The 72,089-nt window shown below is 36.2% G+C and overlaps 1 protein-coding gene across 5 annotated transcripts; it reads right to left on the bottom strand.

Annotated features, from left to right (window-relative positions):
• Positions 1–53,828: 53,828 nt before the first annotated feature.
• On the bottom strand, positions 53,829–57,863 carry LOC131060667 (cell division cycle 20.2, cofactor of APC complex). 5 transcript variants are annotated; one of them, XM_057993985.2, is made up of 7 exons: positions 57,505–57,863; positions 57,130–57,402; positions 55,678–55,947; positions 55,007–55,585; positions 54,723–54,910; positions 54,408–54,530; positions 53,829–54,079 (listed from the first exon to the last, which is right to left on the bottom strand). In XM_057993985.2, exons 1-5 carry the CDS (start codon positions 57,688–57,690, stop codon positions 54,764–54,766), a joined length of 1,455 nt encoding a protein of 484 aa, XP_057849968.1. In that variant the 5' UTR covers positions 57,691–57,863; the 3' UTR covers positions 53,829–54,079; positions 54,408–54,530; positions 54,723–54,763. The 5 variants fall into 5 exon arrangements, with proteins under 5 accessions (XP_057849968.1, XP_059067944.1, XP_057849967.1 ...); XM_059211961.1 differs by having other exon boundaries at positions 54,694–54,910; positions 57,505–57,857; XM_057993984.2 differs by having other exon boundaries at positions 53,829–54,131; positions 57,505–57,857.
• Between the last annotated feature and the right edge of the window lie 14,226 nt (positions 57,864–72,089).

The raw sequence follows: 72,089 nt of genomic DNA, 5'->3' as shown, positions 1-72,089 counted from the left end.
CAACCCAACACTTGTATGACCTATTCTAATGAACTAAGAAGAAAAGGGAAGAAGGAATGTTGAAAGGAAAATGAGGTGATGTTCCTAGATTGAAATGATCATTTCCCCTACCTATGATTGCACAAAACATCAATGAAACAACCCAAAGTATACATAGATTCCCAACCTTAATCAGCTCCTAAGATATATATGAGATCAGGACTTAACGTAGAACTAAGAGGAACTGAAACGTTCACAGACAACTCTTATAAGCAAAGTTGATACAACATATAAATCAAATAACCAATAAGAAATAAATTCATAACAAAGGCAAGGCAATTTTGCACAAGGTAAATGAACTTGGAAAGAGGTAAAAAGACTAACTCAATTGATGCAAAGGCAAGGTAAATTTACAATTGCAAAAATATTAGAATTCTACAAGAGAAAAGGGGAAAAGATTTGTACAATATGTTAAAAAATATCCTTTATAGATAAGGCATAACTTAGATAATACACTAGGTTCAAAAACCCTAACCAACTAGGGTTAGGTTACAAAAGGAGGAAGATCAGATCTCAACAAATTGATCTGACGGTTGCGTGTTTGAAAATCTCCCAGAATTGGGAAAGGGCAACAATATTTGCAAAAAAGGAGAATCCCTGCAAGAAAAGCGTTTCATTGTCCCCTGCTAGCCCAAAAGTCTTCATTTTGAAATAAATAGGCAAGGTCGGCGTATGAAAATCCTCTCCAGAGTCATGGTGGACTAATGGTGATTGCCCCCTGGCTGCTTGAAAATGGTTGGAAGGGATCAAATTTGATTTGGGCCACTGACAGGGTCAAAAATTGATTTTTGACCTATTAAGTCAGCAACCACCCTCGAGAACCTGTTTGAGATTCAATGATCACCTCTAGTTTGAAATCGAGTCACTTAATCCTCCTTATCACACACGGGTGGATGATCGGGATTGCGCTTTGAAAATGAGAAGGTCCCACCAGCTTCATCACTATTTCACAGCCTTGAGAAAACCCTTGTTCTTGATCGTTGCAAAACAATGATAGCATTTTACTTAACCCTGCCTTGGCTGCATCATAGTTTTGCAAGGTGGCCCCCCCCAATGGTCTTCCTCATAATATTTTCATTACCTTTCATTGCCAATGACCCATTGCCATTTCGCAAAGGGGGCCCCACCATGAGCCTTCATATCGATGGCCACATTGCTCATCGCGCAGTCACGCGGAAGTGGAAGTATCATAGCAAGGAACAAAAGTGAAAAGTTCTCGATTGCACAATAAGCGATAAAAGAACCCCACCAATTGGTAGTGGGTGAAAGGGGTCGGTCGCGCCATGATGAAGGGACCCTCCAGCCAATCAACTTAAGTGAAATGACTGCCCTGTCAGATCAACAAATGAAAAGAACAAGGCTGAAAAAGGTTTTAAGGCAAAAGGCTTAGGGTTTATGGTTTTAGGCCTTGGGTTTTAACAGGGTTTTTTAGCCAGTAGATGATTTTATCAGATCGATTATCTACATGGCTAAATTTGACACGAAAATGGTCAATTGTACCCATTCATGGTGATGTTCTTAGATAAGAGTATGGTGGATCCATACCATTTTTGTGTTTTCTTGTTTGTCACCCTATTGATTTACTAACCCAAGGGTTGCAGATAAGTCAACATGTGAAGGGGTATAAGAAGAAACAAAGTTCTTTGGAAGGCTTTGGATTGGTGTTCAAACATTGGAACACTGCAACCTTGATCACCAACCCTCCTAAACAAATTACTCACTACTTCCCCTTATGAATGGACCATTGATTAGTTCATAAGTGATAGCTTATTCCCCACAATACTTGAGGATGATATCGACAACCAGTACTATTTACTAGTGACATATTTTCTCTTACCTTTATTATATATATATGTGATCCAACATGTGGAGATTGAGCTATCCCAAGATGTGATGGATGTTGTATTTGCACTTGTTTTGACATGATGCCACACTACACTGATATTCCAACATAATATAGGTGACGATGTTGTTTTGTTAATGGTAGTGAGTTGATCTTGAGGACATGATGCCAAATACATAGATACATGAAGGTGCATTGTATGTTATGTTTCCTACTTGGTGTTGAGTGGTGTGGGGATGCTTTCACACTTGTAGAGAGGGCCTGATGTTTGCTTTTGATTGGTTGTGTTTTGGTGAGCATATGAGTGTGTCTTTCCATGTATACCTCTGGCTTTTGCAAGTATCTTGCACTCACCATGGAAGCAATTCCCTCAAATGTCAATAAATGTCTAATGTTTCCTCATGAGGGCACTATGTACACTATCTAGGATATTGAATTTTAGCCACTATTTTCTCGTCGGGGTCATTTGTTAGACCATTTTTGGTCTAATTTGGTTGGGTCCATGAGTCCTCATGGAGATATTCTATATAAAGCATATTACAAATATCAGATGGGAGAGTTAGCTTCTTCATCGACTCAACCTATAGTCTCCTTGCCTCCTCCTGCACCCATCACCGCTCAGTATATTCTTGTACTATAGTGGGTAGTACCTCATGCCCCTTCCTCATCGGGTACTAAGGCTAAACCACTTCCTTAAAGTAGACATCCTTGCCCACCTAGGACCACACAACCTCTAGAGGTGCCTTATGTTCCTACATCTGTACTTGATACAAACAAACGAAAGGTATCTGTGTTGTCATGGTCCACATCTTTCCCTTCCTTTGAGCTTCCCATCCTTGCTAACATCCCTCATCCTACTCGATATGATAAGGGTTGTCAGTCACCTCATTTTCATCCATCTCCACTAGCTCCCACATCACAACCTCTGAGGGTACCCCCTATTCCTCCGATTGGTCCTCAAGAAAAATGAGGAAGGGCACTTGTAGCTATGGATGTGAGACTTATATCAGCTGCACCTCCATATTCAATGGTTGGGCCTTCTCCTCCATCGATTTGAACTCTGGAGGCCTCTCCCATGGAGCATGATGTTGTTGAGCCTCCCCAGACTTTCGTTCTTGGACCCCATTTATATCGTAACCAACAAGTGCATGAGCACAAGCGTTATCGACGCATGATGGCCTCTGAATGTGAGGTCGCTTCGAGGACTGTGAGTAAATCGATGGTGTCTATCCCTATCGCTTTTGTGTCTTCTTTCGAGCCTACTAATCTTGCTCCTTCTTCATCCTCTATCCTATTGCCACCCACTCCAATGTTTGTTGATGAGCCCTCACCCTAAATGGGTGCAAGTTTTCATCGCCCCTTCCTTGGAGCCTTCCTTGATCATCTCGTTGCCACATGTTCCCTCATTTTCCCAGCTTGTGGATATGCTTCATACATATGTAGTGCCTCGTACAACCTTGACTGCTCTACTTTCTTCGTAGCCACTTCTTCATTAGATTTTTCCTGGGGTACTCATGCTGCTACGATTGATCAGAGGTCTTCACCTCCACGGAAACCAAAGCAGAAGTTTGAGTAGGGCTCTGTGCTTGACTTTTGTCATCAGAAGTCAACCCTGATGCCTTCGATTTATGTGTACTTGTCTATTTCTATTTCAATTTCATTATCTGCTTCTATGTTCTTTGTTCAGGAAATTTTGCCTTCTCCAGATTTTGTTTTTTCCCCTCTTTCGGAGGTTGGGAGTACAAATCCTATTGTGCCACCTCAAGCCGAGTCACTTTTGTCTTCTTATGAGAGGTGTTTCTTTGACTCCTTAGAGGATATTTTGACATTGTCAACTATCTTTATGCAGTCGTTGACCCTCTCCTCTTAGGCGCTCTTGGACGAAAAAAATGTACAAGTTGCCTCATCCCTAGCTCTTGTTGTCGGTGTTGCGCTCGGTGTTGCCCTTGCAATTGTCCCCCTTCAATCTCAACCTCCCTCCCCATATTATCAATATTAGGAGGACAATGATCTATTGGTGGATGACCTGTAGGATAGTGCCTCTCTTTCTTTATCTTTTAGATTAGAGCATGCCTATATGTGTTCCCTCATGCTTGCTTTATATGTTTGTTCCCTCCCGAAGGACCCAAGTCACCCCATTGGTACTTGGAAATAAGAAGTTTTCTATCTTTATATGTTACATGCTCTCTTGAAGGACCCAAGTCACTTTGTAGGTGCCTAGAATAGGGGATTTTTTGTTGTACTATTCTTTAATTTGTTAATCGCCCTTCTTCCATCTATCGTATATTGATTTTTGATATCAGGGATGATGCAAAGCATTGGGGGCATTTAGGCTCTCTTCCATGTTGAGCTGATTTTTCTTTTCTCTTTGTTTTCATGTGCCTTCTTCCTATGATCCATAAAGTTTGGTACCATGATGAAACAATCATACGCTATATCATCTCATTCCACTGTTATGGCTTCTTATGCCAAATTAGCGGATCCCCCTATGCTCTTGTGCTTTTGTTGATGTTGTGGGTGCTATGTGTCATTTTTTGCAAGGTGGAATTCCACAAAAACATCTCGTTATGTTGATGTGACACAAGAACCCTTCTCCTTAGAATGACATGTGTTCCACACATATCATTCTAGGGGGGGGCCTCCCATGCTTTCATATCCCTACAATTCTACATTTATGCATTATCATATCTTCATTTTGCATTATCTTTTTTGCCTTTAGTGGTGGCCAAACCACTTAATCTATTTTATTGTTTTCCTATTAGTGGGGGCCAAACAACTTGATCTAAGGTCGCCCTATCATATGGCTATCTAGCATTGCTTGCTACCCATACTAGAAAAATCTATTTATCTTTTTTGCCTATTAGTTGGGGTCAAATCACTTGACCGATGTCCTATCGTATGGCTATCTAGCATAACTTTCTACCCGTACCGGTGAAATCTATAAACAATTATTGTTTGCCTTGCTGAGGGCCAAACCATTGGATCTTATCACCTTTTGTGAGGGCCAATCCAATATATCTAAGGTCGCCCTATCGTATGACTATCTAGCAAACTTTCTACACATATCGACGAAATCTATTTATCTTTTTGTCATTATCTGTTATCTCAGTTCTTGTCATATCATGTTATTCGCTTTTTCATCTAGCATGTTTTTCTCCAACTAACATGTTTTTAACGGAACAACCCAACAACATCTTTTTGAAGCTTCAGGAGCCTTCCCTAGGGGCATCTTTGCATAGGTAGAGGGTTTTTTTCACCCTTCGTATCTCGGTAATATCTACTTTATTTTGCGTCTTGATAATAATATGCTTACTAAAGTGGGGGCAAAATGTAGTGTCATAAATTACACCCCGTGTAATTCTATGCTACACAAGGACCTTAGCTTTATGATGATTGGAGATCTATTTCATCGCCTTGTCCTTTTGTCCATCTCACTTGCCCCATTAGCCTCCACCTTGTCTTTTTCTTGACCTTGCTAACTATTTGACTTGTGGACACTAGCACGCAGTAGAGACATGCGTGTACCATGCTAGCATCCTATGAATTTGACCTTTTGAAGGTGGTCATTTGAGTGTTATGCTTGGGCCTGGGAGATGCTTGTAACACCTTTGTGCACACCCACCAACATCTTTTTTCATCCCAACATTCTTATCTTCCCTCTTGGAGCTCATTTTGTTTCTCTGGTTTCTCATTTGATCTCTCTAGTGGCTTCTCTAACTCTCTATGAATCTATGCTTGTTCATTGTCTCATTTTGAAGCTCTATCTCTCTCACTGTTCTCTTGGCTCTCACACGTTGCTACCATTATCATACTTTTAGGAGGATTGACTTCTTCTTCTTCATCATCCAACAAGCTTCTCATTTTGGGTGTGGAAGGGAAGTCTTCTTCTTTCTCTTTCTTTTTTAATATTCATAGCATATTCATTGATATCTTTGGTACTGTATCTTTTATCTATTATTTCCATTATTTTTTTATCTATCTATCTTGGCTATCCATGGAGGTGAAAACACCAAAGTGAGAGTTTGACTGTGGCAACACACTAAAACACAACCACGACCTTTCATCCTTGTTCGCTTTGTGTGTAGGTTGTCGAGTAGATTTGGGGACCTAGTTGGAGACTCCAAGCATGGACCGATTGTGAGATTACGTCTCTTCCCTTTTCCCTTTCATTATTTCATAGATAATCACATTTACTTTTTCGCATCATTATTCACTTCATTTCTATTATTCAGGCATGTTTCCTTCATAGTTCATTCTCTGTGCAGATAATGATTATTTCTATACAGGACACCAGTACATCGCGTTGTCGTCTTAGACCCACTCGTGCATCCTTAGACAAAGTGTCATCGAGTCATGTCAAAGGACCTTCGTGACACGTTCAATGTCATTTAAGCAGTACCTAACAGTTTTTACACTTCGTACCACATCTCGAGTGGAGAGGTTGATTAGTGAGTCCTCGATAAGTGTCCACCCGCCTGTTGGAGTGGTACACTTTTCCTCTCTATAGTATCAAAAATTACGAAGAAGGCTGACATCGAAAATCATTTCTCACTCAATAGTTTTTGACCATTGTAGGATTCAAAAATGAGCCCTTTTAGCCTAGACTATGGTTCCTAGTGACCTAGTCTAGGAGGAAAAGGGTGCTAGACACCCTAGTTTAGCCCATCTAGGCTGAAACATGGTCCAGAAGTCAAAGTAGAGAACAAAGATCACAAATTTGGCACTAGTGTGAGCAAAATCAGGCATAATCAAGGCATAGAAGACATAAAGACTGAAGGGAGGCCCAAGTGAGCATGAAATTGTATTGAGGATGCAGTTTACAATGCTACACAGTGTTCATTTTTCTTCTTTCAATTTTCAATTGACTTTGGTGTATGCAGGGATAACTTTAATAAACCCCCCCCCCCTCGGGGTAACTGTGTAAAATCCTGGCGAATCAGACATTATTTTCGGGGGGGAATTTTCATATGGATGGCGAATTTTTTTAAAAAAATGGGTAAAACAATTATTTGTATTGGCGATTTTTTTCTAGGGTACGAAAATTCCATAAATTTCTGGCAAATAGTACCTTGTTCTATGGGGAAAATATTTATTGTGGGAGGCGTATAATTTTTGTTTAAAGGAACAAATATATAATTGTATGAGTGAAAATGTTTACTCCGAAGGAAAAATTATTTAAATGTATTGGCGATTTTTATCCACCGCTTGAAAATTATTTAAATATATTGGCGAATATTTTGTTATTTATGGTACAATATATAATTTATTGGCGATTTCATGAATTCATTGCCATTAATAGACAAGGCACATCACATCACATCGGTGCATCACATCACATAATACATTGAGTCTGGACTCTTCACGATGTAGCAATAAGCGCGACCTCTTTGACACGTGAAGGGTGACACATACCTAAAATCTATCAATGATTTTAAACCATTCGATGATCGTAGATCAATGGCTGAAGTTTTATTTCAGCCCAATTTTCTAAAGAGAAAATAGCTCACTAGAAAGTGCCCGGATTGGAATTGGATTCAATAGACACATATCAAATGTCACGAATCACGATCGATAATTTCGTTCATTTAATATATACCTTTTCACTAATTTCAATCCACTCTGTCCCCACGACTTCCAATGTGATACTTGCCAATTTGATACTAGTTCATAGCTGTTTCCATTTTCGCACAATAGTGCTTTTATGGGAAAGATTTGCAGAGATACGAAAGATTCCAAATTATTTAAATGTATTGGCGAATATTTTGTTATTTATGGTACAATATATAATTTATTGGCGATTTCATGAATTCATTGCCATTAATAGACAAGGCACATCACATCACATCAGTACATCACATCACATAATACATTGAGTCTGGACTCTGCATGATGTAGCAATAAGCATGGCCTCTTTGACACGTGAAGGGTGACACATACCTAAAATATATCAATGATTTTAAACCGTTCGATGATCGTAGATCAATGGCTGAAGTTTTATTTCAGCCCAATTTTTTGAAGAGAACATAGCTCACTAGAAAGTGCCCGAACTGGAATTGGATTCAATAGACACGTATCAAATGTCACGAATCACGATCGATAATTTCGTTTATTTAATATATATCTTTTCACAAATTTCAATCCACTCTGTCCCCATGACTTCCAATGTGATACTTGTCAATTTGGTACTAGTTCATAGATGTTTCCATTTTCGCACAATAGTGCATTTATGGGAAAGATTTGCAGAGATACGAAAGATTTAAATTTTTTTATAACAATTAATAATGTTAAAGAAGTAATTATTACAATCAAGAGCTTCAACAATTTATATACGATCTCTGCTTCTTTCATCTTCAATTAGCCTTTGCCATTTGATAGAAAAATAGTCGGAGCTCACAATATTTTAGGTTTATAGGCTCACTGCTCAGGTTGTTTAATTTGTTAATTTGTTTTCTCAAGATGGACACTCCCATCCGCTTGAGAAACATTTCTGCAGATGACCAGAGGGCCTTTCTAGGGTTCGTTAGAGACCCAACCCTCCAATCAGTCTGCAAGGAGGTTGGGTCGTTCACCAATGAGGCTGTGCGGATGGTGTTGGGCAAAGAATTTCTGCGAAACGAAAATAGGTACCGTGTTAACACGGACCTTACATCTCGCTTCTTAGCATCTCTTCTGGACCTGGGAGGAGACAAGGTGGATATGTTGATGTTGTTGAGGAAGGTTTTTAAGGAAGAATTCCTCGGAGACGACATTACTCTTTTCGTTCTTGCAAAAGTAGGGGTGGGGATCCCTTAGGCGAGTGATTTATCCAAGCTTCTCCTCCCTGACCAAACAGTGCCAGTGGCCAGGCAACCGTTTCTCCTAAACCTGAATGCGGAGAAGCTGACGCGTCACAGAAAATGGGCGCGGATTGGTAGGGACTTCCTCCGGAAATGGTTCCTCCTAGACGACTTTCCAAACTACACGTGGCTTGAAGAATTTTCTCAGTTTATGTTGTCTGAAGAATTTTACATGGAAGGAGGGTCAGATTCTTAGGGCAAAATTGTAAACAATTCCACTACCTGTTCCCTAGCCCCGCCCCCCTTGAGTTTTTTTTTCCTAAGTCCTCGAACCCTAACAGGATCAGTGCCAGTGGCTCACTCATTTTGGCTTTTAAGTTTTGGGGGGACTCAAGTCTCAGACGAAAAAATTGTAAATTTCAAAAGCATAAATATTAATGATAATGTTTTAAATTCCAGTTTGTTTCAGTTTGCCTCTTACAGTCTTATGGATATAAAAATGCTTTCTATAATTCTATTTCATTTTTATTAATTAATCTTTCAAATGCTTTTTGTATATGAGCTACGTTATTTCAATTATTTGTTAAACAATGGAAAAAATTTAATACTATGATCTTTTTTATGTAATGCTATAAAAAAAAAATTCAGTTCGTTCCATTAATTATTTGTACATTGATTATGGTTGATTATAATTTTATAAATATATAGTATATAGTCATTCAAAATACACAATTTCAAAAGTTTCAAGATACAAAAGTTTATTGGTAAAGGTTTTTTCATTCTATTAATTCAAAAGTTTCAAGATACAAAATTTGCAGTCATTCATGCATAAACGCAGACAAAGAGAAAACCATATTGCCCACAACTTATAGCAAGTAGACAAAACAACCAATTCATTGCTGATAGGCCGGTCACTCAGTCTCACTATCCCCCTGGGTCACCTCCTCCTAGTCCCTTCCCTCCTCAGAGGTTGATGCTTTGGCTTTCCCTTTTGCTGCTTTAGCTTTCATTTTTGGAATGTAGTTTAGGTACTCGAAGTCGGGGTCGCCCTCCAAGCTTGCCAGTAGCTGTATGGCCCTTCCTTCTTTAGCCCTATCTCTCAATTCCCTACCAACCTCCATCCTTGCCACCACATGCAAAGCTTTCAGGACTTCATCCACCCTGGTTAATTTCACAAAGAGTTTCATCGCTTCCCACCCCACTCGGGCACGTTCACGACACTGGTATTTGATTTCATCCTCTGGGCCATGAATAAAAGGAAGCAATTCCTCCTGGTTGTCCCCTTCCTTAATTCGAATGCCAACTCCCGACACCACCCACTCCAAGATTGAATCCAGGTTAATCAAAAAGTCCCCATCAATCAATTTGACCAATGTGAGTTTTACCTTTTCCACCTCCGGTTCGAATTCATGGGTCCACGCCAGAATCAAAGAGTAAACCTCCATGTTAGTTCGATACTGGTTACTGATATGTGTCACCTCCTCCGCAAGCATTAGTCGAGCTGCCACCCACAACTTCTCCTCAAACCTAAACAATCCTTGCATTCGTTTATCAGATACTTTTCCCAAAGAGGGCACCAACTTCTTGTCTGTTCAAAGTTTGAAATTGGCCTCCATGGTCACCTGCAATTTCAAAATCACTTCCTGCAAAAAATCTCTTACAGAAGGTCGATTCTACGAACTACAGATTTGTTCTGCTTCAAAGAAAAAACTGGTACATAGATCAAAAGGTAATAAATTCTGCCTCCATCTTCTAGGCCGGGTAATGAATGTGCACGATAAGGCATTAATGCCATGAGATCAAGAAAAAGATTTCCTGCCATCCTCCCCTTCCTCCGTTCGTCCAACATGCCGCAGACAACTCCTTCTACAACAATTAATTGCCACCTTGGCATTTGTACTTTCCAAATTTGCTCGCCTTAACAGGTTGAGGACTGCACATTTTTATAAATTAATACACTAAATATATGTTGAACTTTTATATATATTTTAAAACTATTTTTTAAAATTATATATCATAAACATATTTTCAAAGAATTTTGTTAAACTTTAAATTAATATTTTAGATTTAATATTGAATGTTTTCTTTTTTATATTAAACTTTTACCTTTCAAATTGTATATCAAAATTTATATTTTTATTTAGTTATTTGTTTTATTCTAGAAACTAAGTTTCATGTTTTATACTATTTTTTAATTTCAAATTTTTACAAATAATATTAACATTATATTTAATAGTTATCTCAAACTATAGCACATCTTTAATTACAAATAATATTAACATTATATTTAATAGTTATCTCAAACTATTACACATCTTTAAAATTAAATGTCTCTTATTATGGGACCGACGACATCTGACAACACTCAAGTTCTCAACATGTATCATCGTTCGTCGGATGAGCAAAAATCGACGACTTAGGGTGGATTTTGGCCCAAATGTGGGTAGTGAACACATTTGTGAGAACTTCGCCCGGAATTGAACATTTTAAATTTAATTAAATAGAATTAAGTCTATAGTCTATAGACTATAAATCTCTTTTTCGGGCGGAATTTAAAAATGATTAAATAGACTTTAAATATAGACCCGAAAAGTGACACGAGTATGTTGACGTGCCAGAAAAATGGCAGAAGTCGTGGGACCCACTTCATCTGAAAACAGGTACCATCGACCGCTGGATGAACAAAGATCAATGGCTAGGGTGTATTTCAACCCGAATGTGGGAAGTGAACACCTTTCTGAGAACTTTGCCCGGAATTGGACATTTTAAATTTAATTAAATATAATTAAGTATAAAACTTTTTTTTGAGCAGAGGTTTAAAATGATTAAATAGACTTAAAAATCAAACCCGAAAAGTGACACGAGTATGGTGACGTGCCAGAAAAATGGCAGAAGTCGTGGGACCCACTACATCTAAAAATAGGTACCATTGACCGTTGGATGAACAAAGATCAACGACTTAGGGTGGATTTCGAGGCGAATGAGGGAAGGAAACAGATTTTTGAGAACTTTGCATAGAAAAGTGACACGAGTATGGTGATGTGCCCGAAAACTGGTTGAAGTCATGGGACCCATGACAACTGACAACAGGTACCATCGTCCGTTGGATGAGCAAAGATCATCAGCTTAGGGTGGAATTCGGCCCAAATGTGGGAAGTGAACACATTTGGGAGAACTTCTTCTGGAATTGAAACGTTTTAAATTTAGTTAAATATAATTAAGTCTATAAAGAACTTTTTTGGGCGGAAGTTTAAAATTATTAAACAGACTTAAAAAACAGACCCATAAAGTCACAATAGGTACCTTGGTCCCTCGTCTGTTGGATGAGCAAAGATCAACGACTTAGGGTGGATTTCGGCCTGAATGTGGGAATTGAACACATTTGGGAGAACTTCACCCAGAATTGAAACGTTTTAAATTTAATTAAATATAATTAAGTCTATTAAGCACTTTTTCGAGCAGAAGTTTAAAATTATTAAACGGACTTAAAAAGCAGACCCGTAAAGTCACAACAGGTACCTTGGTCCCTTGTCTGTTGGATGAGAAAAGATCAACGACTTAGGGTGGATTTCGACCCGAATGTGGGAAGTGAACACATTTGGGATAACTTCGCTCGGAATTGAACATATTATATTTAATGTCCTCAGAATTTATACTGAAGTAGTGAATGTTTTGTCCTTCGGCATCGAATAGTTATTAATAATAATTTATAAAATTACAACATGATTCTTAATATCCTCGAAATTTATACTGAAGTAATGAATATTTTGTTCTTCAGCATCGAATAGTTATTAATAGTAATTAATAAAATTACAACATGATTCTAGATATTTTGCCCTTTAGGTTTTACTTTTCTACTTTTCAGAGTTTTCAAAATAAGAGACTCATAAATCATAATCGTCTTTCATTTCTTGGAAAAACCTATAAATCGAGGGAGATTCAGAAACAACTACTAGATTGAGGAATGCAAGTTGCAACAGAGACTGTCTGCGCCAATCTAGTGAAATAGAAATTCCAATTTCCGGGTAAAATCTAGAACACCTACATCCTGCCTTTTTTTCTTTTGGTAATCTCATGGTCCAATTTGAGGGTTAGCATTTTCAAGTTTTTATCTAGCATTATTTTGAATTATTAACAATAATAGTGATGGGGAAAACGGGAAGCAGTAGTTCAACAAGAAGCCAAGTGAAAAACAAAATGTACCTAACCGAATTGGTTAAAACACTAGGTTTTACTGATGAATACCATGATATTTATGACCCTACTTGTTGATATGTGGCGACTAATCAACAAAGTACTGTACACTCAACACATAAAGCTCGCTGCGGGGGTTCAGGGGTGGCAGCCCTCGAGAATTTTTTTTTTTGCCATTTTTGTTGATGAAAACCGACATTGTAATAAAACCCTAAAAAGATCGACTTTGTTTATTGTCCCTAAAATGCATGTTATAAGCGGTTGAGATGCTTAAGGCATTGGAAGGTTGATGTACTATTTTTTTTGGATAATAAGAAAGATTGGACGACCATGTATGGTGGACGTAACCCATTATGGGTGAACCACGTTAAATCTCTGTGTTATCTGTGTCCTGTTTTATTCCTTTATCTTTTGTATTTAAATCTGCATATAATTGTTAGTTCATATTTGGTTCGGATCTACTTGAAACCCTAACAATTGGTATTAGAGCGAGGTTTTCTGTAAATTGGCAGGACTTTTAGATTTGAGTGGGAGCAATGGAGGATTCCAAATTCAAGGTCGAAAACTTTAACGGCCAGAATTATCAGTTATAGAAAATGCAGATGGAGGATTACCTGTATCAAAAGGATTTGTGGCGGCCGTTGGAAGGAAAGACAAAGAAAGCGACCACAATGTTAGATGAAGAGTGGGACATTTTAGATAGAAAGGCATTGGGATCCATTCGATTGTGCCTTGCAGTGTCGGTAGCTTTCAATATAACAGAAGCAAAAACAACTATAGATTTGATAGCGACATTGGCTAAGTTGTATAAGAAACCCTCGACTTCGAATAAGGTATTTCCTATGAAGCATTTATTTAATTTGAAAATGAGTGAGGGAGGATCTATAGTGGAGCACTTAAATGAATTTAATACAATTACTAGTCAATTGTCTTCGGTAAAAATTACCTTTGCAGAAGAGGTTAGGGCTCTCTTGATTTTATGTTCTTTGCCAAAAAGCTGGAATAGCTTGGTTATGGGTGTAAGTAACTTTGTCTCTGGTAAAAATACTTTGGTATTTGATGATATTGTTGGTGTTATCCTAAGCGAGGAAATGCGAAGGAAAAGAACAGGTGAGACTCCAACATCATCAAGTAGTGTTTTGAATGTGGAAAATAGAGAAAGATCAAAGGAAAGAGGAAAAGACACTTGGAATGAGAAGTCACGAGGGAAGTCAAATAAAGGACACTCTCAATCTAGAGGAAAGAAAGATTGCTGGTACTGCGGAAAGCCTGGTCATCTAAAGAAAGACTGTTGGTCTCGGAAAAACAAAGAAGGAGACAAAAATGAAAATGACAGTAAAGAAGCTAATATTGCAAGTAATAATTTACAAGATGTTTTAATCTTATGTTTGGATAATGATAATGATTCCTAGGTAATAGATTCTGGGGCTTCATTTCATGCTACACCCCATAGAAAATATTTTCTAGGTTATGTTCAAGGTGATTTTGGACAGGTATGTTTGGGTGATGATGAGCCCTATCAAATTGTTGGAAAAGGAAAGATAAAGATCAAGTTGCAGAATGGAAATGACTAGTTTCTGCAAGAGGTAAGACATGTTCCTAACTTAAGAAGAAATTTAATTTTTGCAGGGCAACTAGGTAGTGAAGGTTGCATAGTTACCTTCTCAGACAGTATCTAGAAGGTCACTAAAGGATCATTAGTAGTAGCTATAGGTGCGAAGGTAGGCACATTATATCTGTGTACTGGTAGCACTTACTCTACCTTAGCTGCTATAGATAAAGTTACTGCAGGGACAACAACAATAGATGTTGCAAGAACATATTCGATAATGTGGCACCATAGGCTTGGGCACATGAGTGAGAAAGGGATGAAAATCCTTCACTCCAAAAATCTATTGCCAGGACTAAAGAAGATTGATCTAGAGTTATGTGAAAACTGTGTTTATGGCAAATAGAAAAGAGTCAGATTTCTCAAGGTTGGGAAAGAGAAGAAGAGTGAGAAGTTAGAGTTTGTGCATTCAGATGCATGGGGATCGGCTCAGGTATCATTTCTTGGTGGCTCTTGTTATTATGTTATTTTTATTGATGACTCAACCAAAAAAACATGGGTATATTTCCTAAAACAAAAATCAGATGTTTTTGAAACTTTTAAGAAATGGAAAGCTTTGGTTGAGAATGAGAAAGGAAAAAAGTTGAAGTGTCTCAGATCAGATAATAGAGGTGAGTATTGCAGAAAAACATTTGAAGATTACTGCTCCTTAAATGGGATTCGAAAGCAGAAGATAGTTCCAAGAACTCCATAGGAAAATGGTGTGTCAGAGAGAATAAATAGGACTATCATGGAACGCGCGAGGAGCATGAGATTGCATGCTGGATTGCCCTTACATTTATGGGCAGATGTTGTACATACTGCTGTCTATTTGATAAATAGAGGACCTTCAACCCCTTTGGATGGTGGTATTCTAGAGGAGGCATGGGCTGGTAAAAAGGTAAATTATTCTTTTTTGAAAACCTTTGGTTGTGAAGCTTTTGTCCATGTTGATAAAGAAAACAGAACCAAGCTTGATGCTAAATCTCATAAATGTACCTTCATTGGATATGGGATAGATGAATATGGCTATCAGTTATGGGATTTTGAAAATAAGAAAATAGCTAGAAGTAGAGATGTTATATTCAATGAGAAGGTTATGTATAAAGAACAGATGCAAGAAAAGAAGCATGAACATGACAAGCAAGAATATGTGGTGTTGGATGAGATTCCTAAAAATGAAATGCCACAGGTACCTAATTCTCAGCAACAACAGAATGTCCCACAAACTCCTGCAAGTGTTAGACGTTCTACGAGGTCAAGTAGACCCCCTGAAAGATTTTCTCTTTCTTTGTATTCTATTTTATTAACTGATTCTTTTGAACTAGAAGAATATGAAGAAGCAATGCAGGTGGATGCCAAACAACAGTGGGAGCTAGGCATGAAAGAGGAGATGGACTCCTTGATAAAAAATAAGACTTGGGACTTAGTCCATTTACTTGCAGAAAAAAGAGTCTTGCCTAACAAATGGGTTTATCGACTGAAGAAGGAGGAAGGAGGTCAGAAAAGATATAAGGCCAAACTTGTGGTAAAAGGTTTTGCACATAAAAAGGGTATAGATTATGATGAAATATTTTCTCCAGTTGTAAAAATGACTTCAATTAGAACTATACTTAGTCTTGTAGTTGCAGATGATTTACATCTTGAACAATTAGATGTCAAAACAAATTTTCTCCATGGAGATTTGGAGGAGGAAATTTACATGTTGCAACCACAGGGATATGAGGTCAAAGGTAAGGAGAACTTGGTGTGCAGGTTAAAGAAAAGTTTGTATGGCCTAAAGCAAGCACCCTGACAATGGTATTTAAAATTTGATAGTTTCATGGTTGAACACAGTTATCATAGATGTCATTTTGATCATTGTGTATATTTTAAGAGATTGGATAATGACAGTTATATTATCCTGTTGCTTTATGTTGATGGCATGCTTGTTGCTGGGTCTAACATGCAACACATAAATGATCTTAAATAGAAATTAGCCAGGTCATTTTCTATGAAGGATTTGGGTGCAGCTAAGCAAATTCTCGGTATGAGGATTACACGGGATAGGAAAAATAGAACCTTGAATTTGTCCCAAAGCGAGTATATAAAGAAGGTGTTGAAAAGATTTAACATGCAGGATGCAAAAGCAGTTAGTACACATTTGGCGAGTCATTTCAAATTGACTAAGGAGATGTGCCCAAAGGCATAGGAAGAGGTAAATAAAATGTCTAACATCCCATATTCATTAGCTGTTAGCAGTCTGATGTATGCAATGGTATGCACAAGGCCATATATTGCACATGCAGTGGGAGTTGTGAGCAGGTTTATGAGCAATCCGGGTATGGAACATTGGAATGTTGTGAAATAGATTCTTCGATATTTGAAAGGAACTACTATGAAGGCATTATGTTTCAAAGGATCTAATGCTACTCTGAGCGGATTTGTTGACTTTGATCTGGCAAGAGATATTGATTCACGGAGGAGTACTAAAGGGTATGTTTTTACTATAGGAGGAACTGCAGTCAGTTGGATTTCTAGGCTGCAAAAGGTTGTTGCACTTTCAACCACTGAAGTTGAGTATGTTGCTGCTACATAAGCCAACAAGGAGATGATTTGGTTACTGTATTTTTTAGAGGAATTGGGTCAGACACAGGAGGATAGCCCATTGTATACTGATAGCCAAAGTGTCATTTATCTTGCAAAGAACTCTGCTTTTCATTCAAGGACAAAGCACATTCAGCTCAGGTACCACTTCATCCGGACTGTTTTGGAGGAGGGTCAGTTACAGCTTGAGAAGATTCACATAAGTGAGAATCCTGCCAATATGTTCACGAAGGTAGTTCCACAAGAGAAGCTGATTTCTTCATTAGTTTCTGTTGGTCTTCTTGATTGATAATGGTGGAATTTATACCAGTTGAGTCCTAGTGTTTTATCTAGTGGATGTCGCAAGTACAGTGGTGTCATCTAGTATCAATCTCCAAGTGGGAGATTGTTGATATGTGGCAACTGATCAACAAAGTACTATACACTCAACACGTATTCTCGTCGAGGTCAGGCTTCAGGAAAGCGGACGAAGGCTGTTGTGGGGGTTCGGGAGCGACAGCCCCCGAGAAATTTTTTTTGCTGTTTTTGTTGATGAAAACCAACATTGTAATAAAACCCTAAAAAGGTCGACTTTGTTTATTGCCCTAAAAATTGCATGTTATAAGCGGCTGGGATGCTTAAGGCATTGGAAGGTTGATGTACTATTTTTGCTGGATAATAAGAAAGATTGGACGACTGTGTATGGTGGACGTAACCCATTCTGGGTGAACCACGTTAAATCTTTGTGTTATCTATGTCTTGTTTTATTCCTTTATCTTTTGTATTTAAATATGCATATAATTGTTAGTTCATATTTGCTTCGGATTTGCTTGAAACCCTAACATTGCTATCCATGGTGAAAAGCATATCATAGATATTATATATACATTGTGTAGTAAGGTGGGAGATGCATCGAGGGCAAAATTTACTGTTTTCAACCCAATGTTACAACAAAAAACAAATAAAATCGCATCGTAGGATGTTGGATTAGGAAGCATGGTGTTACTTGAAGTATTCCCTTGCCCTGATTTTGTCATGGTCTGCACCAAAAATTATGATGAAGATAAAAAAGCAATTGCCAATAAAAATACAAAAGAGGAAATTCTATCCATAAACGAGGGAGAATTTGCTCGTTTGTTGAACCTAGGATTTGAAGCCCAAAACTCAAACGTCCAAATTGACCTTGAAAAGCTAGCATGGAATTATGAGAGTCTCAATCCAAGTCGCAGAGATTCATTTGCCAAAGCTCTAATAAAGAGTGGTACTAGTATTGTGTTTGATCAGAATCATAAGACTCCTTATGATTCTAACATTTTTGTTCCATGGGTTGGGGATACTATTTCCTTGTTGTCATTTTGCCCAGGATTGGAAAATGATAGGGAAGTGGGTGCAAGCCTTCTTGAAATGATTTATAATATCCATTGTGCAGGTCAGCCAGTAAGATATAATTTTATTGAGCACATTGTAAAATCCATGCAAAAATAATTACTAATGATCAAAAAAGGTTCCTGTAAGACATTTAGGTTCTCATCCTACTTGTGCTATCTCCTTCTATTCAAGTATTGTGCAATATTCGAGACCAACAAGCTTAAAATTGTGAGCTATAAGATTGATGAGAAGATTGGGAAGAGAACAAAGTGTCCAATATATGATTGGATGCCAAAGATAAGGATGCATGATAACAGAAAGAACTACAACCATTTTGTAGACTTCTTTTTGGCACCAATGTATAATGAAATTACAAGCATTCCAATGCCTAGGTTATCTGTGTCTTGTAGAGATTGCATTCCACTCGAAAGCCAAATAGAATTGACTGACTGGTTCTTCATGGAAGAATTCACTGTGTTAAGGTTTTACAGATCGCAGTAAAACCATATAGACTTCCAATACATGTGACAAAGAGGGTATTTGCATTAGAGTATGTACGGCAATTGGAGAGCACAGATAGGCAATTCCATGGTCAGCAAAAGAAGAGCATATTTCCTTCCTTACCTTTCTCATGTGGAGGGTTCACATTTGAGAGAAAAGCATTCAATGTGGCACATGATTTTTTGACAGTTTTTAACTTTGGTGATGAGAGTCTCTGCCAGTATGATCCAATCGATGTAGTTCAAGCAAGGCTTAAGAAAAATGGGAACTCTTCATCGTTATGTGAACATGAAAGTAAACCATTGCTAGAAAAGCTTAGAAACATGGACTCCTAGGATGAGGTTAAAAAAGAGATGGAGAAAATTGTAGCTGACAATAACATTTCAACAGAAGAAATTTCATCACAAATTATGGCATTGCAAATGCACAGAGAGAGGACAACAGAGGAGGGCCAGGGCATCCAAAGTAGGAGGTCCTACAATTTCTACCTAAACTCTGCTAATCCATCTAACAAATCTATTCCCAAATCAATTCTACATGAATGTAAAGAGAATTATTTCACTCAAACCAAAATAAATGATTTTTGGAATATGAGAAGGAATCTCGGTGAACCAAAGACAAGTGCAGAATTTGAGAGCATCGATGAGGATGCAAAGTTTAGCAAATTGTGGGATATGGAGCATGGCAGGACTGAAGATGATGATGAGCATGAGGTTGACATTGAGCCCCCTCCAACAACTACTGTAGTCCCTAAAATATTAGGTGGAGTCAGTAAGTACATGAAAGAAAAATATAGCAAAGGGGCAAACCTTGTGGAAAAAATGGGTTTTGAAGGTGGTGGTCTAGGTCCCAGAGGAGAGGGCATTTGGTATCCACTTCAGGTACAACTTCCATCATAGTCAAAATCAAAAGGTCCTTATAAACCAGTCATTGGACTTGATTCTTCAGATTCATCAGGGATAGGTACTACTCATTACCCTCAGGGTCCACCTATATTTGTTTCAGGTTCAAATCCACAACCACCACCACATCATGGTATTCCCATTGGTGGTGAATCAAGTGCCACTGCCACTGGTGGGGAATCTGGGGATAGTATTCTTATTATTGTTCAGTCAAGTGTCGTTGTGATTGGTGGGGTTGGCATGGGTACTACTACTAATACTAGTTGTCTTGGTGTTGGACAAGGGCAACAACAAAATATCTCTCGCAAGAGGCCACTAGAGGTAGATACTCAATCTCATACTATTGAGAATCCTATATCAAGTGTCATTGACACTACAAATCAATCATTTGCAGCTTCAGATCACACACCTCAAAAGACTATGAAAACTACACATGAAAGTGTTAGTGGGAGTGGGAAAGCATCAGGAACTGTTGTTGGTAATTCTCATCAAGAATTAGTTAAAACCACAGGAATAAGTGGAACTAGAGCCTATGGTATTCCTATGTCACCTTTCAAACATTCAGTTGTTTCAGCAAGCCCAGATTTTCAATTTTGTGATTACTATGAAAAATATGAACACACAACAAAAGCAAATAAAGAAAAAAAAAACATTTCATAGGGTTTCCATGTCTGAAGTTTTAAACGAACAGCCTGCAAGGAATAGGGTATTTCCAACATATGACCCAAAGAAAGATATGATGGAGTTCATGGTTGTTATGCCCTCGGGCCCATCTAAAGATAAAAATCCACCACACAGTCAAATAGATCCCTCTCAATTTCAAGTTAGCACCCTCCAAGTTGATTTTTCCAAAGTACATAATGTGGACAAAATTAGTGTGTCAAAAAGGACTAACAAAGTGGTCTACACTTCACTACTAAAGGTGGAGAGAAAAAAAAATAAACTGGAGAAATAAATAGGAAATTTACAGGCAGACCTGGAAAATGAAAAATCAAGGAGGAAAGCAGCAGTTAGCAAGAGCAATGATTTACATAAAAGGATAAAAAATTTGGGCTCTGTAGTAGAAATTGCGGAGCAGGAGAAGAAGGATGCAGAATTGAAGGACCTGACAGAAAAACTGGCTAAAAGCAATAAAAAAATTGTTGAGGAAAAAGCTAGTTTTCAAAAATTATACAAAAGTTATGAGTTTGTTGTCGCCGAAATGAAAAAATTACAGGACCTATTGGATCATGGGAAGGAAAAAGAAAACCATTTGCAAGAGCAAGTAGAGGAAGAAAGAAAAAAATGTGCACAAATGAAAGAAGACCTGCACAATGCAAATGATAAAATAAAAACTTTGGAGGATAGATTGAAAGATAGTATGAAAAATACAACGAAGTATATACAAGAAAACATTTGGTGGCAAATAATGCAGAGGAATGAGAAGTTGTGTGAATGATTTCAATTGACTGAAAGTATGAGACTAATTTTTATAAAAATCAAAGGGCACTATGAGAAGAGCACACATTTTTATTCAAAAGAGGAAAAGGCAAAAAAGATTCTGAAAGTAGTCTACAGTTACTTGGCATCCAAGGGAATTAAGAGCCGCATTGATGCCACAGTTAAGACATCATCTTGTAAATGTATTCTAAATTTCCAATTTAATGGACAGGTTATATGCAAGCTGTTGTATTTTAATTTAATATTATGTCAATGATACTAATATTGTAATCTTTCACTTTTACTGCAGGTAAGGAGAATGAACATTTATTGATTTCGATGTCATTTCCTTTGATCGGAATGATGTATAAGTATTAGGGTGGCCACAATCAAGTGGCACCTTGATCGGACATGTCTTTTAGACATGTCCGACCAAGATGTCACTTGGTCATGACCCCTGCTAATAACAACCGATTCATAACTAATCGGTGCTTCATACATACCCGATAATGAATCGGTATCTTTAATAATAACTGCATTTATACTATGCCCGATAATGAATCAGCATCATTAATCATAACATCATTTATATCATGCCCAATAATGAATCGGTATCATTGTTGATGATAATAGTGCTTAATCATATCCGATCGGTATGTTATGTTAATTGTTAATTGTTACAGATAAAACATACCCGATTATGAATCGGTATCAAGGCATATGAATTATAAACAATAACAATGTATGCTATCGGGTTAATACCCCGATAGCATATTAATGCCGATATGGATTGGCATTAATATGCTATCGGGTTAATAGCCCGATAGCATTATAGATTGACGCTTAACATAGTTAAGTAGGTCGTCAATCTAATCCAATATTAATATCATGATTGTGATCAAAACATAAAGCATGAAATGAGTAAATAGAATATAGGAGATTACTGAGTTAGAAGATTCTTATCTTGCAGAGGCTACTAATTCATTAACACATCTATCATTCAAAAATACCAGAAGCTAAGGGAAACAACAGAAGTTATGGAAAGTTGTGGAAAAAAGATATTGAAGCTGCAAGAAAAGAAAAATAATTTGATTAAACTTGGTTTGCCTAAGCCTTTTGACACATCAAATAAATTCATTGGAGAAGAAGCTTACAAAAAAAACATGGAGATAAAAATGAAGTCTAATTTAGACTTGCTTCCAAAGGACACAACTCCCAAAAGCTTTCTAGAATTCATCCAACCATTTACAACTCTAAATTCAGTATTGGATGAAACAGTGATGTCAAGTAAATCTTCTAAATATGGAATGTTGATGAATTTGGAGTTGACTTTCCATAGTTTACAGAATACTGACCTTCCATCAGACGAAGAGTGGAGCACCCTACAAAAACCGGCACAGAATTCTTAAGAATCATAGTATGTATTGCACAATTTTCTTCTTTTATTCTTAATTTCAAGGTTTTATGTTTTTTCTATTTGCTATTTTGCTAATCCAGCCTATGAATCTATGATGCACTCTCTATTGCTATTTTGCTAATCCAGCCTATGAATCTATTTTATGAATAGGAAAAAAACAACACTCACTATTGCTATTTTGCTAATCCAACCTATGAATCTATGATGCACAGTGCAAAACTTCAGCCAATAAATTTGTATTCTCAAATTCTCCCTTGCTTTAACATTTACACATTTCTCTATTTCTGATTAGTAGGTTTTAGGCACTGCTATTATCTATGTTTAATTTGTCATGGCGTGAATTGATATTTAATTTTGAACTCTGTTTTTTGAGCAGGAGACATCAAACATGTAGTAGATGTTAAATTGGTAATACGACCTATGATGGATATATAACTCTGTGTTGAGTTTGTGATTTTGATGTTCAATCTACACATGTTGCAAACTTGAAATTCGACCTAAAGTTATTGTTGCTCCCTTGTTTCTATAAAAGGGAATTCAGGGTCATTTGCAAAGGGTTCTGAAACTTTGTATTCACTTTTACAATTAGCATGGAAAATCACACAGATTGGTGTATTACTATTGAATGAATTGTATCATATGGCTATATTTTGAAAGAATTAATGAAAATCTAAGTTCTCGACATGTGTATTACTATTGAATGAATTGTATCATATGGTTCTGAAACATATCACACAGATTTGAGACTCAAACATGTATAAATAAACAATAAACATCTTTGTATCAATAAACACATTATGGTTTTTTTTTATTATGCTATTTTAAATCTGGAAATAGAAAGTTGAAAAATACAATTACAAATCAATATTAAATTCTACTTGCAAAAAGTAATATGCTTTTGTAATATGAATGATGAGATATAGTAATAAGATTAATAAATACCAATCTCTTACAGTTGCCATTCATCCTCATCAAATGCAGTGCTTTCTTGATTCTTGTTTGTGGTTTCTTCACTCTAAGTCTGCATACCTTCGCTAAACTGCATCTCAAAGTTACCAGTAGGTCCAGTACATGAGTCAATAGTCCCACTTTGGTTTGATGTTTTGCCCAAACCTCTTCTTTCACATTTGGACCTCCAAATTTGTAGTGCCCTATCGTAAGGAAAAGTGTGGAAATCATACCTAGATGTATAGAGCCTCAATCAATTTTCTAAATTTTTGTCTAGTTTGTTTCTTAGCTTTGATTTTAGGAACCCCAAAGCACTCAAAACTCTCTCATCTTCCATAGAACCCAATATCATGGCAAGACATAAATCAACAAGATTCACATATTCTGGCATTGAATCATGCAATGTTGAGTTCTTAGCTATAGATTTCCAAAGCCTTGTTACTGATCCCTCTTCACGGGGGTTCTCCATTTTGGCATATTGTTCTTTCATAGTGTATGCAAAACGAGATGATTGCTCTCGAAGATGATTTTCATCTAATATTCCATTTATAGTTACTCCATTCAATTCTCTGGATATGCAAAATTGTTTTATCAAAGTCAGTAGCTTACTTCGAAAATCAGTTGCATTATTGAAGCTCCAATAATGAGGAAACACAATAGACATGGCTTTGAGTAGGTTGTCAGGAGGGAATCTGCTTCTAATTTGTGAGGCAAGATCATATGCAATTTTCTTCATAGAAGTAGTTACAGTCTCAACAATCTTGTCGAAATCTTCCCTTGTAACTCTTGCTTTTTGCTTCCTGGGGCGCTTTCCTAGTTCCTCGGGGTCGACCGTGGCATAGAAGTGTATTGGTATCTCAACTCCCTGTACATTGGCACATACCTCCCCATCTGCATCGATTTGTAAAAAGTTATCAGGATTGTTCAAATCTGTGAGTGTCCGCCACTTAACAAATTTTTCATCAGATAGTGTTGGTTGATTTCGATAGAGATTGTCGAGGGTCATGCATGTCATCTTACGCAACGTAGCATATTCTGCAATATATAGAGCTCTTTTTTGGGCAGCCTTCATAATATTCCTCATTTCCTCTAGCATGGGCAGAAGAGTTGCTAAAGTTAAGAGTGTCTCTAAATTACTTAACCTGCCAAGAAGTTTAGGAAATTTCGGTTGATCTGATTTGTCGTGATTTGTGTGAAATAGTCCAATCAAGGATGGATATTCTGAAAACACTAGATGTGTTGGACCATCCAAAGAGATCCATTTGGTATCATTATCCTTGAGAAGCTTGTTCCCGTCAGTTAATCCATCAACAAAGTGTTGAAATTTCATAAATCGCTTGGGACTTTGACAAAAGTGTGAGTAGAGCTCTCTGATTAAAATTTCAATTTTTTTAACCGAAGCAAACTTGCTCACAATTCCAAAAGCTAGATTCATTCTGTAAGCCATGTAGTGAATTGCAGTAATGTATAGTGCAAATGAAGTTTCAATCTTTGTACAAAGACCATTCATGTGACCTTGCATTACTGAAGCTCCATCTACTCCAACACAAACCAATTTTTTGGCTACCGTCATGTCATCCATACCTCCATATTCAATTAAACTTCTCTTTACTAGTTGAAATAAATTTTCTGATGTCGCACTCTCCTTCATTTTAGCAACAGATAGTAGATGAGGTTGGCAGGTATGATTCTCTACAGTATAAATATGCATGCATACCCATGAAGTATTGTCTACTGCCGTAACTTCATGTAAAAAAAATGCAATGAAGTTTGACTCTCTTATTTTTTCCTGTACATCTTCTTTTTCAACCTCAACAAGACAACTTGTCCATTCCCATCCACTATTTACTGACCAGTGTCTATTAGGATAGTTAGGAACTTTCAAAAACTGTAATAAACCACTAATTGATGGGAAATCTGTCATACCATGCCCTCTGCTCAAAATATGAAAAACAACGCTTAACTGAACAACTTTTCCCAGTTGTTCTATTTGCATTGCTTTTCCAAAAACAACTTCAATAGAACCTTTAACTTCAACAAGCTTCGTCTGTAATTTCTCATGAAAACAATACTCTTTGGCATTCCTCACATGCTTACATTCCTCCTTTGTTTTCCATCTTATCACTAATTTTTCAACCCCATCTATCATTTGTTTTTCATAAACTTTACCCATAAGCTTTTCTATGGTGTCAAATTTTAGCTGCAACCTAATTTCCTTGTTATGTTTCCAAGTGCAAATCTTACACCTGCATTCTATTGGAGGCTCGTCTTCAATTGGATTATCCACTGGTTCAATGAATGGATACTTTGATGCCCAATTAATTTGAAAATTCCTCACTGACACATCCCACTCCCGATCCTTTTTTGATTGTGGTTCACCCTTTTTTGATATGGATTTTCTTTTCCCCTTCCATGCATTATCATCAATGACATTATCACCCAAGTTGATTATATCATTCTGGCTAACTTGGGTATCTACCAAATAATCTTCTTCAAGATCATCTTGATCTGAGATATCAGGTTCGCTGTCGTCTTCAACATGTGGTGCAGGTGGCGAATTTTGTACTTGTACTTGTGATGATGTACCTTCCTGATTTTCACCACAATCTTTTCCAATGCCAAAGTACGAAGACAACGTTCTGCTTTTTGTTGGCCTCTCCTGGCCTTCCCCACATTCAGGTTTCCTACCCCTCTTCTTGTTCGACATCTCCAACGAAATAAAGGCTGCCAAAAAAATATCAATTTGTTGAAGAAGCAATAATAGGCTATAATGTATAATATACCACTTCAAAAATATGACCGCTCACCTTTAGGCTTTAGGTCACTAGCAGTCACCAATGCAGTCAACAACAATGATTTTCCTTGGTCTAAAACTTCACTATTGATCAAAATCCAAAGCCTAGAACCCACCAGATTGTGTTGAGATAGATCTGATCTTTGCATGTATTTATACCAATCCTTATATGGCGAATTCCACGGGAATTTTATATGGTATACAAATATTTGGCGAATACTGCGTAACTATAACACGACTTATGTAATTTTTGAGGTGATTATAGGTCATCCAAATATGACATGTAATTTTCAAGGCGATTATAGGTCGTCCAAATAATAGACGAATACAATATAGTTGGCGAAAGTTGGGGTGAATGGAGACACGCGTCGGCAAGATGTCGGGCGAAGGGGGTCCCCCTGGCTAACAAATCTTCACATGCCTATAGGCGAATTAAGGTCATATATTAAAGCAACCTCAGAGAGTGTAGGCGAAACAATTAAATTTACCGTGTGTCCACCATATATTGTATTGGCGAAATCATCGCATAGAAACATTTAATTGCATAAAACATATGGCGATCGGGTCGTGACTTTGATGGAAATTGATAATGTTTGGGCGACATGGCCACCCCCAGTCGGTACAAAATATTCGCCATTTCCGACATGGCCGACGTGAAAAACTCGCCATTGACAAATATTCGCCACTAAAGTAATCTTTGGATGTATGCAAAACCAATTATGTATACATGTAAAGGTAAATAAAGAAACTATACTATGGTAAAAGGATATCATATTTTTTAGATTTAGAAATATTTTAGAAACCAAATCTAGTGTGTCTTGTAAGATCAACACAAACTAAATAATTAATATCCAGTATTCATCCTTACATTGTGCGTGCTACAAAGGGTGCATATTAATTAAGGAGCGGAGAGAAAAATGTAAATAAAAATAACTACGAGTGCATATGTAATTAAATTATAATTTAAAATGCTAAGAAGCGTTGAGGACCCAATTATCACATAGGGTCCAATAATCAATATATTCTTGCACAACACAAGACATCTTTTTTAAATTTTATTCATTAAAGTCACGTCACTCTATATTAGAAGTTTGGATTTCATTGCTTCCTACATCTTTGATCCCTAGAAACCCACCCTTTTCTTGATTATGCTTCATTGTTAAATCTTTTAAAATGGATCTTTATTTTGGGACTTACTTCATGCCTACATAATGAATTCTTAGTTATTTGCATGCTTTATTAACTTTAATAATTTTGTGCTTAACATTATATTATCTCTTATCACATATAGATGATCATGCATTTCACTTATCTAATCTTTCATCCTAATGGAAATTTTGCATGCTTTCACATATATCTTAAAAGGATTTTTTCTCCTTCAACCCTCTATGTTTCATTATGATTTTACACTAGTTATGTGATGACTATAATTTACCCCTAATCTTTTATGATACATCTAGGGATATTCTTTCATGCGATGAGGATATACATAATGAGCATATGTTTTTTACACATCAAGCTAGATTTCCATAATACTTATGGAGTTGTGATTATTATTTTTGGAAAAATATTATTATATCATAATTATATAATATTTACTTGGTAAAAGTTATTTATAGAAATATTTCAAAGGAATCCCTACAAGATTTTTTTCATAGGACTCATTTCTGGTATTCCTATTTAGTGGAATTTTAAAGTTTAGGTGTAGATTCCTCCTTATGAGTTTTGAGATCTTATACACACAGAAGATGAAAGGTGGCATGCATAGATGAAGTTACTTATGCATCTCCTTTTTCACCTCTATTTATTTGAGGTGCTTCTCTCATTCTTTAGATGAAGCATTCAATGCTTGAGTGCTCTCTCTCTTTCTCTTACCATTCTTAGGATTTATGCCATCTTAATAAGATTAGGGTTTTTTTCTTTGTTTTTCCCCTTACAAAATCTTGTGTCTCCTCTTGAATATTTGGTGTGCATGATCTTGGGTCTCTTTTTTTTCATCTTAAAGGTATATTTTCCTTTCAAACAATCGTCCTTGGAATAGTACTTTTCTTTATTTCATTTATTATTTATTTCATGGTATTAGAGTATGTATTACTAATCCTCTGTTGAGGTTTACCATTTTGTTTTTTAGCACCCACCTTGGCGATGCTCTTTTGAGACAAGAGAAAAATTGTTTAAATTTTTGTTCTAATCGTATGTAAGAATATATTTTTGTTGTATCCAATTTTATATTTTGGAATAGTTTATATAAATCTACAATAGATCTACAATATATTGTTGTTTATGATTGTCTTGATTAGATTCAGATAGAGATATTTGGGATAAACTTAGTGCACTGTAATTAGTTGAGTAAAAATATGCATGACATGGTGCATGACTACCAAAATATATTTAGAAGTTAATGCATTTGAAGTTATCATGTAGACTCCAACTAATTCAACAATGAAACTTGAAGATAAAACAAAACATTAAGTGTAGTGGTCTATTGAAGGACTATCATTTATCTTGTAACATTGGTGAGCTTTACGGCTTAATATTGTCTCCTCATGGATTTTGTTATGACTACAGGCTATGTTCCATGCAAGGACAAATCATACCTTTAACAGATTCAATGTCCCCAACTATAAAACGAGTATCTATAATTCCATGTATTGCAATGTCTCTGTTGTTCCAGTGAAGATTGTGCTAAAGAGGTAGTAAGGACTCTATAATACTTTGAGTTTTTTAGTGTTTGGAATGATCTAAAGGAAGCTAGATCAGAGAGGGTTTGAGTATTTAAAGATCTAAAGACAAAAGTGACACCTTTATTTGTAAATCCTCCTCCTCTATAAAGGATTGCCAAACCAATAACTCATAACTATGAACAAGGAAAATGTCTAAGATCTTATTGAATTAAGGTCCAAATTTATTCCAACATTCTCAATAGAGTACCTGCAAGAACAAACACACAAACATGCAAAGCTAAAACAAACTAAGCCAATATGCAATCAACAGGAAATTTAACTTTATTGTACTCCTATCAGCAATACTTTATGCTTAAGCATTTGAATGCTCTTAGAAAGCACTTGCACAAGGATCCATGATGAATGAAGATTTGAAGATGGATGCAAATGATGCGAAAACAAGAGAAAGCAAAAGTGAGAGACAATAAGAATGCAAGAATGCAAAAGTGAACTAAATTGCTACATGATTGAAAATGAGAGAGGGCTAGGCTTAAATAGATATCCTTGGGGTGGATCTAGGTATTAGGATAAATGTGGGATAAAAGAGATGTAGAAATGAAGAGTGTTTGTCCCACATGTATTAAGTGAATGCAATTGATACAAGTGGGATAGAATAAATGGAAGATGAAATAGGATATGGGAGAGGTTTAAGAAATGGATAGAATGGATTTAATATGAATAATAATATTAAATGGATTTAATTTATTATATGATATAATATGAATATTATGATATAATGATGGATAATGGAATAATGAGGAATGGATATTATAAGATATATAATAAGCATCCACCTGGTGTTTAAAAATTTAAGATTTGAAAGTGAGGACAATTTAATGAATTTTTTTATGAAAATAGATGCTCTCAGAAGCACTACACAAGAGGCTATGAAGAAGGGAGATTATGAGATGAATGCAAGAATGAAACAAGAAAGACTGAAAGATGAAATATGTGATATGTTAGATGTGCAAGAGATCGAAAGATGCAAACGATGGATTAAATTGCCAAGCTTAGAAATGAGGAGGAGCAAGGTATTTATAAATGTTCTTAGGGTGGAATCAAAGTTTCAAGACAAATGTGGGATAAAATATTAGTGGGAGATGTTAGTGTTTATCCCACATTCACTAAATGGATGAAATGGATAGGAGTGCAAGATGATAAATAGAGGGTGAAGTAGATGTGTAGGAGATTTGGGAGAATGGATTAATAGTAGGATATATTAATGGATTAAATAAATTAATGGAGAATAATTGAATATATGGATTTAATGAATAATAATGAAATATAATAATATTATGAATATTAGAAAATAATGGATAATATGGATATTATATGGGAAAATAGGATTATTAAAGCATTCTGATGATTAAAAACTTTGGGATTGAATGCAAGGACAATTCTAATGAAAAATTTTGTGTCTAAAATAACCATTCAAATGATTCATCCAAAGTATGCATATAATAGAGGTAAAACTTCTAATAACATACCTGAAGATCACAACTTCCTCTTCCAATTACATCTCCTAACTTATATTATTCTCTAACAGTCAATACACGTTTTTATCTTTTTACTCCATAGCTATTTGGATTGGAAAAATTCATGTTATGTCTCTCCTTTCTCTTTGTGCACACATTCTCTATTTCCCATCTCGAACCCCCTTTTCTCTGTTTGTAGTAAAGATGGTTGGATGTTCATGGAAAGAAAGTCGAATAATAGAATTTCTTAATGTAGATGTTTTTGGATTAGATTGTGTAAAGAATTTTTTCATCAATGTTTCAGATCATACTCTATGATTCATCACTAAGATGAAAAAGAGAGCTCAAGGAGATAAAAATTTCAGATGCAAATCCAAAATTCCTTCCCCCAAACAATAATGCCTATCCTTTATTTAACACATCCCTCTCACACTCATTGCACATGATTTATCCACATGCCATGACTTTCATGTAAGTCAACTAATTTAGAGCAAAATTCTCTTGTCTTTATTTTGTTTTTAAGATATAAAAAGATTCCCTTCTAAACGCAACATGGGCTATTATTAGCACTTGCAACATAAGGGGTGAAAGGATCACATCGATAGAAAAATATTTGTAGGTTAATATGTTAAAAAGTACAATTCAATTTGTGCATATAAAACATTATTTTAAACAGAAAAAATTGTACACAAATATATACATAAAAAAAAAGATTAAATATACAAAACATGACTATACAATGTGATAGAGTTTCCCTAGAGAGATCTACATGCATGACTTATCCCACAATTAAAAATAATCATTGACAAAATATGTTATAGTTTATGTAATGGTGAAAATATTAGGGTTTCTACCATAGAAGGAAAAAACCACTAATTTATGACTTAGGGACCATTATTGAAAAGGGAGGTAAATTTAATGGATCCAGTGACAAAACAACAAGGATAAGGGTTGAGAGTTCTATTAGATTTACTAGGATTGGATTGAACTGTCCTCTTTTAAGTTGAATTATGAAAATGCTAAAATTAGGGTAAATATGCTAAAATTTATATTAAAATGCATGAGCAGTAACTTATAGTCATTGGATCGAGCCACGAATCTGGATCTAAGGATTGTAAGAGGATTCGATCCATTCCCAGAAGGAGCTCTTGATTTCTCAGGACCGGTATGATGGTTGCTCTGGTCCTCCACACTTTTTGCACTGCAATGGGGGATCAATTCGTCTTTGTAAATAAAGCTTATCCTATATATCGTAGCTTCATACTTATTCCTACGCACACTAGAGAAAGGAAATAGGTTGGGAATAGAGGCTTGACTTAGGTCAAACCCTGATTTTGGAATAAACCATGAAATGGAGATGAAATATGATTGAATTGTAATAATGGAAATGTTCTCCTTTTGAGGGAGATGTTGAATAATGACTGAAACACAAATGTTGTACCTATTTGTGAAGTTTTGTTTGTCTCCACATGAAATTAGGGTTTCGTGAAGTCTTCAACAATATAGAACATGAATGTCAACTCCAATGCTTGAATCTTGAATTTATCTCTACTCCAATGCTTGAAAGAAGATTGATTGCTTGCTTGCTTGAACTTGAATGCTTGATTTCTTGAATTGGTTGACCAATATGATTGCTAGATGATCAAATGAGAGGGGTGGACCTCCTTTTATACTTGCTTGTCGAAAAATAATTTATTTTTCCAACATGAGCTGACACAAAGCTATAATTCTGGCCCACTTAAGGGGCCCAAATTTGGATCCTAGTTGGGAGGACTGAGGCACCATGCCTTAGTGTGTGTGTTGAAAATGGTGATAAATTCGCATAGCATGAACAAAAATAGGCCCCTTTCAAGCCTTGGATCGCAAACGCCAAGGTGAGGGCCAAAATGAAGACAAAATTGTTAGGGAGTACAATTTAGGACGCTATATTTAGCCACTTTAGTGGGAGTATGAGACTAAGCATACTCTCGGTAAAGTACAAAGGTTCACATTTAAAGGATTTTATCAAGATGTTAAGGAGGCAAGACACACCAAATCCCTAGTGGACTTTAGGTATCTTACTACTTCAAAATCAAGATAAAAGGGACATCATAAGAAAGAGAAAGAAAAGAGAACCATGACTACTTAGCCTAGTAAGGTTCACTTACTATGAGTCATGAAAAGAAAAATACCAAAATTACAAAGCAAAAGAATAAGTTTGCTAAGTAGCTTGAGTATTGAGATGTGCAAAAAAGAGAAACATTGAGTGGAGTGTATGCCCCCACGTCAAAGCGATTGTGCATGCCTTATCGAGAGAAATTGCTTTAAGGTAATATACATTCATCCAAAAGATAAGCACATTATCACAATGATATGGCCCCAAGAGAGAACAAATCAAAGGATAATGATCACAAAATACATAAGAGTTAGACTACTTATATGTGGAGTCAGTAGGCTCTTATGATAAATAATGTATATCATGTATATATTTGCATTGAATTGTCGTAATCCCCCAAATAAAGTATAACCACAATGGAAGAAGTTGTATTTTGAGTCAACATGGGAGAGACCAAAAGAGATCTCAACACTTTGCATCGTCCTCAAGTAGACAACACTAGGGACAACAAATAGAAGAATTGAGAAACAAATAGAGGAAGGTTATGAACAAGCAAGAGAGGAGAGAGAAAGAGAATCTATGACACGAATGAAGATAATAAAGAAAGTCATATACCTCCCAATATTGCTCAACATTGTTTTGGGAAGGTGGACAATATGCAATCAGAGCAACTTCGAGCATGGTAGATGGAGCTACCATGAGTTCCAAACAAGGACCACACTCTAATGATGGATCACTTTGTCTGTTACTAGGAGCTAGGATTAATTCTTGTGAAAATTGTTTAGATAAATCATTAACATCAACATACTCATATTCATCATCATTATCATCAACATTGTTAGCATGCACATCATTTTCATCCATCTCTACATCAAAATTAATAAAAATAGGATCTTTAATTGGAATAGAACATGAACCATCATTTTTCTTAAGAATTTTATGTCTTGGAGATTTGCGTTTAACTTCCTCCCTAGGGTTGGGCGAAGGCTGGACAAATGGGATCATGTCAACATTTGGAGTCTTTGAGGAGGAAATGGGTTGAGAGGCAAGTTCATTAGCCTTAGCACAACATCTCTGTCAGTGTTCTCTTGCACAATGATTTCTTTTATTTTTAGCTAAAGGTTGTGAAGGTTTAGGATCAATAGGCATAGGCTTCTTCTCTTCCTTTAAAGAAGGATGCATAGGAGAAGGCTTTTTAGGTTGAAAGATAGGAAATGTTGGATGCTTCCCTTTGTAAGATGTAGGAGGCAGAATTGCATCATACAAAGGAGGATAAACGGTGTAGGAAGAAGACCAGGTCCATCATGAGGAGGAATAGGTATATCATGAAGAAGAGGAATGGGATTAGGATCTCTAGGCTTACTCAAGGATAAGATCATCTCATTTTTTCCACCTTTTATAAGATTGAAAAAGAGCATCACTTTAAGGCTTAAGAGGTACAATTTGTTTAGACCAAAAGTAATCAAGATTAACATCTCCATGCCTCACTGTGGGTTGGTACATGCTATGATTAATTTGTATGATTTTTTCATTAAGAGGAAATTTCAAACACTTATAAACAATAGAAGGAATTTCTTTCATGGAGGAGAGCCAAGGATGTCCCAACTTCACAAGAAATTGATCCGATGTAGGAATGATAGCAACATTGACATCTAAGCACTTAGTACCAACCTCAATGGGAAGATTAATAAAACCAATAGAAAGACAAGAAAAACCATCCAAGATCTTAATTATCACATCGGATTTATCATATGTTACTTGATGCAACTGTAAGGTTTAAAGATATTCTTCAGTTATCACATTCACCATACATGTAGGATCAATGGGCACACCCTGCGAGATCATGTATTTGATCCTTGCAGTGATATATAGTGGGCCATTAGGTGCTTCAATAGTCTCACTCGGATAAAAGGTAATACATAGGTCCTTAGGAGTTGTAGGTTTATCAATAAAATTCACCACATTATTAGACTCAAGGCCAAGATCATTAGGAGAAAAGGCAAGATGCTTAGACCCAATCACATTAGTAGAATGAGAAGGTAAAGGATTGGTAAAGATTTGGAGGTTTTGATTAGGAGGAGCTACAGATTTATTTCCTTTCTCATTGATACCAACTACAAATATGGTATTGTTATCAATAAGATCATAAATCTTACTTCTTAGGGAATAACACATTTAAATGTCATGACTAGGTTGACGATGATATTGGCAAAAACTTTGGAATCATGATAAGGTGGCAAAGGTTTGAATGTGTCAATTGGTTTGATGGGAGGAAATTTCAACACATTTTTATTCAAAAATTGTACCATAATGCTATGCAAAGATTCAGAAACAGGAGTAAATTCTTCTCTAAAATACTTGGATAAAGGAGGCACACCTGTATTCATGGCTTCTACCTGGGTATTGTTCTTGTCACTGAACTTGATGAATCCCTTGTTTGGTTTAAACTTCACAAAGGTTGTTGAGCACTTTCATTCTTATCAACTGAAGCCATTGAGGGAGATTGTTCAATTTGACTCACTTGAAGCTGATAGTTATGAAGTACTATGCACAATTGCGTAAAGGAAGTAAACTTAGAAAAGAGAACCTTATCCCTAATGTGTTTTTGTAAATTAGAAATGAAAATTCTTTGAACATTCAGGCATAGGATAAGAAGTTTGAGAATACAAATGCTTATATCTACCAATAAAATTAGTCATTTTTCTTTAACACCTTGCTTACAATGCATCAAATCAATCAAAGTAATCTTAGGGCCGATATTATTGTGAAATTGTTGAATGAAAGCATTAGCCAATTATTGAAATGATGTAATAGAATAAGGAGGTGAAGAACAATACCATTGTAAAACTTTATCTCTAAATATTCTAGTAAACGATTTAGCCAAAAGTTTTTGATCGTAATCAAAATCACTACACAAAGTTTAAGATATTTTCACATGAGTCATAGGATCAACTTTTCCATTATAAAGCTCCAATTGAGGGACTTCCACATGTTTAGGGGGACAACACAGACAATATCATTAGATAATGGGATCACTACATCAAATGTGGGCACATTAAACTTTGATTGGTTCATGGAATCTATTTGTTGTTGCAAGGATGACACGGTTTGAGCTAGGCTATTAATGGTTGCTTCAATGGATGGGTTGAAATTATACATGTTGGATTTGGATGGAGTAACATTGTTAAATGAAGGAGGATGTTGAGAATAAGGAGGTGGAATGTTATGATAGGTAGGTAAAAGAGATGATTGGGTCACAAATGGAAAACTCATAGAAGGAGGGATGAACAAATTTTGATTAGTAATGTTGCCTCCTTGACTAACATGTGTGGAATTTGCCATGATGTTGGATGTGAAAGTAGGCACACTAGTGATAGAAGTAGTCATAGGAATTTAACTTCACTAGGAGGTTGAGTATAGCCAAGGACTTCAACACAACTTTTCAAAGGCATGATACTAGTGTCAATAATATGAGCAAGGCCACGCAACGAATCAATGCCAACTTTATCACTTTGAACCATTCTTTTTAATCTTTCAAAGAATGGGGATAAATAACATCAATTGTTGGAATAGAAGAACCACCCACATTCACATGAAACAAGTTATCCAAATTAGGCTCCATATCCTTAGTAATTAAATCTTAGGAAGCCTTAATTCTACAACTTCTTCTCACAAGAATATTATAGGTAGGAGTAATAGTAGTAAAACTCATGTACAAAGGAGGGAACTTTAAATTTGAATTTGAAAATTATGATTAAGCAATACAAAATTTTGTGAAAAAAATTGATTAACCAATTAATTAAGCAATTTGATTTGTGAATTTGAAAGATAAATGCATCTAGATCATAGCATAACATTCATAAAGATCAAGCCACGAACCTGGATCTCAGGATTGTATGATAAATTCATGAACAATAAGCTACAATCATTGGATCAAGCCATGAACCTGGATCTAAGGATTGTAAGAGGATTTCGATCTGTTCTCAAAAGGAGCTCCTGATTTGTCGAGACCGATATGGTGGTTTCTCTAGTCCTCCACACTTCTCACACTCCAATGGGGGATCGATTCCTCTCTGTAAATAAAGCTTATCTAGAAGATCACAACTCTGTACTTGTTCTTACACGCACTAGAGAAGGAAAATAGGTTGGGAATAGGGGTTTTCCTTAGGTCAAACCCCGGTTTAGAATTAACTATGAAATAAAAAATGAAATATGATTGAATTGCAATAATGAAAATGTTTTCCTTTTGAGGGAAATGTTAAATAGTGACTGAAACACAAATGTTGTACCTCCTTGTGAAGCTTTGTTTGTCTCCACATGGAATTAGGGTTTCATGAAGTCTTTGAAACAACATAGAACATGAATGTCAACTCCAATGCTTGAACCTTGAATTTATGTTTGCTCCAATGCTTGAATGAAGACTGATTGCTTGCTTGCTTGATTGATCAATATGATTTTCAGATGATCAAATGAGATGGGTAGACCTTTTCTGACATGAATCAACACAAAGCTAGAATTCGTGCTCACATTACATGACCGTTAAGGGGCCCAAATTTGGGTCCTAGTTGGGAGGACTAGGGCGCTAGGCTCTCTGGTCCTAAGGGAACCAGATCGCCACACCTTGGTCCTACCCAATCAAGACCACAATTTAAGGGCAGGATGGGGTGTGAATTGAAAATGGTGATAAATTTGCATAGCATGAGCCAAAAGAAGTCCCTTTCATGCCTCAGAGCACGAATGCCAAGGTGAGGGCCCAAATGTGGACAAAATTGTAAGGGAGTAAAATTTAGGACACTACACTTTATACACAACATTTGATATTAAATCCAAATCACAATCATAAAACATAATATATATTTGATTGATATGGTCAAACACAATAAACTCATTTTAAAATTTTATTTATATTTATCATCATCAACTCTATTTAGATTTATTAATTACACTTCCATCAAAAATTTGGTATGTTTTATTTCTATACATCAAGTAACCATTATGGATGTATGAAGATGGTTGGAATTCCAAAGAGGCGTTCACCAAAGGGATTGAAATAAGTAGGCATTGTAATGGATAGATTCATTATAGAATGCTTGGAGTGCACATACAAGTCCAATACACTAGTCATTTGAGCCTACCTCTCCAAGAAATTATTTAAAGAAAATCAAGAAAAACAAAATTTACAGAAATAGAAACAAATCACACAAACATCAAGCAACATCAGAGTTTCTACATAGCTCCTTACATAGATTCTCCTCCACAGTCTCAAAGCTCTCCCACCATTGATCTTTCACATACAAATTCCCATAAAACTCATTGGAACCATGGCCAGTGACTAAACTTAAAATCTTGCATAAATTGTGTCATCTAAAAAATTGGACAAAAGTTAAAAAAATATACTATAAATATCAGGCTTCTAGAGATAGGACAATTTTGCATCCTTTTAAACAAAAATATTGGGTGCAAGTTAGAGTTTGTTTTTAGGCATGGGACAAGGGTTATTTCAACTACATAATGGTTATTTTTCTCAAGAATTGGACAAATTTCTGTAGAATTTTGCATTCATTTAATAGATAACAAAGGAATTATTTTAAGAAATAAAACTATAATGGCTCCCTACAAATTTTAAAAATAAAACTTAGACCGTGGCAAGTGACCTACCTCCAATGATATTGCATTTATTGCAAAGATAACAATCCAATTGAGCACAACTAGAAATATTTTTCTAAGCCTTGAAAGTTGCTTAGCAGAATTTCTTAGCATCCTAAGCTTGTTTTTTGGCATAGTTTACCAAGCAGAAAATGGGTTTTACAATGTGAAACAAGTTTCGATTGAAGCCTCTTACTATATGTGGACTATTGGCTACAAATTTGTTCCCCATAATCATGTTTATTTTAAGATTGTTTTTTCTTTCGTTCTAAACCTTTTAGCATCGATCCTTATTCTATTATGAGACTAGACTTCACTTTAAGTAAGGTTGACTTACTAGTTTCTAAAATAGACTAGGTGTATGTTATATGCAAAAAATATACCTTATAAATTTTGGGTTGAAGCAATGTTTTGCGCTACTTATATTATCAATAGGACTCCTACCAAAGTTTTAAAGGAAATGAATCTTGAAGAGACTTGGTCCAATAGTAAGCCTAATCTAAAGCATTTAAAAACTTTTGGTTCAATTGCTTATGTTCATAAACCTATTTAAACAGAAAACAAAAAAATTAGATTCTAAATATTCTTATCATATTTTTGTTGGATATGACGAACATTCTAAAGCTCATATAGTTTATAATCTTATCACTAACAAATTTAAAGTTTCTAGAGATGTATGGTGTTCATAATTGTTCCAAAGTGCATGATAATGGATATTCTCAAAGTAAATTTGTGGTTGTTGAGGATAATCCTCCTTCTCTAAACCCTACTAGCTTCCATATTTCTATTATTTTTAGATAACTTATGAGATGCACCATTGCAATCGCTTAAATAGGCACAACCCCCATTTCACATAGCACAATCTCATAAAGGATGAAATCTTTTATTTTGAACTTGTTTGTTATCAAGATTTTGAACTCTTTCAATTTGTTTCCAATTAGAATTTGAAGTATTTCTAGCCCATAATTCACACTCATAGAGCACCATCAAAAGCACAAAAAGCCAAAAAAATAATCTTAATGGTTTTCCAATCTCATCACAAGCTACTTCTCTGCATCTATTTTGGAAAGCATTTAAAGATTTCCAACCTCCCAAAGCCCTCTTTTTTCTACATCCTTCCCAACTAAGATTTTTGTTAAAACCAATCCCAAGGTATTTGTACTTAGTTACTATTTCAAGAGTGTTTCTTTCGATTTAGAATTTATCCTAGTCTCATTTTTTGCAGTTGGATAAAATAATGATTTTGGTCTTGTTGATTTTAACTTGCATCCACATGACTTTTCAAAAATGCTCAAGGGAAAAAAAATATATTCACTTACTTTTGTTGATGACTATTTAAAAAAAAAACTTGGATCTATTTTCTTCATAGTAAGGATTATGTTCTTGATATTTTTGTTGAATTTCATAAACTTGATGAAAGGCAATCTAGTTTTAAACTCAAAATTCTTAGAACTAATAATGATAAATAACATGTGAATGAGTCTTTTAATGGTTATTTAAAGTCTTTGGTATTAAATATGAGCTAACCCTTCCCTATACACCTCAAAAAAATGGTGAAATAGTAAGGAAACACTATTATTGAAATGGCTAGATGTATGTTACATGCAAAAAATATGCCTTAATTTTTTTGGTTAAAGCAATATTTCATGCTACTTATATTATCAATAAGACTCCTACCAAAGCTTTAAAGAATATGACTCCTGAAAAGGCATGGTCCAGTAGGAAGCCTAATCTTAAGCATTTAAAAATATTTGGCTCAATTGCTTATGTTCATAAACGTAAACAAAAAAGGCAAAAATTAGATTCCAAATCTTCTTATCATATTTTTGTTGGGTATGATGAACCTTCTAAAGGTTGTAAATTTTATAATCCTATCACTAACAAAATTAAAGTTGCTAGAGATGTATTTAATGCTAAAAATGGTGTTCATGATTGTTCTAAAGTGCATGATTGTTGTGGTTGTTGAGGATAATCCTCATTCTCTAAACCTTTCTAATGCTTATTCAAATCTTCTCCTCATGATTCTTATTCAAATGATTATACTCTTAAATCTAAAATAAAACCTAAATGCTTTAAAAGTTTACTTCAAGCTTTAAAATTTTACTTCAAGAAAGTAAGGATATTTTAGCTAAAATGAATCAATCTAAAAATAGGAAGGCAAATTATTGGAATAATGATTTAACGTTTAAAGTTATGGATACAAATGATCATCAATCTTTTGAACAAACTAAAAACCAACCTCATTGGGAAAAGGCTATGCAAGAGGAATATGATACATTGTTTGCAAATCAAACTTGGGCTATAATTTCTTTATCTCAAGGTAGGAATATTGTTTCTTGTAAATGGTTGTATAAAACTAAGTTCAATGCAAGATTAGTTGCTAGAGTTTTCTCACGAGTTGTATAAAACTAAACTTTTGCTCCTAAAACTAAAATGTCAACTATTAAATTAGTTCTCGCTTTAGATTTTCATATGCATTGGCTTATTCCTCAAATGGATGTTAAAAGTGTCTTTTTGAATGATTATATACATAAAAAAATAAAATCTTAACCGTCTAATTTTATTAAGGAAGGTAATGAATACCTTGTTTGCAAATTAAACAAATCTATTTATAGTTTTAAAAAATATTTTAAAGTATGGTATTCTTAAATTAATAGTTTAAAATGAATAATACTAATTGTATTTATGCACTTTGTGAATTAAGAACTAAATTAATAGTTGACATAAAACTCCATTTGTTAATCCTACTTTATATAAACAATTAATAGATAGTTTAAATTACTTAACTCTTACTAGACCTTATTTCCAATTTAGTGTTAATTTAGTTTCTACATTTATGACTGCTTGGTAGGGCTCTCATTTTCCAATTCCTCTATCTTTCACAACTCCTAAAGTGTGTTTAGATGATCTTACCTTAGATAGGGAGGATTTTTATAGAATTGTGCCCTAATTTTCTTATTCACAAAGATCTGGCATAAGTTATGTGACTAGCACTCTTGGATTTTGGAGAAATGGAACGAGTATATGAAGGGAGAAATAAGTATTTACCCATGTACCAATTTGATTCTTAGGAATATAATGATCTGGCGTTGGAAAATGGTCCTTAGATCTTTCAAGGATATTTTATGTGTGTGAACCTTGGTTCCCCACCTTTAATCCAAGTACAAATACCGTTGCATATTTATGGGTGTGGTCACCATATGTTCCCATATAGTTATAGAGCTAGGCTACTTGTGGGCCACTAGGAATGACTTAGGTAAGTATCACTACACTTCAATGGAAAGCATCAACTATGAGAATTCTACTTGTGCCTGAATATTTGTTGAAATGGATTTATACAACAACCTCCCTGCCAAGATACTATTGAAGGTGGGGAATAGATGCAAGAGGCAACCTATTGATTATGAAAAAATTGCTTTCAAATGCAAGAGATGTTTCTCAACAAAACATTTTACATCCCACTGCCAAAAATGACAACATTTGGGGATTCAAGCATCTTTGGGCAAAGCATCCTGGTGGATTGAGGTCGAGCCTCAACACTTTGTCATTACTCACAATACTCTTAAGGACTCAAAACATCTTCAAGATTCTCTTGAGGACTCTACAACTTGTCCCCATCCAATTTAGGGAAACCCACTGAAGTTCCCAATTTAGCAAACATGTACAAAAACATCAAACTAAATCTCACCACCACTATTATTCATAGTTCAAAATGAATATCATGGACTCTATTATATGATCATCTCATTAACACAAATGCTACGTTGATTACTTATCAACAATAATTCTTCTTTATTTGCGACAATAATATATTGTGACTTATCAAATAGCTCATAATATTTACAAAATTTAAACTTGTCTATTGGTTCAATTCTTCACACATACCCAATAATATAAAAATAAAGTTAGACTAGATCTATACATTTTAGTAAAACAAAAAGGAGCCCAATGCAATGTATTTTGGATTCACTTGCTAGCCCCATACAACTCAATAAGAAAGACATATCCTTGTTATTGACAATTCAACCACCTCTGTGTGCCTGATGCAGAAGAAGGTTTTGGGCAAGGATACAAACACTGAAGGGAACTATAAGGAATTGTTTAAGTTCATTACTAAAGATTGAAGCAATATGCCCAAGCAAGCTAATTAGGCTAGTTTTTTATGATCTTTTTGTGATATCTTGCTAGTTCTAAGACTCTAGTTCGATGTTTTATTCTAGTTTTTATATCTGCTTTAAGACTTTATACTTTTGATACTTTAGCTACTGCTAGTTTTGTGATAATGTGTTGTTACTATTAATGCTACATATGGGTTGTTTGTGTAAGGGCCAACACCCTTGTTTACCTGCTTATTAATATAAAAAACAAGGACATATCCTTGCATGTACAATCAGTAAGTTAAGAGCCTAAATCAAAGTCAGAACTTTATGATTGCAATTTATTATTGCCAATAAAAAATATCATAGTTCTCCTATGGTCAACTCTTAAATAATAACATTCTCCAAAAATCTTTTGATCATGGATAGAATTTACTGATAAATTAACATTTCTTAACTAAAAAGAGATTAAATCATAGGATTATCCAATTTTCAATCAAACCACCACCAAAGATTTTTTACCTAAGCTTAAGTGAAGTGTATGGACAACCATTAAATAATAAAGGGTTGTTATAGTGAAGTGTATGAACAGTCATTAAATAATAAAGGGCATTATGACAATTTTTGTAGGAACATACATAAAGCTTAAGAATAGACAAAGTATGCAAACTATTTGGCAAAAGGCCTCAATGCTAACTAAAGACTCCAAACCTACACGAAGCACATGAACTATCTAATAAAATACCTTGATGCTACCTATATTTCAACAAACCGATATATATGACATACCACTATCAATTTTGGATCTACAACCAACCACAATTGCCCAATCTTTAACAAATAAATAAATAAATCACAATCCACCCAATATATATACCATTATTCACCATAACATCCATTATCCAACTTAAAACCCCAAAAAAACCTTTATCAAATTTTATGAAAGATTCCCACAATACACAAAATTATGCTCAAAATTATTTTTAAATCCTGTGAAATGACTCACAAGGTACAAAAATGAAGTTTGTGTGGAAAAATATTATTATGAGATTTATATTATTATATATAAATTAATTTTTGTGTATTTTATTTATGAATTGATTATGAGTTTACTTTGATTATATTATGTCTCCACTTGTTTCATTTTTACCAAGGTAATGATGAAGTTGAGGTGGTGAAATCAAGGCTAGGAGACTATGAGACTATGTCATTAATATATATGTTAGCTACCCTAGTGGAACGGTGTAAAATTAAATAAAGTGATTCAAACTTTTACATTAAGTTAAAATAAATTAATTAATTAATAAAGTGATATTTAAACTTTCACATTAGCTAGGTTAATATTAATATTATGTAAGAATATTTATATGTTGAATAGTTTTTAAACTAATATATAAGATTTACAAAATATTTACAAGTTGAATAGTTTTTCAACTTTCTAATTATAATATTTATTTGATTTTTTATATACAGTTTGATTTTATAATTTTTAATAAATTTTTATTTATTATTAATTTTGAAAAATAGTTTTATTTTTAATTTAATTATTTATCAATTTAATAAATTTATTATTTATAATTATTGTTTAATTTTTTAATATTTTAATTTTATATATTTTATAATTTTTAATTTAGATTTGATTTTTATATATTTTACTATATGAGAGGAAATTAAGCAACCAATAATTCATAAAACCTCTACTTTAGACAAGTTTTGATATCCAATTTCAATTTCTATGTTGCTATTTAGTTTATAAATCAATTTTAATTGATTAATATTCATTGTATTTAAATTTTATTTTTAATTAATTATTATTATTATTTTTGCTACTATTTGATTTAATAATTTTTTCCAATTTTTTTATTATCTTAGATATGTTTAGATGTGTTGGCTTGGTTTATATTTTTTATTGATTTGGTTCTCTTAACCTCACATTTTCATTTTGACATTCAAAAATATAAACTTCCTTCAAACAATTTTTATATTTCTAGCATATCAAGGCTTTTACTATTTAAGACCAAAACGCTTCAGGATTTTTGGATTTCCTCAACATTGGTGGCGTTTATAAACGCCCAAGAAAAAGCATAGGCACTTCCATGGGTGCATAAAGCTACAAAATTCCAACAAAAACAGATTAAACAATGCAATAAAATATAACAATATTTAAGATGAAACCAGAATACAATAGTTAAAAAACAATGCAGTTAAAAAATTGCCTAGAACATACCGAGGTATATTAAATCCATTCTTGGCTGAGAAGGATAACAAAAAGAGACAATCATTGAACATCAAACCAATTATTTGATAAGGAGAATGTAATTGCTTCGCTTTACAGAAATTGTAGCTCTCCTTACTTGAGACTCCCAAACTTTTGTACTCTGAGAAGTCATTGAAGATGCAAAGCTCTTCTTGGCTGAAGAATAAGTGGTTTTCTTCCTATGCAGATGTTGCTTCGAGCAGCAGAGAATAAGCATAGGCCCGCAGATCTGACTTTAGCCGCACAATATGATGTGACTGATAGAAAAGCTAAAGGTCTCATCAGATTGTGTCTTGCAGACTCTATTCTGATAAATGTCCATGAAGAATCTACTACAAAGAAGCTTTGGAAGAAGCTAAGTGAGATCTGCCAAGTGAAATCACTTGTGAACAAGATCTTCTTAAGGAAGAAATTGTATTCTTTGAGAATGGAAGAAGGTGGACAAATTTCTGAGCATCTGGAAAGCTTTAATATGTTGGTAACTCAGTTGACCTCTGTTGGGGTGCCAATGGATGAAGAAGAAAGATGCCAAATCTTGCTATGTTCGTTGCCAGACTCATGGGATAGCCTTGTGATGGCCATAGGGAGCACTGCAGTCGTCTTAAAGATGGAGGATGTTGTTGGTTCTCTACTTTCTGAGGAGATGAGAAGGAAGGTTTCTCTGAATGCCAAAGAGGAAGGAAGGTTTCTCTGAATGCCAAAGAGGCTCCGTGTGTTCGAGGAAGACCAAAAGAAAGAGGCAAGAATGAAAAGCAGCATGGTCGTTCTAAGTCCAAGAATAACGGGAGATCAAAATCTCTTGGTAAGTCCAAGGTAATTTGCTGGAATTGTGGAAAGCCCGGACATTTCCGAAAGGACTGCAAAGAGCAGAAGAAAAAGAAGAAGAAGAAGCAAGATTCTGATTCTGAGTCCAAGAAGGAAGATGGAGATGCTTTCATCGCAGCCTTGGCCACTCGTGCAGGTGACAATGCATGGTTAATAGACTCAGGTGCATCTTTCCACATGACTTCTAATAGAAACTGGTTTAGTAAGTATGAAAATTTTGATGGTGGTAAGGTGTATTTGGGTGATAACTCAGTACTTGATATTGTTGGTCGTGGAAGTATTCGTGTGAAATTTTTTGATGGTAGAATTAGAAGATTTGATGGTGTCTTGTATATCCCGGGACTAGCAAGGAATTTGTTATCTGTTAGCAAGCTAATAGATACGGGTGTGCATGTATAGTTTTCTGAAGCAGGTGTGAAAATGGTAAGAGGTGCTATGGTGATAGCAAGAGGAAGCAGAATGGGTACATTGTACCAGCTTGATGCATGCACAGTTGAGTGCAATAGTACTTCTGATAAGATTGTGAAAAAGACTACTCAGTTGGAAAAGGAGAGGGTTTCTCTTTCAACAGATGGTCGTGGTTTTTGGGTACCCAAGGGTGCTCTATCTACCGAATCAAAGTTGCCTGCAGAGAAGACCGTGTTATGGCACCAAAGACTTGGCCACATAGGTGAGAAGGGTCTACAGAACTTGAAAAATAAGAACCTTGTTGATGGGTTGAATGATTGCAATCCTGAATTTGATTTTTGTGAGCATTGCATCTATGGTAAACAAAACCGCATTCAGTTTTACTCGAGTTCTCATAAGTCTTCATGTATTTTGGAGTTGCAGAAAGACGGCTAGGAGTATGCTGAGTGGAGCTGGACTAGAACAAAAGTTCTGGGCTGAAGCTATAGCCACTGCCTGCTACCTAATAAACAGGTCTCCTACATCAGCTCTTGTTGATAAGACGCCAATGGAAGCGTGGTCGGGCCACAAGCCTTCACTTAGACATCTGAGAGTGTTCGGTTGCGAAGCATATGCTCATGTGCCAAAGGAGAAGCGAACAAAATTGGACAACAAAACTGTTAAATGTATTTTCATCGAATACAATTATGGTGTAAAAGGATACAAGCTTTGGAATCCTGTTGAACAAAAGGTATTTTATTCAAGAAGTGTTATTTTTAGAGAAACTAAGCCTTCTTCTGTTACAGTGCAACCAAAACAAACAGAACAAGAGAAAGATGTGATTCAACTACCTGCTACACCGGAGAAAGTTGAATCGAGGCCCTTAAAAAGACAAGAAGTCGAGGAGAGCTCTATGAGTTCTGAATCATCAGAGGAAGAAGAGGTACCTGAAGCTGAAGCTGAACCTGAAGCTGAACCTGATCTTGCTCAAAGGTCTACTAGACAAAGGAAACCACCTGAAAGGTATGGGTATTCTCCTGATGATTGGAGATGCATATTTGCATTGAATGCTAACATTGATGAATCGAGATCTGTAGAAGAGGCTCTTGGTATGAATGATTCAGAGTCTTGGAAAATAGCCATGGATGAAGAAATGGCAGCTCTTAAGAGGAATGAAACATGGGACCTTGTACCATTGCCTGAAGGACAAAAGCCTGTTGGTTGTAAATGGGTGTTTAAGAAGAAGATGGGTTCAGATGGAAGCATTGAGAAGTATAAAGCACGTTTGGTTGCAAAAGGTTACTCTCAGGTTGAGGGAGTAGATTATGGTGAGATTTTTTCTCCAGTAGCCAAAATGACATCCATTAGATTTTTACTTTCTATTGCAGCAGCCTATGATCTAGAGATCGAGCAAATGGATGTGAAAACAACTTTCCTTCATGGAGATTTGGAGGAAGAAATTTACATGACACAGCCAGAGCACTATGTGATGAAAGGTAAAAGTCATTTGGTCTGTAAGTTGAAGAAATCCTTGTATGGTTTAAAACAGAGTCCTAGGATGTGGTACCAGAAGTTTGATACATATATGTTGAGTTTGGGATTTGTGCGATCTAAATCTGATCACTATATATATTTTAAATCTGATGGTGATCGTTTCTTGGTCATTGCCCTGTATGTCCATAACATGTTGTTTATTGGCAAAGGAAAAGGTTTGATTGCAGAGTTAAAATCTCAGCTCTCGATAAAGTTTGAAATGAAAGATCTTGGTGCAGCTAGGCACATTCTGGGAATGGAGATTGTAAGAGATAGACAAAACAAAAAGCTTTGGCTAGGCCAGAGCAAGTATGTTGGTACTATTTTGAAAAGATTCAATATGCAGGATTCAAGACGATTGAGTGTTCCTATTACAATGGGAACAAAGCTTTCTAGTTCACAGTGTCCTACATCCCCATTGGAGATGGAAGAGATGAGTCGAGTACCATATCAGAGTGTTGTTGGAAGTTTGATGTATGCTATGGTCTGTACAAGACCAGACATTGCCCAAGCAGTGGGAGTTCTTTCTTGTTATATGTCTAATCCAAGAAGAGCACATTGGGATGCAGTAAAAAGAGTTTTCAGATACTTGAGGGGTACTTCAGAGTACTCGATATGTTTTCATGGAACAGGAAATGAGCATTCCTTAGATATTCGAGGCTATGTGGATTCAGACTGGGCCGGTGATGTTGATAGAAGAAGATCCACCAGTGCATATGTGTTTACATTATTCGGTGGTGCAATCAGTTGGATGAGCAAGTGACAGGCTGTGGTCACTTTGTCCACTACTGAGGCAGAATATATGGTAGCTACTCATGCCTGTAAGGAAGTCATCTGGCTAAAGAGATTGTGTTCAGATATAGAGTTTAAACAGGGTGCAGTGACAGTTAGAGTGCAATCTGCCTAGCGAAGAACCCTACTTTTCATGCCAGGACCAAGCACATTGATGTACAATATCATTTTGTGAGAGATACGATTAAGGATGGCAAGGTGAAGCTGGAAAAGGTAGAAACTTTGGTGAATGTTGCTGATGCATTAACTAAGCCCGTGAGCACAGAGAAATTCAGATGGTGTTCAGAGTCTATGGGCCTCTCGGCCTCTAGCAATTAAGTCCATGATATTTTGGATCCCCTGACTCTTGCAAGGTGTTCGACAAGTGGGAGAATGTTGAGAAACATGTGTCTCAACCTTGCAGCCTTTTTCTGGAAAATTCCAAAATTTGTTTGAGGTAGTTTTCCACATGTTTATGCATTGGAAAATGGTTAGTGAGTTGTTAAAAATGAGTCTTGTCCATAGTAGAATATAGGTGGACCATTTTTAGAGCCTTAATGACTCATTTTGTGACTTTTAAGAGGGTCTAAGCTAGGGGACAAAATTATGGATGGGATTACTATTTTAACCTGGTTGTTTTTCCATTTTGGAAATGTAAATGTCAAAAATGGGCACCATGTGGCATGGTGGTTAAGCCCATGGTTTTGTAAAACCACAAGTGGTTTCCAGGTTGTAAAATCACTATAAAAGGAGGGCTTGGGGAGGAGTTTGATAATTGAGTTTTTTGCAAGACTAGATGCTAGAAGGAGTCTCTCTGAGTTCGAGTTGTGGTGATGCGCTCCTGTAAGAACTTGCATTGCAAGTGTATTGTAATCAGCTTGATTTGATAATACATTGTGCGAGTTTTGGAGGGTGGGATTTTTCTCCCAGAAGGGTTTCCCCACGGTAATCTCTGTGTTATGTGTTCATTGCTATTTTGTGGTGCAGGAGCACCCAAGGCAAACATGGCCATCATAAGGCCACATTGAAGGGAAATGAAGATTATAAATATTTTGATGTTGTAAGGTCAATCTTGACCATTTAAATATGTAATCATGGTTAATAAGACCATTGGAAGTCATGAAACTCATAAAATGAGTTATTTTGTAATGAGTTGTAAAAATTGTCAAAATGGGCAAAATTGGGCAAATTGAGCATGTAATGGGGTTCAAGGGTAAAGGAGTTTTGTTTAATGTTTTGTGTTCATAAGGTCTCAAAAGACCATATTCATGTAATAGAAATTCTTATTAGTTTCATAGCACAAGGGAGGTCAAAAGTTGTTATGTAAACCAAGTGAGTGATTATGTGTAAAACAACCAAAGTTGGTTAAAATGGTAGTTAGGGAGGTTGATTTCGGGTTTGAGAGTCATTTTGTGAATCTGACCCATTCTACTTTATGTGGTTAATGTGGCTTGTGGAATGGGTCAAAAATATTTTAAAATGTGTTTTAATCATTCATGTGCAGGGAAGAACCTGGAGTTGAGTTTTTGATGCCCAAGAGTATGGGGTTGAGTGAGAAAGAGTGCATTTGGGGTGCCACATTCAAGGTCTGAGCAAAATGTATTAACAAGTGCTTGGTTTTATGTTAGATTATGTTTGTGCGGGTTAAATATGAGGTGTTTGATCCATTAATAGGATCTGAAAGTTTTTGGACAGTCGGATTTGAGAAGGCCCTAATTTTGGAGGCCTAAAAGTGAGGGTTTTGGATTTGATTGGGTAAATGAGTGAAGTAGCCCATAAAACCTTGAAAATCCTTTGTTTGGCATCATTTCCTAAGATTGTTTTTGGGTTTGGGATTGAGGAGTGAAGGTCTTGAGGTATTTGCTTTGTAAAAGTGGCCTAATAGGCCTAAATTCATGCCTAACAGCAGGTTGATCCGTATAGGTGGTCCAAAGGAGTAATATCTGGTTTTGGGATATGTTTTAGGGTCTGGTAAAGGTTATCTAAATATGTAATTTGTTTTTCAAGTGTTTTGGGATGATTTGGAGAAAAGTTGAAAATACCCGATTTGGAGGCTACAAGGAATAGAGCCTAGAAGAGCAAGTTTGGTTTATGAGTTTGAGTCTGAGTTTGAGGGTGTGTAGAACCTTGTCTTATGGTGTTTGGGATGTGTTAAGACCAATAGAGGTGTTGGAACAAACCATTTTGATGTTATCCTTGGTTGGGTGTGTTGAGTTGAGTTTGGTTTTGAATCACCTAGCATGTAGAGGATCCTTTGATGTGTCTCCTTGAGTTGATTTAATCCTTAGGGAGAGTTCCAGAGTTGATCTCTCTGCATCAAGTGGTATCAGAGCTTGAAGATCTAGAGATTTGTGGGTATGGCTTTGACAAGATCAGAAAGAAGACAATATGTTCTTGTGATTGAAGGTTGAAGACTGAGAGATAGGAGTTGAACCAATATGGAAGAAGATGAAGAAATGTGGGCAAGGTATGGTCAAGGGCACTCTATATTCCGGACACATTGTAAATGCAGGGGTAAGGTATGCAAGGTTGTTGTTAGCAGTGGTTCTCTTGAAAATCTAGTCTCAGTAGAGATAGTTGAAAAGTTGAACCTGCCAAGGATACCTCTTGAGTCACCTTACAGAGCATATGGGGTAACCAATGATCTATGGGTTGATGTTAAAGAGCAAGCATATGTTTCTTTCAACATTGGTTCATATTATGATACTATTTTATGTGATGTTATGCCTTTGAGTGATTGTCATATGATCTTGGGTAGAGTATGGCAAGTTGGTGTTAGAGCCCTACATGATGGTAGAGAAAATACATATGTTATTAACAAGGATGGACAAAAGTTTGTGATGAATCTGCAAGATGATCAGGCAGCATGGAGAATGTCAAATTTGAGATTGATTGCAAGAAAAGAGTTCCTACGGTATGAGGAACATGAGGATGAAGAAAAGAGTAGGTATGAGGTGAAGGAGAACAAGAAAGAACTCCTTGAGAAGGAACAAAGTGAGATTGTGCAGGTGAAGAGTCCATTAATAGGACATGAAGCATGTGAATCTGATAATGAAAAGGTTTGTGGATCAGATGAGGCAGAGATGATGACAAATGAAGAAGCTGATATGAGTAAGAGTGCTGGTATATTGTCAATGACAAGGCAAGGATGGCCTAGAGAGGTCATAGTTGAAGATGAGATTGATTTGCTGAGAGAGAAAGTGGAGGATGGATTGGTGACTAGTAAAATTGATAGTGCTGATGTATATGAAGCTGAGACAAGGATCCTAAAAGAGGATATAGATGTTCAAGGTGAGGTAAGTTGTCCATTGACAAGGCAAGAGTGCAAGGAGCAACAGATAACTTGTGAAGAGGATGGTGAACCTACTGATAAAAAGGTTCTAAAAGTTAAGATAGAGGTAGCAGACAGAGATGCTAGTAATGACAGCAGGGAATTAAGTCTTGAAGGGCTTGAGTATGCAAGAGTGATCTTGGTTGGGACAATGGAATGTCCTTTGGATGTGAGAAAAGGGATAGTACAGCAAGGTACCCCTATGACAGTGAGTTGTAAGGTTCATGATGAAGCCTTGAAATTGAATAGAGAGTTGGAATGCCAAGAGGAATGGCATGAGATGAGGGATGAGTTGGTAAAAGAAGTTGAGTTGGTTGATGAATTGATGATGGGCCATGAGAAGGCTAGTGAAATTATGAGTTCTCCTAGCATGGAGATGAAGTATGTTGCTAATAAAAATACGAGTTATCTTTGGATGGTAGGTCTGATTATTTTGCAGGTGTATGCTGTTATGACAGAGATTTCAAACATGGTGAAGATGCTGGATGTTGGCAAAAGTCAGATGATGGAAGGGACATGCTATTGCTTTTTGTTTTTGATGATTTTGATGATGAGTAGGAAACCAAGGGTGAAGATGAAAGAAAAGAGTCAGAGTCTCAGATTTTTTAATATATGTGAAGGTGCAGGTCAGATAAAGAGTAGATGGAAGCAGCCTTATGAGAGTATGAAAAAGACTCAAGTGGAAAGAGCAACAATGAGAAGTGCAAGAGTCAACGTATGGATCAGATTTCAAGAGGAGGTCAAGTACAAGCCTAAGGTGAAGATGAGAGCACAACAAGGAGAAGATGGTGCAAGTTTTTATATTTTTTTTGCAGGTACAACATTTCCAAGGGACTTGGAAAATTTTAAAGGTGGGGAGTATGGTGCAGGAGCACCCAAGGCAAACATGGCCATCATAAGGCCACATTGAAGGGCAATGAAGATTATAAATATTTTGATGTTGTAAGGTCAATCTTGACCATTTAAATATGTAATCATGGTTAATAAGACCATTGGAAGTCATGAAACTCATAAAATGAGTTATTTTGTAATGAGTTGTAAAAATTGTCAAAATGGGCAAAATAGGGCAAATTGAGCATGTAATGGGGTTCAAGGGTAAAGTAGGAGTTTTGTTTAATGTTTTGTGTTCATAAGGTCTCAAAAGACCATATTCATGTAATAGAAATTCTTATTAGTTTCATAGCACAAGGGAGGTCAAAAGTTGTTATGTAAACCAAGTGAGTGATTATGTGTAAAACAACCAAAGTTGGTTAAAATGGTAGTTAGGGAGGTTGATTTCGGGTTTGAGAGTCATGTTGTGAATCTGACCCATTCTACTTTATGTGGTTAATGTGGCTTGTGGAATGGGTCAAGAATATTTTAAAATATGTGTTTTAATCATTCATGTGCAGGGAAGAACCTGGAGTTGAGTTTTTGATGCCCAAGAGTATGGGGTTGAGTGAGAAAGAGTGCATTTGGGGTGCCACATTCAAGGTCTGAGCAAAATGTATTAACAAGTGCTTGGTTTTATGTTAGATTATGTTTGTGCAGGTTAAATATGAGGTGTTTGATCCATTAATAGGATCTGAAAGTTTTTGGAGAGTCGGATTTGAGAAGGCCCTAGTTTTGGAGGCCTAAAAGTGAGGGTTTTGGATTTGATTGGGTAAATGAGTGAAGTAGCCCATAAAACCTTGAAAATCCTTTGTTTGGCATCATTTCCTAAGACTGTTTTTGGGTTTGGGATTGAGGAGTGAAGATCTTGAGGTATTTGCTTTGTAAAAGTGGCCTAATAGGCCTAAATTCATGCTTAACAGCAGGCTGATCCGTACAGGTGGTCCAAAGGAGTAATATCTGGTTTTGGGATATGTTTTAGGGTCTGGTAAAGGTTATCTAAATATGTAATTTGTTTTTCAAGTGTTTTGGGATGATTTGGAGAAAAGTAGAAAATACCCGATTTGGAGGCTACAAGGAATAGAGCCTAGAAGAGCAAGTTTGGTTTATGAGTTTGAGTCTGAGTTTGGGGGTGTGTAGAACCTTGTCTTATGGTGTTTGGGATGTGTTAAGACCAATAGAGGTGTTGGAACAAACCATTTTGATGTTATCCTTGGTTGGGTGTGTTGAGTTGAGTTTGGTTTTGAATCACCTAGCATGTAGAGGATCCTTTGATGTGTCTCCTGAGTTGATTTAATCCTTAGGGAGAGTTCCAGAGTTGATCTCTCTGCATCATTTTGTTTATGCTTTATTGTGCATTTCTTGATATCTTAGTAATATTTAAGTTGAAAGTTGCATAACCGTCCTCTCAAGATTAGCGTAGGAAGCGTTTCCGCACACCTTTGCTTCCTTACACCAAGCAGCAGAAAATAGATGCATCTCCCCTCCCAAACTCATTCCTGACCAGGAATTTGATTGTTGAAGCTGCATCCTTAATATAATTATTAATATCATTAATGCAATAAGAATCTGTCAAAATGTCTTAAATGTGCTAAGAGTAGAAAACCATCAAGACAAGCATATGGTTGCAGAGCTCGCCTTTGAATGATCTTATTATTTGGCTGTTCAAGAGGCATGCCTAGCATGTAATATCATACCAACGTATGCCTTGATACCTGTATACAGAAGCCATCATAATAGCTATTCTTAAGAGGTACCGTTGTAGCACTGGTCAAACATCAGGCAAGTAGGCATGTTAACAAAGAGAAAACTCAAAGAACAATACAGATAGCAACATAGCAATATGTACTTCACAAACAGAATCGAAATGCAAATGATAACCTTAGCCCATGAGCAGAAATTACAAGAACATCATTCTTTTTTAATTGGATTAAAGCAGTAAAATTACAAGTAACAGGAAACCGCACAGAAAGAGACATGCTCAAAGAACAAACTGCTGAATATTATGAAACTACAATAAAACGCAAAACAACCTAACATCACCTGGAGGCTGCAAGGTACTCTTTGAGGGCATCCTGCTGTCTGTCTACTTTGGGTCCCCTTCAAGTATTTAGGAGCTTCAAACACTTGTCAAAGCTTATGGAACATTCTACATACGACTGGATTCTGATCATAAAAAGCGCGGCTAGTATTAGCATAAAATGTTGTCACTGACGCAACTTAATAACCTTCAACAATAAGTGCAAATAAACTGCATGAAGCGCACTAATAGCCCTAAATACTGCTGTAATGCAAAAAAATCCTTATTCAATGAATATAACAGGCTCACATGAGAAAAATATATGAATCCAGTATCACCTAAAGTGTAAATTTTCTTGTTCCATGAGATCAATTGACTACTAGTGAATATTCATTAAATAATTGTTGAGGGTACCCTCTGGCTCTTTAGTTTTGGTACTCTCTGGGGAACCAGGAGTTCCAAAGACTTGCCAAAACCTTAGTGTCTCGTCTGCTCCAACTGATGCAACAGTATACCCATCTGGGCTCTATAATACAAAATACAGTGAGAGTTAACATACACTGATTCAAGCAAGGCATGCATGCAAGCAGTAAACGTATCCATATACCAATATCATGCATACCTGTGCCAGATGCAGCACCCTAGAAGTATGGCCCGTAAGCTCTGCAATCTTTGTCATAGATGGGTATTTCCATAAGGTCAATTGGTTCTCACTATATCCATGTGAACTCAAGAGCTCACGCTCATGCTTATTCCACAACAATGCACAAACTGAAGAGTTTGTGTCAATGGTATTTAGGCATGCTCCAGTAAGACTATTCCAGAACTTAATGGATTGGTCTGCAAGGCCTCCACCAGATGCCAAAAGATTGTGCTGGAAAGGGCACCATGCCAAGGCTGTAACTGCATCAAAATGTTCATCAATCCTGTGAAGATACTGATTTCTAACATTAGAGGACGACATGCTCTTGTCCCATATATGAAGCAAGTTGTCACTGCCTCCGCTCGCAAGTTGCTGGCCAGATAAGGACCATTTCAATCCACAAACTTCCTGCTCATGGCCTCTGTATGTCTTAACATTGGAATTACGGATACGGACATCATGGATAATTATTGAACTGTCCCTACCACCAGTTGCAAGAATATTGTCATTCCAGGAAAGTGAGCCTACACGGCCTTGATGACCTTTCAAGGATCTCAACTGCTTTCAATATGATAACACTACCATGTGAATAAGGTTGCACTTTAAGACAAATGAAAAAATTAAGACATCAAATACTTCATTTTCTTTACCTGTCGATTAGATGTAGAATCCCATATCTGTACAGTACAATTAGTCAATCCAATGGCAATATGTTTTCCATCGGGTGCCCAATTAACACTGCTTATTGGACCAACATCATTATCTACTGTCAATAACTCAGAAGAAGTGCTCCTGTTTGCATCCCATAAGTAAACTGCATTGCCAAGTGCTATCGACAAAATATTGCTGTCACTCCAATCCAGCAGATTCAAATGATTATCATCAATAAGATCTGGGGCATCCAAAGTTCTCTCTGCATGCTGCATAGTGCATACAAACGCATAACAAAGTCAAAAACTACAATTAAGATGAATATCCACAATTCTTATTAAGCTAGTTAGTCAGAGAGCTAATTCCCTGCAGAATTATATAACTTGTAAGTAATGCTGATGAATCCTTAGCAACCTATAAAACATCTTATCACACTAAAGAATTTGTCCAGTTCTTGGAATACAAAAGCACCAATTCTGAAACCTCAACCGAATGTACAAGATCCAAAAGTCACCCTAGCCAACATAGGGACCAGTTTTTTTTCAGGAAACAAAAGAATAAAAACATAAATCTAATCCTAGCAATTGTACAGCACCAGACCCTAATCTAAATGTTGAATATTGCTGGAAGTAAATTCTTCCAAACTCTAATCTACTATATCAATGTTGACCATTTTTCATAGTCCTCAGGAAACTTGATCTTTTAGGACAGGCCTCGTCCTCTGCTCATATCTCCTTGCTACTATACCCAAGTCTAACATAGCTATGGTTTTATTCATATGCTCCTATTCCATATTTCGAAAGAACGTCTTACATCCTTAACCTTTAATTCAAATTCTCTACCAAACTCAAAAGGATCAAACAAAAATTTAACATGCAGGAAAGGAAACTAAAATGTCTCCAAATCTCCTGCAACTTCATATTCAACTAGAGAACTTAAACCTGCAACCATCACATCAGAAAATTTGCTCAAATAACCTAAACCTTAGCACCTAAAACCCGTTATACTTAATGAGCTATGTGATCTTCCAACACATTAAACTGATCAATCATAAAGGTTTGTTCAGCGTTAACAATAGCATTTGAAATTGAGATGTCTTGAAGAAACAGATATTATAAATCCCAAAGTCTATATACATCTTCTTGGACTGACTGAATCATGGAACCCTAAGCTAATTGGAACTACAATTTATCACGCCTTCAAACAATCCTTAACTAGTTGGATGGTTGAGTCAATCTAATCCCAGAGTAAGATATCAAGTTTATCACAAAACAACAAAATCAACGACAATAACAAGTTTACTACCTTTGTGGCATTCCCGCCGAACCCTAAAGCCAATAATCAACCTAAGCCCGCCTAAAATTGTCTATTGAATCTAAAAATTAGTAAAAACACTAAGTATTCACAAAAAGAATCATAATTTGAAAAACAAAAACAGCAAAAACCATTACTTGAGGTATGCAGCGGCTTTGTGATCTGCTAGTTCTGGCCCTAGTATCAACAGAAGGAGCTTCGGAATAGATGGATTGCAATCCCCGTGCAGATGGCTTTCTACTAAAGCTCATAATTCTTGACATCTTACTAGAATCCATCATCAAACTAGCTGCTTGCTCCCTGACATATTCTTCCATGGAGGCTTTATTTCCAATGATATTGCTTTTATTTACCACATACCGAGCCCAATCAAAATCTATGGAACTTCTGTTAGCAATAAACCTGTCCCCCTGCAATGACAAACCAATGGTTATCTCAACAGCAAATTAAAAAAAAAAAACCTAAAATTTGCTGCATTTCTATAAGAAAAAAAAGGGAAATGTAATACACACATTTTGTATTGGAGTCGCCAATTGCTTTCGCAGAGGACGGGTGATCTTAGGCCTTCTGGAAAGAGTACTGATGCTTGGTGTTTGAGGTGACCCAAAAGCCTTCTTCATTGTATTGAATCGAAATAAAACCTGTAATTCACAACAACAAAACAACACAAAGGAAAAAAACAAAAAGACATGCAACATACAAAAAAAAAAACACCTCAATTACTATACACAGGTACGCAATATGCTATCAGTTTGCAGTATGTTAATGAGGAAATTGACGAGCAATAGTATACAGCCCAGCAGCCCTAATCCAAATTTGAAATCAGTCAGTTGCAGAGCAGAGAGTAGATGAGAGGGAGAGAATATTGAAGCCTGGGGGTTATTTATATGGGAAATTTTTTGAAATGAGAATATGAGGATGGATAGATTATAACTCGGAGAGATCGAAATTAGTGACGGTTCATCCTGTAATTTTTTTAAGTGGATGTCGGTCACTTTTGAGTTCCATTGTTTAGTTAAAATTGTTCTAGGTATTTGTTTAAGAGGTTATAGTGGTATGGTAGGAAACAAATATGAATTTGTGGATAAATTTAATTGTCTAATTTTTGAATAAAATTTATCAATTTATTTCTATTCAAACATGTTTAATTATGGAATCTGTCACAATTCATCTAATTTATTATCTTTATTTTGACATACTCTAGAAAATAGGACTTTCTTATCTAATAAATTCAATTGTGTAATTTTTTAACACACATACACATTTGAAAAACTAATTATAAATTTGAAAACCTAAATATATGTTGAAAAAGATGTGTGAATTCAATTAAAGAGAAATTAGACATTTTCATTGTTGACTTGACAAGAATCACAACACCATAATTTAGCCATTGAACATTGTCAATTCCAACAAAGAGAATTATATGATTATGTAAATAGATAAATGAATATTTCTCATAGATTAATAATTTCAAAGTATTATATTTTTCTTTACAAACTTCTTTAAAAATTATAAAAATAATTAACTTCTTCTTGAAGTCTTTACATTATATTTTCAATTTCATAAGATTGTCAATTAATGCAACATCATATCATTCATTCATTATATTTTTTTCTAGCTACTCTTTCAAGATGATTATTGAGTTGATAAAGTTGGACTTATTATAAAGATTGCACAAGATCTTTCAACAAGTCCCCAAATATCTCATAAAGATTTGTGAGCCAAAACGCTAACCTCCTGTCATTCAATGTGTAGGATAATATTAGTTTCATTAATCCAAATGAGAACATAAAAACACTTTGGCCATTTCTATGATCTAAGGGAAGATATATTCTAGTTTTATAATATTTCACTAACTTTTTCCTCTAGATCATTAATATAGTTTAATTCATTTTGGACCTTACGATATAAAATAAAAGTTTATCAATATGTTTGGATGCAAGTGTAATCAAATCTCTGGTCTAAATGTTTTTGTCCATAAATTATATTCTCATTCTTTCCAGTTGAAGGCTTTTTATTTGTAATATTGATAAATGAAAGAATTAGAAATGAAGATGAGTATTGAATGAGGCCAACCAAATATTGCACATAAGATGTCAATTGGTATACATTTTCTTTCAATTTCTCCTTGGTTCATTTATCCCTATTCACTTTTTAAATCATTGCATCAATAGAAAACTTTATTTTCTCTCTGACAATCTTTTCTTTTTGCTACTATAGTAACTAAATAATTGTACTTACTGTAGACGTATGAAAATGGCCATATTCCTAAATGAATATTTAATGTTCATTTATTCTCATTCCTCTATTTAATTAAATCTAATTTAATTAAATCATTCACATTCCTCTATTTTATTAAATAAGTTATTCAATTTATTTATTTAAAATTCACTTAAGCCTCTTTATATCATTTAATTGAATAAATCATTGTATTTAATTAAATCCCTTCTCTCTACTTTTTAATTAAATTCACTTTTAATTAAATATGTTCACCCCAAATATATAAATCTAATTTATTTAATCCTCCACTTGCAACCATAATTGAAATAAAGCAATTTATTTTAATTAAATTCTATTATTCCTCACCCACTTACATTTTCCTACATCTCCCACTTGCCTCCTAACCCTCTTCCTAAATTCTTCTAGAATCCCTCTAATCCTAATCAATTAACATAAACCCTTCAATTATCCCCTTTCCCTAAATTTGAGGAGGTCACTTCTCAAATTTGGAGTAAAGTCTTCAAAGGCATTAAAGCCTTTATGCCTTCAACAAGCTAACTTGTTGAATACCCCCAAATTTGGAAGGACTCTTACAAATTTGTCCCCAAAGTCTTTCAAACCATTAATGGTTAACTAACCCTTTGTGACATGGTTAGAGACTTTTTGCCTAACTCAACCCTCATCTAACCCAGGGGTCTCATCAAGCATTCATTGCTTTGACCATGGTTATCTCCTTAACCCTTGCACAAGAATTCACCCTTTGGGTAAAAGCTTTATCCAATGGATAACCTTAACCCAACCTTAACTCTTACCTCCCAAGGTAACCATGAGGTCTTCTCAAGAATTTAATGCTTCTTACATCCCCTCTCAAGAAGTCTTATGCTGACAATTGTCACCATTTCATTGGTGAGAATTGCAAACATGGATTGATAACTTTCTATCCTGACCCTTGATAAGATCATTCAATCCTGACCATCCATTACCTTGTTTCTCCTATAAATAGAGCCCTCATCCCTCCATTTTATCATCCAAGTCTTTAAGATCATACTTATACTCAATTTTAGCAAGCATCTAGCCTCTCTTTGCAATAGAAATAAATCTAATAATCATTTTAGATGCATTTCTATCATCTTAGATTAAATCATATCACTAGTATATCATGTTAGGATAGCATTTTTACTAATCTTGTCATCTTATCATCTACTTTAGTTCTTTTGGTAGAATCATGCATAGATAGGATGCATTCATACTAAATTTGATCTAAAGTATCCCTCATTCTTGCATTTGTCATCCCTAAGTCACTTTGCTCAGTGATCTGAGAGTAAAGGTATTGGCTTGAGGGATCTTGTGAGATAGAGAACCATGAAACACCCTTTGGGAAGTTGAGCTATTCCACATAGCTCCATAACTTGCACCAAGAGTCTCATGGGTGTGTGGGAAAGTCTTTGAATAATTTTTCCAATTTCAGTTTCATTGAACCACTTTTTCCGCATACATTTCTGGCGCCCATCGTGGGGCATAACCCCATTAATCAAATCAGTTTTTGAATATGACCAACTTTGCAGGTATGCAGGAAATGAGAATCGACGTGTAGGGAACATTTCATAGCACATCTGGTCTCTTGTTTAGCACGTTGGACTCATCTCTTAGTGCGTAGGAACCCTTATTTAGTGCATAGACTTTTTAATATTTCATGTAGCTTTCAATGCTGGAATTTAACAGTCCAGCACATTTGGAAAATAGTTCAGCACGTTGGGTATTTCTAATAGCGCATTTAGGGCATTTTGTAGTGCATCCAGTGCATTTTGTAGCGCATCATGGACAGAAAGCGGGAAATAATTTGTAACAGAAACCTCAAACTAGACTTGTGGAAGTCCACGAAACCATCTTTTTTCTAACTAATTAATTGATTTTCTGCAGGTTACTAACAGTTTGATTGCAGGTTTGGAGTCTATTTTATTTAAGCTAGGATTAAAGTAGTTTAAATTTTACTAACTTTGCTAAGTTAGTTAAGATTAAAATTTCTTTCATTCCTTGTCAAACTAAAATTGAACTCACATTTCATTTTGGACACTTAAAAAGAACAACAACCAGAATCTTTCTTGCTTTCTTAGGAGAAAATTTTCATTTGGGGCATCTAAAAAGAACCAACAAAATTTTATTTTGCAAAAGAGCTTTAAAAAGAACATCACCATCCTTTGGTGTTTAAAAGGATCAATTTTAATTTCTGCAAGGTAAAAGAACCTCACTTGTCAAGTTTTATTCAAAGTAAAAGAGGGAAATTCTTCCCCTTTGTCGATTTCTTTTGTTGACCAAAGTCAAAATCTTTGCTTTGTTGACCAGGTTTCCTGTCACTAGATTAGATAATCATTGATTTGAGGGAATAAAATGAACACCATGTTTTTGTGGAGCAATATCTCCATATAGACTTTAACAAATCATTGCGATAAAAGGATAAAAAGAACACTTGTGTGCTTTGCTTCAAAAGTGGAAGGTATATGCTCTCCCCTTAACTGGGTGATCAAAAAGCCAAACCACTCTTATGCTTTCAGTGTTTTAAAGCATTTTTAAATCCTTTAGCAGGCCTTCCCTCCCGAGGAGTTAACAAACTCTTAAAGCCATTCTTTGGCCGATATGAGGGGAACGACCTAAGTGGAGAATGACTTTGATGCCAAGTGTTCCAACCCACTATAATCAAAAGTGGAAGGTGACGATAGTCCTTTTCAACGGTTGCGCACAACGATTAGCCTTCCCCCAGTATCTATACGATACGTAAAGCCTTTGTTCTAAAGGTTGGGAAGCCTCCTGAGGGATTTTATCACTGATGACCGAACATGAAGCCTAATTATGAACCTTAGCATTAGAAACTTTGAGTCGAGTCAGTATCCAGATATTTGCAATATCATAGTGCAAGGATGGGGAAGAATCCACCCCCAAGATTACTCACCATATATCTCCCAAGATAACTACTCAATTGTGAAGCAATTCACTTTGAGTTAATTTCTGGCAAAAGGAAAAAAATGGGCGCCCCCTAGGGGGTGACAAGGCTGTTTGAGCTGATGGAGTATCGAGACTAGTGGGCTATGGTATTGTCGATGACCCTTGAATAAAGAGTCTGACTGATTTGTGATGCATGTTTTAGATTCAAAAAATATGATACCGTTTGAAAGATATAAATATTTTTAATTCAGCCTATCAATCAAGACTTTAGTGAGAATTCAATTAGAAAACAAATAATTATTATTTATTAAATTCAAAATAAGGCAAACCTTTTATTGTTGGAAAGATGAGAATTTCCTTAAGAAACCCTTTTTGTTTCATCAATTTCAACTAAAAAAATTTTGTCAGCAACCAGAGTGAAGTCTAGAAAAACAAGGAACACTCAAAAACACGTTTTTTTTGGTTTTTCTATTGACTTTCTAGGTTTGACATTTCCTAGCCAAATCCCAATGTAATCTTGAGCCAAATATCAAGATTTAAATTTTTTGTCAGAGAAATCAGATATTGGATTAAAATCGATAATCTGATATTCAATTTGTATATTTTTAATTATGAATAAAAGTAATAATATTTAGTATGTTACTATATATTATATAGTATTAATAGAGAGAGAGAGAGAGGGATGGTTGGCAAAGGATAAGGGGAAAGTGATCTAGATAGGGAGAGAGGGGGAAAGGGAGAGGGAGAGATAGGGAGAGAAGGGTAAGGTAGAGGGAGAGATAGGGAGAGAAGGGTAAAAGGATTTAGAGAGAGATGGGGGGAGAGGGAGTGAAATATTTGATACCTTATTTAGGAGAGAGAGAGAGGGGGGGGAGAGAAAGAGAGTAATTAAGGGGAGGGAGAGAGATAGAGAGTCTTGGGGAGAGTGAGATTATAGATGTCCTAAGGGGTCATATGGTGTCGTTAGAGGTCATATTAGGTGCTAAGGGGCTACACATGTGTTAGAACACCACATGACTGCTTAGTACACCATTTGACCTATTAGGACATCATATTATCGTTAGGGGTCATATGGTGTTTTGAGGGGGCACATAGTGTCGTTAGGGATAATATGGGGTCCTTAGGGGCAACACATGTGTTAGAACACCATATGACCCCTTAGGACACCATATGGACATCATATGATCCTAAGGGGTCATATGGCATCCTCAAGGGCCATATTGTGTCCTAAGGGGTTAGATGGTGTTGTTAGGGGTCATATGGGGTCCTAAGGGCCCACACATGTGTTAGAACAACATATGACCTCTTAGGAAAACATATGACCCCTTAGGATATCACATGACCCATTAGGACATCATATTGTCCTAAGGGGTCATATAGTGTCATAAGGGGCCATGTCGTGCACTAGGATGTTAAAAGGGGTCATATGGTGTCCTTAGAGGTCATATGGTCTCCTAAGGGGTCATATGGTGTTGTTAGGGGTCATATGGGGTTCTAAGGGCCCACGCATGTGTTAGAACACCATATGACCCCTTAGGACACCATATGACCCCTAACGACACCATATGACTATTGGCAACAACAATGAAGGAAAACTAAGAGTGGGGGTGAATCAATTTTCACCCGATTATCAAACTTAACCTTAAAAGAAAATCTGATAAACTACAACAACAAAAAAGATAAGAAAATTGTAACACAACACACAACACCAAGATTTTGATGTGGAAAACCCAGTTAAGGAAAAAACCACAATGGGAACCTACCCACAATAATATGATACCTTGCAATAGTATGTGAAAAGATTACAATGGAGAATGCACATGCATTTAGACACACTGTCTAGAGCTCACTGCTCAAAATAGGATGACCCAAAAGGTTACAACCCTTAGGGAAGGTTCACTACCTTACAATAATGATCAGACTACAATACGGATTACATGAACTGCAAATATAACATCTCCTTATGCCTGATGACAGTTCTGGTTAAGCACATTTGTCTACCCTGCAACACTCCAATCTCTATTCAAACACAATGCCAAAAGATGTATTCGCTTGTTCGCACCTTTTCCAATCTCTAATATTGTAGACACCACCCCGATAACCAATTTACATGACTACATCACCTATACTAATAATCAACCTTGGTAACAAGGTCAACTAAACCCTCATCTCACAATTTCAAAATTACATCACACGATACAAAGATCGACCACTGAATCAATATAATGATATACATGATATAACTTGGACCTAAATCAAATTCTCAAACATGCAACACCACCAGAAATCTTGCCAAGAACAACCGCAACACGCTATACCACCAAGAATACCACATAACACGCAAAATATCACCGGATCAACAAAATCACGAATACCGCATACAATGATCAATGCAGATCACCAAAACAAATAGGACACAATTAGGAAACACCAACAAGCACATTAGAACCATCCACAATAGATGCACCAACACCACTTATCAAATCTTCATCGATCAACATTTGAAACTCAAGAACACTCAAACAGCAACAACTCAAACTAGAAAGATAGCTTGTGGAGCACCAAATCATTAACCATCTGAAATGTAGATACACATGAACATCCCAAACAATCTCCCAAAATCATAACTCAAGATCTTATCACATCAGAATATACCAAAGGAAATATCGAACGCTACAACGTACTGATCAGAAAAACCAAACTGCAAACCGGATCAATAATTCACAGGAATATGCTGACATCAATGACAACATCATATCCTAGCAGCAACAATGTCCAACAATCTACCCCTTTGGCATTCATGGCAACATATAGATGTGAAAAACAATCAATGCAAAGAAATAAAACATCTTCAACAAACTCCCCCTAAGACCAAACTCACCAACAACAGATATGACAGTTTTTACATGCTTTCTCTCCCCATTTGACATCAATGACAAAGGTTATCAAAATAGAAAACCAAACTCTCCCCCTTAGATAAACAAATCAGCTCAACTGAACCACAAACAAACTACTCCATCAGAGGAGCAACATGAACTCATCAATCCGAACAAAAAGATAAGATTTTGAAGTTCACCGGATTGATGCAAATCAATGCATCTAGTTCCCATTAGGAGGGGTGTATACCCCTAGCTTGTCTCTCAATTAGACAAATGCGTCTGTAGGAAAAGGCTTTGTGAAAATATCAGCAATTTGTTCCTTTATAGACACATACTCCAACTTCACTTCCTCTTCACTAACTTTTTCTCTCAAGAAATGATACTTGATTGATACATGTTTAGTCTTTGAATGTTGCACCAAATTCTTTGGCATATTAATATCAATGGAATTATCACAATATATGATAGTAGGCTCATCATAGATAACTCTTATATCCTTTAACATTTGTTTCATCCAAACTACCCGAGTGCAATTACTAGCAGCAACAATGTACTCATCTTCAACAGTAGACAGGGAAACTAAATCTTGTTTCTTACTTGCCCATGAAGCCAATTTCTTATCCAAAAATAATGCACCACCAAAGGTACTCTTATGGTCATCAACATCACCAGCCCAATCAGCATCAGTGTAATCACATAGCATGAAATCATCATTCCTGGGGTACCACAAACCACAATCCATAGTTCTTTTTAGATATATGCATATCCTCTTTACAAGAGTGACATGACTCTCTTTCAGATTAGCTTGATATCTAGCAACCATGCACACAACATGCATAATGTCAAGTCTAGTTTGAGTTAGCCATAGCAGTCCACCAACCATATATCTATACAAGGTCTAATTAGCTTTCAGATATTCATCATTTTTAGATAATTTGCAGCCAGTCACCATAGGAGTTCCAACCGGTTTAGAATATTCTAACCCAAACTTCTTCAGTAATTCCTTCACATATTTAGCTTGAGATATAAAAATACCTTTTTCAGTTTGTGAAATCTGCAAACCTAAGAAAAATTTCATTTCTCCTATCATTGACATTTCGAATTCTTTCTTCATATCACCAAAAAACTTCATACTCAAGTTATCATCTCCTCCAAAGATAATGTCATCAACAAAAACTTCAACAATCAAAATGTTATCATACCAATTGTTGGCAACAACAATGAAGGAAAACTGAGAGGGGGGTGAATCAGTTTTCACCGGATTATCAAACTTAACCTTAAAAGAAAATCTGATAAACTGCAGTAATAACAAAGATAATAAATTGATAGCACAACACACAACACCAATATTTTGATATGAAAAACTCGGTTAAGGGAAAAAACACGGTGGTAACCTACCCACAATAAGATGATACCATGCAGTAGTATGTGAAAATATTACAATGGGGAATGCACATGCATTTAGACACACTGTCTAGAGCTCACTACTCAAAATAGGATGACCTAGAAGAATACAACCCTCAGGGAAGGTTCACTACCTTACAATAATGATCAAACTACAATTCGAATTACATGAATTGCAAATATAGCATCTCCTTATGTCTGATCATAGTTATGGTTAAGCACATATGTCTGCCCTACAACACTCAAATCTCTTCTCAAACACAATATCAAAAGATGTATTCACTTGTTCACACCTTTTCCAATCTCCAATAATGCAGACACGACCTCGATAACCAATTTACATGACTACACCTATATATACTGATCGTCAACCTTGGCAACAAGGTTGGATAAACCCTCATATCACAATTCAAAATTACATCACACGATACAAAGATTGACCACCGGATAAATATAATGATATACATGATATAACTTGGACCTAAATCAAATTCTCAAACACGCAACACCACTAAAATATCGCCAAGAACAACTGCAACACACTACACCACCAAGAATACCACATAACATGAAGAATATCACCAGATCAACAAAATCACCAATATTATGTACATTGATCAATGTGGATCACCAAAACAAATAGAACATGATTAGGAAACTCCAACAAGAACATTATAACCATTTGCAATAGCTGCACCAACACCATTGATCAAATCTTCATCGATCAACATCTGAAACTCAAGAACACTCAAACAACAATGTAACTCGAGCTAGAAAGATAGCTTGCGGAGCACCAAATCATGAACCATTTGAAAGGTTGATACACATGAACATCCCAAACAATATCCCAAAATAATAACTCAACATCTGATCACATCGGAATATACCGGAGGAAATACCAAACTCTACAGAGTATTGATAAAAAAAAAAAATTGCAAACTGAAATAATAAATCACAGAAATATGTTGACATCAATGACAACATCATATCCTAGCACCAACAATGTCCAAGAATGACCCATTAGGACATCATATTATCCTAAGGGGTCATATGGTGTCATAAGGGATCATGTCATGTACTAGGATGTTAAAAGGGGTCATATGGTGTCATTAGAGGTCATATGAGGTCCTAAGGGCCCACACATGTGTTATAATACCATATGACCCCTTAGGACACCATATGACCCCTAACGACACCATATGACTTTAGGACATCATATTGTCGTAAGGGGTCATATGGTGTAAGGGGTCATGTCATGTACTAGGATGTTAAAAGGAGTCATATGGTGTTGTTAGAAGTCATATGGGGTCCTAAGGGACCACACATGTGTTAGAACATCATATGACTCCTAACGACACCATGACCCATTAGGATATCATATTGTCCTAAGGGGCCATATGGTGTCATAAGGGGGCATGTCATGTACTAGAATGTTAAAAGGGGTCATATGGTGTCCTAAGGGGTCATATGGTATCGTTAGGGGTCATATGGTGTCGTTAGGGGTCATATGTGGTCCTAAGGGCCCACACATGTGTTAGAACACCATATGAGCCCTTAGGACACCATATTGTCCTAAGGGGTCATATGGTGTCATAAGGGGTCATGTGGTGTACTAGGATGTTAAAACGGGTCATGTGGGATCATATGGTGTCGTTAGGGGTCATATGGAGTCTTAAGGGCCCACACATCTATTAGAACACCATATGACCCCTTAGGACACAATATGTACATCATATGGTCCTAAGGGGTCATATGGTGTCCTAAGGGACCATATGGTGTCGTTAGGGGTCATATGGAGTCCTAATGGCCCACACATGTGTTAGAACACCATGCGACCCCTTAGGAAACCATATGGACATCATATGGTCCTCAGGGATCATATGGTCTCTTGAGGGGCCATATGGTGTCCTAAGGGGTCATATGGTATCTGTTGACGCGTGTTTTGACACACTCACCAACAGTCAGGTAGTTTATGCAAACACTCACCACCTCTCCTGAAAAGTAATGGGTTCGGAAGAACTCACTACCCCAAGGTCTCTGTAGTTGGGTCTCGATGGTGATGGATAGCTCAATGGCCGATGTAGTTATACCTATAAAGGGGCCTGCTGGTTAAAACTAAATCCCACTGGTTTATGAGCAATTGTACTTCTTTTTTTGTATTTTTGCAATTTAAGACTCTCTGGGGAAATAAAATACGAAGTGTAAGGGAAACAAGAAGGTAACAATAAGGACCAATATAATGACAACTTAATGAATTATCCAATTAATTCCCTACAATCCAAGCAATTATCAAATATTATCTAAGTTAGCATTCAACAATGAACCTCTAGCAAACTTGCAAAATCATCAATTTTACAAGCCTATGGACATAAAAATCATTAACAATATGGCCTATCGCAATAATTCTCATACACCATTGTCGTGCGCAATATGATTCATAAAGTGATAGACAAAAAGATTAAACCATGTTGCTAACTCTAAATAATAGATGTTACCATATTACATAGAACGATTTGGTAGAATATAAAGGAGATCAGGCAATCTACGAGCTACTTTTCATATTAATCTCCATGAATGTATAACAGAAATAAGTCAAACTTCTTAACAATCTAAAAAAATACTCTAAAATCTCTAATTGGACCTCAAATCATCAATTCGTGGACCCCTACAAATGAATTCAACTTCTCAATTTATAGAAGTTCTTTCACCCTATTATTTAGGAAATAACTCTACCCTAAATTAAGAACTAAGAAAAAGGAGTCGCAGTTAACTTGCAAGTTTCTACTTGGACACTCCACCTAACAACTAAAAAAATAATACTGCATGAGCATTACGAAGACCATGCTGGGTGAGCCACGTTTTCGTAATCATGCAGAATTTCTTTCAAAATTGGGACTTGAGTGAGAGGAGCAGTTAAGAAAAAAAGCTTTGCTATCTTTAGCAATTCTGACAATATCTTTTATTTCTTGGTAAAAGCCTTATAATTTTCAATTATACATGCAACTGCTTGGGCTGGTGGATTGACCACATGCTTAATTCTAAATTTGTATTTCTTCAAAGCCTCATCTGCATGTGTTCCCTATTCCTCTAACTCCTTCATGGTGTTCGCCACCTCTTGACACTGAGTAATCAAATGTGTGTATCTATCCATTAGGGCGGCATCGAACTGGGCAGCAGGTCCTAGGTTTTGTGCTTCATATGCATCCCATTGATTCAAAACTCGTTGTTGGTCCATTATTCTAGTATCAGCTATTCTGATGCCAAAAGGCCCCAATACATTTGTTACAAAATTTTCATACAACAAAATCTCTCTAAGGAGAGGGTCCCGAATATCAGCAATCTCCTTGGCATACTGCTGATACATCTCTACTTTCAACTCCAGAATGTACACATAGGATTGTAGATTCTCACAACTATCCCCTCTTAAGAGGTCCTCTTGTATTATCAGCTCTTCTCCTAAGCGTAATATCCTTTTCAAGATTCAGAGTTGCTTATTAAAGGTGTTCTCTTTCCCCTCCCATTGTGTGGAATAGGTTGCCAAGGCTCCTCCTGCCTGTACCGCCTTACAGTATATTTCCATCATGTTTTGTAAAATTAATCTAATCTTAGCTGCATTTGTTTGAGCCCAAGATTTGGTGGCCGCAACTACTCGTCTCACTTCCATTAGTGATTTTACATCTCCTTCTGGCAAGGATGAGGTTGAAGGTAGGTCATCTGTCTTACAGGAGTCCAGAGGCTTGCACATTTCTACCAGGAGATGTTTATATTGTCCAAGCTGCGCTTTAAGTTCTACATTTGAACTATGCTCTTTTTCTATGCGCCCTTTGACAACACTCGTGGCCAGCTCCAAGTTATCCAACTCTCCCCACTTGGTTTGCTTACCTAAGTTTACCTGTGATACTTGGTACTTGGGAGAAGCTTGTCCTTCGGCCTGTGATGGAACCGCCACATCTACAATCACTTCACTGGAACTAGTTTTTGACAGGTGGTAAACCGTCTTTAACTTCTTAATCTTTGGCGGTTCCTCAGTGATTGCTTGTTTTAGAGTGACCTTTGGAAGCTTTGCATTTCTCTTTTTCTTTCCAAAGGTAAACTCTAACCATTCTGGTATATCTTCAGTTTTGTCACCTTGAAGTGACATGATCTCAATAGTTATAATGTGCACCTCTGCCTACTCCTCTAGCTGCTCTTCTGCTTCAACTCCCGTTTGGCTAAGAACCTGGAATGATGAAATTTGGCGGGCTAATTTAGCTTGGAGAGTTTGTTGTTTGTGTAACTCTCCTAGCTTACCACTAACTTCTTCATTGAATGCTATTTCCTCATTCCCTAGGTCCATCTCTGTTTGGCCAGCTTCTATATCCTTAAGCAAATCCTCTTGGTCTTGAGGAGTCAGGATCAACCTTTCATTCAGGATATCTTCTGCTTCACCTCCTTCTTGCTCACTACCCAGAAGCTGTTGTTGGTCGAGGTCCTCTTCCTCTTGGTCAAAGTCAGACTTGACATTTCTAATATTCACTTTCTCAGTAGTAGGTGTAAAACCTTGCACTCCGAGGTGCCCTGTAGATACATTAACAACTGATGGTGTGGGAGCAGCGATGTCTGAAGGACCTGTTGTACCTGTGGAGGGTGGCTGAGTAGGCACCTTCTTGGTGGCATCTAAGTTCTCTTCTTGTCCCTGGGAACCCTCTTCTTTGGTATGGCCTATAGCGGTCCTTGGTGGGAGAACTTTAGCAAGTGGAACCGCACCTAGCCCATCAGTCACCCCTAAGTCTGCAGCCTTTTTCAGCAATTCAGACTCCCTCATATTTTCTTGAAGTTTCTTTAGCAAGTCTTTAGTACTCTCCTGTGGCTCCTTTTCCTCACCTAGGTCGATGGAGGTATTCTACCTTGAGGCTGACCTTGTCTTTCTAGCATACTCCTTGTGGCCTCTTGACTGAGGTACCCTTGATGTGGATTCCTTCTGTTTCGCCTTTGATATGCTTGGCCTTACCCTCTGGCTTAACCATTGCTTAGTCCTATTGATGATCACCTGGGAAATCTTTTCCATATCTGTCTCCTCGCTTGTAGACCATTTTACTGGGGAGAGGGGCCTCTTGTCTATGCCTAATTCTTTATAAATTGGATCGAGTAACTCTCCATCATCCCTCAGGTCTTTAGGGAGGTTGGTCTCGATGCCAAAGTCTCTAATTTGTGGTACGGACAACCTGTTATAATTCTTCTCTCTGACTTCAAAGTTGTCCTACAAATTGGCCTAGAAGGCCTCCAAGCTAGGCCTATGCCCCTCACATGCCTTAGGCATAGCTTGCTTAAGCTTCCTGTAGGGATCATAAAACTCCCTAGTATGATTATATTCTTTCAGGTTCAAATCCTGAAGCTCTTGCTCGGCGACTTTTGCCACTTGTATTTTAGAGCAGGCGAAGTACCCAATGGACACTGAGAAATCAATTCTTGTCTTATGCTTCGATGATAAGAGTGATTGGATGGCTACAAGTTGTCTCACATATTCCAACAGGATCACCCTATCATTGCAGTAATGAGGCAACATCATCGGATTCCCTGTGAATCCACTAACTTTGATGTAGGTGGAACATGGGTTCTGGATGAACCAACATGCCCACTCCCGTATGATAGCCATAGCCTCAGGGCTAATCTGA

This window comes from Cryptomeria japonica, chromosome 10, assembly GCF_030272615.1.
Source record: "Cryptomeria japonica chromosome 10, Sugi_1.0, whole genome shotgun sequence".
Classification (NCBI taxonomy): Eukaryota; Viridiplantae; Streptophyta; class Pinopsida; order Cupressales; family Cupressaceae; genus Cryptomeria; species Cryptomeria japonica.
The sequence above is the reverse complement of the archived record's forward strand: the minus strand, read 5'-3'. Positions and strand labels throughout refer to the sequence as shown.

What these genes read in the sequence shown, in the direction of transcription:
- LOC131060667 (XM_057993985.2), bottom strand. Translation starts at nt 57,690, where the DNA reads ATGTTGCATGTCTTTTTGTTTTTTTCCTTTGTGTTGTTTTGTTGTTGT. An exon ending in TGGCGACTCCAATACAAAAT is followed by an intron (nt 57,403 to 57,504) that starts GTGTGTATTACA and finishes TTGTCATTGCAG; the next exon opens with GGGGACAGGTTTATTGCTAA. An exon ending in AAAGCCGCTGCATACCTCAA is followed by an intron (nt 55,948 to 57,129) that starts GTAATGGTTTTT and finishes TGCACTATGCAG; the next exon opens with CATGCAGAGAGAACTTTGGA.